The sequence below is a fragment of the Dasypus novemcinctus genome, chromosome 12 (genome assembly GCF_030445035.2).
Source record: "Dasypus novemcinctus isolate mDasNov1 chromosome 12, mDasNov1.1.hap2, whole genome shotgun sequence".
NCBI lineage: Eukaryota > Metazoa > Chordata > Mammalia > Cingulata > Dasypodidae > Dasypus > Dasypus novemcinctus.
In genome coordinates, this window is record NC_080684.1 from 97,448,581 (window position 1) to 97,516,708 (window position 68,128).

Below are 68,128 nucleotides of genomic sequence, written 5' to 3' on the forward strand. Positions count from 1 at the left end.
GCCCCCATAATAGGGTGGCTGGTCGGACTCACCGCCACCCCTGAAGGAAGCTCGGCATGGGCGCAGAGTGCCCTCGGGTCTCCCCTTCTCGGCAGCCATGCTTCCGCGGCCGCCCCTCCTCCCAGATGGCGCCACCCGATGCCTTGTGGGGCGGCACCCTTCTTCTTCCTTCTCCCTGCGCAGGCGCAGGGCAGAAAATTCCAGTCTGCCCTTTTCCCCTCCCCCGACAGCAGCAACAGCCAGGTGTGGGCGGAAAAATCCAGCCCGCCCTTTTCCCCTCCCCCGACAGCAGCAACAGCCAGGCGTGGGCGGAAAAATCCAGTCTGCCCTCCACCCCAGCAACAGCAGCCACCAATCCCTAAACCCTGCCCCTTCCCCCAGCAACAGCGACAGCCAATCTCTAACCACCACCCCTCCCCCGTCCAGTACCGCCCACTGACCTTTCGCCGGCAACCAATCAGAACAGGGCGTGGCTTCGACCAATCAGCCTTCCCCAGCCCCTATAAAACTGTTGCCTCTCCCTCAGTAAAGTGGACTTGCGTGTTTACCTTGTCTCCGCGGTAGTTCTTCTGCCGTGCGCCCTCCAGTCCTGAGAGCCCCCGACAAGGGCCTGGCCTCCCTTGTCCCCAGTTCGTCGCCTGCTTCTCCGGGCGACCCCTTCGTCGCCGGCTTCACCGGGCGACCCCTTCAGCCGAACCGCGCAACCCCTTGTGAGACCGATCCCTCGTCTGCTGCCGGACCGACCCCTCGTCCCAAGTGGGACCGACCCCTCGTCCCAAGCGGGACCGACCCCTCGTCCAGAGCTGGACCGACCCCTCGTCCGCAGCCAGACCCCACCTCTACCGACCGAGCAAGCCGCCGCACTGCAGTACCTCTTGTATAGTTAAGATAAAATAGAATAAGAAGAAGATGGGGGACAAGAGAGAGAGAGAGAAAATAAAAGACTTTGGGGGATACACTGGGAGAAAAGACTAGGGGATAATGCAATGTTGGCAATCAGAACATTAAAAAAATAAAATAAAAAATTAAAATAGAGTAAAAATGAAAACAAAACAAAAGAAAACAAAAAAGAAAAAATGCAAACGTTGAGGGCTAGGACATTCAAAGACCTCAGATGGACCTCAGGGCGTGATGGATTCAGGGATGGAAAGTCTGAGATATTGAGGACCCAAGAGGTGTGAGTCTCTGGGGTGTGGGCCACCAGGGTTTAGGGGACTCAGACCTGGCAACCTCAAGTCCGGTTAACAGGAAGCCTAGGAGGACCACAGTGCATCACAGCCTTCAGGGATCCCCGCAGGTGGGTGCCAGCCCTATGGGTGAGGTCACATCCACAAGCTCTATCCTGTCTTCTGTACCCCACAATTCACTCACTTACTGGGGTCTATTCTGTGGATATATCACCAATTGACTTCAGGACCCCTCCCACCCTGTGATCCCCCCGGAACGGCCACCTGGGGGTGCCTCTAGGCTGCAGCCAATTTAATGACTCACATCAATAGCCAGGCCTGGGCAGGGGCTCCAGCCGGAAATGCTAATAAGAGTCCAAACCCAAAATTCCCACGCTTCGCAAAATATTCCCCTAATCAGCTTCCAAATGTCTCCCACCCTACCAGACCCTGGTGGCGTCTCTTTATTGCTCTCACTTTAAGTCCACTGTAGATCGGCAGCCAGGCTTGGGGTGGGGCGGGGCTCTAGGCGGAAGCGCTATTGTTTGTGTCCGCAATCAAAAATTCCCCCCTCTTTGCCATAAAACTCCCGTTTGTCTCCCCAAATCGGTCTGCAAGCGCCTCCTTTCCTATTGACCCCCCAATAGGCCGCTCAGGGCTTATGAATTCCCCGGTAATGCAGAGCCTCCGAAAAAAAAAAAAAAAACCGCCATGGCAGCGCCCGATGCCGCATCTCCGCCCACCCAAGGAGGGAACTTTCCGCTCGCAGCCGGGACCTCTGTGTTTATTTTATAGACGTATTTTCTCTGTTACCTTCCCACCAAATTGTTGTCCAGATACCTCCTGACCCGCAAAAATCCCGAGACAGCCTGGTCCCGAAGAGGCTCCAACGCCGCCCAGCCGTTTCCCTGCAGGAGATACTATCAGGCAAGTTCACTCAGCCACCGTCTTGCCCCACCGCCCTCTGCATTGGATCTCGAGAGTTGGTTTTTTCATTTGTTTGTTTTTGTTTGTTGGGTTTTAGGAGGTACCAGGGATGACCCCAGGACTTCCTAAATGGAGGCACGAGCTCAACCCCTGAGCTACATCCTTCCCTGCAGACCATTTTTAAACCCTGGGATTTCTGTTCAGTGACCAGCTCTATTCTCTGAGCAGCATAACCTGTGAGCCCTGAAGCAGCTCCCTGGACAGGGGCTCCTCCCAGTACTTCAAGGACAGTGGCCGCAGGAGGATGTCCCCTGCCCCCCAAAGCCACCACCTTCCAGGGATGGAGGACTGGGAGCTGCTCCTTTGCACAGGGATAGGACGGCAGGATGTTTCCAAAGTCCCCCAGAGGCAACAAGTGTGAGAAGGTCAGAAAGAGGAGATGGTGGCAGGTGAGACAGGTGCCTGGGAGCAGGGCTCTGGAGCTCAGGACTTCACATTGGGGGTCAGGACTCTGCTGGGGGTAGGGTCTGCTTTCTGCCCTGTGGGGTCTTTACGGCGCCCCTGGCCTCTACACACTCGGTGCCAGCAGCCCTCCCCACACTACCCCTGCCAGGCTGTGCTAACAAAAACCTCACTCCAGCAGTGCCAGATATTTCCTGGGAGTAAAATTTGGCCAGGTCTATTTACTGCCTTAGAGCAAGTGGGATTGGGAGGCTGCAGGCGCAGCTCCCAGATCCTAGAGAAATCGCCAGGTCTCAGTGCTGGGAGGGGCAGCCTGGATGAAGCTCTCGGTCAGTCTCTTACTGCCAGACAAGGAACTGCACCGCCTGGAGATGCGGTTACCCAATGAGGGTGATGACGGGACCTTACAAAGGGGCAGACATGACCGGACGGACAGCAGTGGCCTGTGCCTGCCACAGTGCAGCACCTGCCAAACCTAAGGAAGGGCGGCCTGGGAAGACCAGTCGCCCGTCTCCTCCCAGGGCTTTGCCTGCCCCTCCCACCAAGCCCCTTCCTGCAAAACAATCTGGGAGGATGGGACAGCAACAGCTGGTGCTGGGTGCCTCCTGGGGTTTCCTGGCTGAGATAGATGAACCCGAGCCCCCAGGATGGGGGAGCTGAAGCAGGTGCTTCTGCAAGAATAGTGTGTCTGATCCTTTGGAGGGTGCAGGCCGGGCATCCTCTTTCCACTCAACAAATAGAGACTGCGGCCTGGGGTGGGGGAGGCAGAGATGGGTGGGTGGAAGTGCACGGAGCTGTGGGCTGGGCTGGGTGCCGGCAGTGGGGTCGACTCCCAGCTCTGCCATGACTGGCTGGGTGACCTGGGGTTACCCCTGCCCCTTTCTGGGTCTCACTCACCATCTGTGATAGAAGGGATTTGGGCTGGGTGGTCTCTGGAGAAGGAGGAAGAGTGGAAAGCAAAGGGGACAGGTGGGTGAAGAGGGGAAAGGAGAAGGTCCCTGGATCCCAAGGTCCTTCTTGAGGAGTGAGGGGGCATCACCTCATTCACACATGGCCCTCTCGAGTCTAAGCCTCAGGGTGGCACTGATGATCCCATGCCACACATGGGAATCTGAGGTCCAGAGGGGGCTGCAACTTACACACCAAGGCCACACAGCAAACTCTGGCAAGGCCTGGTTTAGAATCAAAGAACCAGGAGCCTCCTAGAGCATCCACTCTGCCCCCTTTGTTTAGATTGTCACCGTCGGCTATTCCACCCCTGTGCATCACTTTCTCACTTTTTAAAATGCTTAGTAAACTTTAGTTGTTATTATCATGATGTCATTATTCTCTCTGCTGAGGAAAGTGAGGCTGGAGAAAGAGACAGGCTCAGGCCCCGGGCGCAGGTGGGTGGCAGGGGAGGGGAGAACCCCGAAGCTGAAGGGCCACGGAGGTGATGGGTTCCTTGTCCTTGCTGTACAATCGGGGAATCCAGGGCCCCAAGAGGAGCAGTGATGCTCTCCCCCAAAGCTCCCCACCTCCAGACCAGGGCAAGTGTGTGGATGAGGGGAGGGAGGTGGGCAGTGTGGCCCGGGGACCTCACCGACATGTCAGCGGCTCCTGGGGCAGCCTCCTCGGTCCTGCAGGCTGGTGCTAGCGTACTGCCCTGCGGGCCATTGTCTATTACCTCGCCCAGGGCTCGGCTCATGGGCAGCCAGGCTGGAACACGCCTGGGATAAGAGGCCCAGCTGGGAGCTTCATCTGCAGTTCCAGGGAACAGCCCTGACCCAGGTGCCTGGAAGCAGCCTCTGCCCCATGATCCCACAGGACAGTTGGCACTTTCTCTGGTGAAAAGCGAGAGCCAAGATGAGGGGCAGATTCTGGAGAGGATGGGAGCATGAGCTGGCCCTGCATCCTGCCCCAGTTCCATACCTGGTCATCCTAGGACCATGTGCCTCAGTTTCCTCTGTATCATGAGGATGCCCTAGCATTAAAGTGCGTGGAAAGGAAAAACCACAGACGCTGCCACAGAAAGGCTCCGTAAAGGCGGGTTCTTTTATTTGCTCTGAAACTTGGGGAAGGAAAGTGGGACCAGAGGGGCAGGAACTGGGAGTGGGGGAGTGGGGGCGTGGGGGCTGCCACTCCTGGCGTGACTCAGGAGGACGTGGGTGGGGTTCTGGCTGGGACTTTTCTTCTGGCGGGTGCTGCCCACTCAGTCAAACTTCATGGAGGTGACGGTGAACCCCCCCGTGATGCCCAGGTAGGACACCTGGGAGAGGCCCAGCCTGTTAGGGAAGCTGATCTGGTACAAGTCTGGCAGCGTCACCTTGAATCCGTCACTATCAAAGGCTATTGTGACCTGCAAAGAGAAGGAAGGTGTCAGAGAGGTTGGGCTCCCCTTGACATCTTCCCAGGCCCCTTCCCCTTTGACCTCACCGTGATCTCTGACCCTTGGGCAAAGCACAGATGATCTACCACAACCTCCTTCCCCCATTCGCCGTCAAACGAGTTGAGGACAATGGTGGACTGGTCGAAGCGAGGGTTGAAGTGCAGGCCCAGCTTCTTGGGCCCTTCACCCAGATTAATCGCAAAGCTGCAGGAGGAGGGAAATAGGTGAGGGTCAGGGGCCACTGCTGCATAAAACCGCCTGGGGGCAGGGCGTCGTGGCTGGGAGAGTCACTAAAGAGAAGTGGTCTTAATCAAGGTCTGCCCTAAAAGAAGGTGGTGATCCTCCGCGACATTTATAATGAAAGGCTAACAGGGGTCAGTCCCCAGAAATGCTGAAATCCCTCAGCTCACAGGCGCCCCCTGGAGGCGGAGTTCTGCCTCTGCTGGCCTCTAGGGCAGGGGGGTGAACACCATTGGTCAGCGCCCCCTGGAGGTCGGCCCTGGTTTAACGTGCATGAACAGGTGGACATGGGGGCTGCTCAGTCTTTCCAGGTTGGGGCTTGCAGGGGAGGCCCCCGAGCCACTGGGCACCGGGCAGAGTTCCAGGAGCTTCTCCTCCTGCCCCTACAGTGGCTTCTGGGGACAAGGACCAGAGACGTGGCACAGCGTGAATTCTAAGGGCCCCAAACGCAGGTGCAGATGTGAAGGCACGTCCTACCGCGAGAGGACACAGCAGGGGTGTGGGGTGACAGGCTGCCAGGATGTGGAAAAGCCCGCTTGGCCCGAGGTCTGGGGTCAGAGGATGCCTCCTGCCCCCCACTTGCTCCCCTTCCCCCAACTCACCGATTAATATCTTTGGAAATTTTGCCATTGATCATCAGGGTTGTCCCCAACTTCATGGCCTTATCCGCAGCCGCATATGTCTCCTGGGCAGTTAGGGCAGAGAGAGACGTTGTACTTGAGCCCCCTCAGAAGACCAATCCCACGTGGGCCTGGGCCCTTCAGCACACGAAGCAGCTCCTGTCTCACCGTCCCCCTGCCCAGGTGGGGTCCCAAGCCCGGGAAGTGCCCCCCACACCTGCTGGGGAGGGAACGTCCAGAGCACTCCAACCAAAGCCTCCCGCACCCCTGTCCTGCCCTAACTGCTTCACTCCCAGCCACACCCACAGGCTGCATGTGGGTGCTCACTGTCCATTTACGTCCCTGTTTCCGCAGGACGGGTGGGGACTGGCTTTCTATGGAGCGGGAGCTTCACAGGGCTGCGCTGGGGCCAAGGGAGGGTCTCCACGCAGGGCTGCAGAGCCCCTTCCCCACTTGGAGAAAAGGCCCATTTTTGACATCTGCAGTTGGAGCCTGAACACTGATGATATAGACCAGGCACCAAAGATTTAGAGTAATTAGAGGCACAACTTTTCCTTGTTTTAGGAAGTCCCAGGGAGGAACCAGGACTTGGTACATGGAAGCAGGTGCTCAAATGCTGAGCTACTTTTGCTCTCCAATGACCGTTAGTTTTTTCATTTGCTTCTTTTCGATGGTTTGGTTTAAAGAGGTACCAGGGATGAACCCAGGACCTCCTAAATGGAAGCCACGTGCTCAACCCCTGAGCTACATCCTTCCCTGCAGACCATTTTTAAACCCTGGGATTTCTGTTCAGTGACCAGCCCTGTTCTCTGAGGAGCATAACCTGAGAGCCCTGAAGCAGCTCCCTGGACAGGGGCGACTTCCAGTGCTTCAAGGACAGTGGCTGCAGGAGGATGCCCCCGCCCCCCAAAGCCACCACCTTCCCAGGATGGAGGACTGGGAGCTGCTCCTTCGCACAGGGGTAGGACGGCAGGATGTTGCCCGACTCCCCCAGAGGCAACAAGTGTGAGAAGGTCAGAAAGAGGCGATGGTGGCAGGTGAGAAGGGGCTTGAGAGCAGGGCTCTGGAGCTCAGGACTTCACATTTAGGGTCAGGACTCTTTGCTGGGAGTGGGAGGCTGCTCTGTGCCCTGTGGGATCTTTACGGCGCCCCTGGCCTCTACCCACTCGGTGCCAGCAGCCAACCCCTCACCAGGCTGTGCCAACTAAAAACCTCGCTCCAGCAGTGCCAGGTGTCCCCTGGGACTAAAATCTGCCCAGGTCGATTTACTGCCTTAGAGCAAGAGGGATTGGGAGGCTGGAGGCGCAGCTCTCAGATGTTAGAGAAACCGCCAGGTCTCAGTGCTGGGAGGGGCAGCCTGGATGAAGTTCTCAGTCAGTCTCTTACTGCCAGACAAGGAACTGCACCGCCTGGAGATGCGGGTACCCAATGAGGGTGATGACGGGACCTTCCAAAGGGGCAGACATGACCGGAGGGACAAAAAAGTGGCCTGTGCCTGCCACAGAGCATTGCCTACCCCGCCTAAGGCCCAGTGGCCTGGAAAGACCAGTCTTCCGTCTAATCCCAGTGCTTTGCCTGCCCCGAGCCCATTCCCAAGAAAATCTGGGTGGGGGTGGGAGAGCGAGAACTGGGGTGCCTCCAGGGGTTGCCTGGCTGAGAATGATGTTCTGAGCCCCCAGGATGGGTGGGGCTGCTGCAGGTGCGTCTGCACAAATAGGGTGTCAGAGCCTTTGGAGGGTGCAGGCCTCAACAGAGACTGCAGCCTGGGGTGGGGCAGGCAGAGCTGGCGGGGGGGAGTGGAAGTTCACGGAGCTGTGGGCTGGGCTGGGTGCAGGCAGTGGGGTCGACTGCCAGCTCTGCCATGACTGGCTGGGTGACCCGGGGTTACCCCTGCCCCTTTCTGGGTCTCACTCACCATCTGTGATAGAAGGGATTTGGGCTGGGTGGTCTCTGGAGAAGGAGGAAGAGTGGAAAGCAAAGGGGACAGGTGGGTGAAGAGGGGAAAGGAGAAGCTCCCTGGATCCCAACGTTCTCCTTCGGGGGTGAGGGGGCATCACCTCATTCACACATGGTCCTCTTGAGTCTAAGCCTCAGGGTGGCACTGATGATCCCATGCCACAGATGGGAATCTGAGGTCCAGAGGGGGGCTGTGACTTGCCCAAGGCCACACAGCAAGCTCTGGCAGGGCCTCGTTTGAAATCAAAGAACCAGAAGCCTCCAAGAGCATCCACTCCCCCCCTGCAGTGTAGATTCTCACTTGGGCTATTCCACCCCTAGCATCAGCATCTGCCTTTTTAAAAGCTCAACAGACTTCAATTTTTAGGATCCTGACATCATGATTCTTACTGGTGAGGAAAGTGAGTTTGGAGAGAGAAAGAGACCGGCTGAGGCTCCGCCCTCAGGCGGGAGACCCCCGAAGCTGAAGGGCCCTGGAGGTGACGGGTGCCTCGTCCTTGCCGTACAGTCGGGGCATCCAGGGCCCCAAGAGGAGCAGCGATGCTCTCCTCCAAAGCCTCCCACGCCCTGACCCGGGCAAGGGCGTGGATGAGGGGAGGGAGGTGGGCAGGGGGGGCCGGGGACCTCACCGACATGGCAGCGGCTCCTGGGGCAGCGTCCTCGGTCCTGAAGGCCAGTGCTTGGGTGTCAATTCATGGTCCAGCTTGTATCTTAGAGCATTATTTATTACCTCACCAAAGGCAGGGATACACCATTATCTATCACCTCACCCAAGGCAGGGCCCAGCAGAGGACTTATCGGCATCTCCAGGAAGGAGCCTCTGCCCATTAATCACAGAAGGCAGTTGGCACTTTCTCTGGTGAAAAGCGAGAGCCGAGAGCAGGGGTGGGCGCTCTGGAGAGGCTGGGAGCATGGGCTGGGCCTGGCATCCTGCCCCAGTTCCCCACCTGCTCACCTTGGACTTTGTGCCGCAGTTCCCTGTGTATCATGAGGATGCCCTGAGCATTAAAGTGCATGAAAAGCAAAAACCACAGATCCTGCCACAGAAGGCTCCGTAAACATAGATTCTTTCATTTGAACTGAAACTTTGGGAAGGAAAATGGGATTAGGGGCAGGAACTGGGAGTGGGGGAGTGGGGGCTGCCGGTCATGGTGCACCCAGTAAGACATGGGTGTGGCTCTGGCTGGGGCTTTTATTCTGGCGGGTACTGCCCACTCAGTCAGACCTCAGGGAGGAGATGCTGAAGCCCCTCCATGCTCAGGTGGGCAGCTGGCTGTGCCCCAGCCTGTCATGGAGGCTGAACTGGTGCCCATCGGGGGTGTCACCTTGAATCCGTCTCTCTCAAAGGCCACAGTGAGCTGCAGAGGGAAGGAGGGTGTCAGGGAGGCTGGGCTCCCCTTCACATCCCCTGCCCCCTTCCCCTTCGACCTCACCTTGGTCTCTGACCCTGAGTCAAAGTACAGGTGACTTTCCCGAAGCTCCTCCCCCCAGCTGCCAGTCCTCCAGTTGCAGGCAGGTGGACTTGCTGAAGCAAGGGTTGAAGTGCAGGCCCAGCTTCTCGGGGCCACAGCCCAGATTAATCACAAACCAGAGGGGGGTGCCTAATAGGTGAGGTTCAGGGGCCAGAGCTGGGCAGAACAGCTTAGGGCAAGGGAGTCATGGCTGGAAGAGTCACTAAAGAAAGGCTGTGTTAATCAAGGTCTGTGGCCTAAAACAAGGGAGGTAACCAAGGCTCAGTCCTGGCCCTGGGGGATCACGTTCCATTAGGAGCATGGACCAAGGCCGTGGACAGGAGGAAAACTGAGAATTTTAGGATCTGAGGGTACCTGTCCCGGTGATCTGAATTGTCTTCAGGTATCTGAAACTGTTTGAGTTTCGTTAAGGTGGCGAGCTCCCCGTCACTGCAGGTATGATTAAGAGATGTGGGACCTTGGCAGGAGCACTCCAGAGTCTGAGTTAGGAATCTGGGGTCGCTGAGAAAAGAGCTTTCTGTTTCGTGGGGAGCCTTCATTCAGAGGACTCAGGCCATGAGCACCCCACATCTCTTTAGCTTTGGGGGACCCAAGTAGGAGAAAAGGATGACTTTTCTCTTGACTCTACCTGGAACATTCAGGATGAAAGGCTGAAGCGGGTCAGTCCCCAGACATGCTGAACTCCCTCAGCTCACAGGCGCCCCCTGGAGGCGGAGCTCGGCCTCTGCTGGACTCTAGGGCAGGGGGGCGAACACCATCGGTCCGCGCCCCCTGGAGGTCGGCCCTGGTTTAACGTGCATGAACAGGTGGACCTCGGGGCTGGTCAGTCCTTCCAGGCCGGGCTTGCAGGGGAGGCCCCCGATCCACTGGGCGCCGGGCAGAGCTCCAGGAGCTTCTCCTCCTGCACATACAGTGGCTGCTGGGGCCAAGGAACAGAGACGTGGCACAGCGTGAATTCTGAGGGCCCCAAACCCAGGTGCAGAGGTGAAGGCACGTCCTACCATGAGAGGAGCCAGCAGGGGTGTGGGGTGACAGGCTGCCAGGATGTGGAAAAGCCCGCTTGGCCCGAGGTCTGGCCCCCGAGGCTGCTTCCTGCACCCACCTGCGCCCCTTCCCCCAACTCACCGATGAGCATCTTTGGCAACATTGCCCTTGATCTTCAGTGTTGCCCCAACTTCATGGCCGTATTTGTAACCTCAAATGTCTCCTGGGAAATTAAGCAGGGAGAGACGTTGTACCTGAGGCCCCTCAGAAGACCAATCTCACATGGATTTGGGCCCTTCAGCAGATGAAGCAGCTCCTGTCTCATTGCCCCCTGCCCAGGTGGGGACCCGAGACCGGGAAGTGCTCCCCACACCTGCTGGGGAGGGAACGTCCAGAGCGCTCCAACCAAGGCCTCCCGCACCCCTGTCCTGCCCTAACTGCTTTGCTCCCAGCCACCCCACAGGCTAAATCTGGGGGCTCAGTGGGGAAGACTCAGTTTACCCAACCAGAAATGGGTAGACTGCAGCCTGCCGGCCTCACAGGTTCCCTGAGCAGATCCCCAAAAGCAAGGTTTGATTAGACTGGGCACCAAACTGTGCTAGCAGAAAACAGACTGGACCAGAAAAGGTACAAAATGCCACAAGACATGTGTCTGAACGTGTCCCCTAAGTCCCTCTCCAAACCTCACTTCCCTCGTCCTCCCACTGGCTCACTTCATCTAGTCATCCAAGAACAGTGGCCGAGCCCCTGCTGTGGGGCGTTTGGAGACACTGAGGCTGGGAGCAGCCTCCCTCAAGCCGGTGGGGACGACTCGAGATACTGTTGGCAAAGCCCCGAGCAGAGGGCCCAGCAGGACTGACGGCCACTGCGGGCGGCCTCACCGTGGTCCCTTGTCACTGTGCATTTGCGCCCCTGTTTCCGCAGGACGGGGCGGGGACTGGCTTTCTATGGAGCGGGAGCTTCCCAGGGCTGCGCTGGGGCCAAGGGAGGGTCTCCACGCAGGGCTGCAGAGCCCCTTCCCCACTTGGAGAGAAGGCCCATTGTTCACATCTGCAACTGGAGGCTGAGCAGTGATGGTATGGACCAGGCAGCAAATATATAGAGTAATTTCTTTTTCAAGATTTATTTATTATTTCTTTTATTTTTTCCCGTCCCCTCCGCCCCCGCTCCAGTTGTCTGTTCTCTCTATCTGCTGCGTCTTCTTTGTTCATTTCTGTTGTTGTCAGCGGCATGGGAATCTGTGTCTGTTTTTGCCCCGTCATCTTGTGTTGTCAGCTCTACGAGTATGTGGTGCCATTCCTGGGCAGGCTGCACTTTCTTTCGCACTGGGTGGCTCTCCTTACAGGGTATACTCCTTGCGCCTGAGGCTCCCCTACGCGGAGACTCTGCTGCGTGGCGAGACGCTCCTTGCGCGCATCAGCACTGTGCCTAGGCCAGCTCCACACGGGGACTTAGAGTAATGAAAGGTAGAACTTGTTCTTGTTTTAGGAGGTCCCGGGGAAGGAACCAGGACCTGGTGCATGGAAGCAGGTGCTCAAATACGAGCTACATCTCCTCCCCAATGAGAGTTGGTTTTTTCATTTGTTCGTTTCTGTTTGCTTGGTCTTAGGAGGTACCAGGGATGACCCCAGGACCTCCTAAATGGAAGCATGTGCTCAACCCCTGAGCTACATCTGGTCCACACAAACCATTTTTAAAGTCTGGGATTTCTGTGCAGGGATCAGCCCTATTCTCTGAGGAGCATAATCTGAGAGCGCTGAAGCAGCTCCCTGGACAGAGGCTCCTCCCAGTGCTTCAAGGACAGTGGCCACAGGAGGATGACCCCCACTCCCCAGAGCCGCCACCTTCCCAGGAAGGAGGACTGGGAGCGGCTCCTTCGCACAGGGGTAGGACGGCAGGATGTTGCCCGCCTCCCCCAGAGGCAACAAGTGTGAGCAGGTCAGAAAGAGGTGATGGTGGCAGGTGAGTCAGGTGCCTGAGAGCAGGGCTCTGGAGCTCAGGACTGCACATTAGGGGTCAAGACTGTTTGCTGGGGGTGGGGAGGCAGCTCTGTGCAATGTGGGGTCTTTACGGTGCCCCTGGTCTCTACCCACTCGGTACCAGCAGCCACCCCCACCCCACCCCCGCCAGGCTATGCCAAACAAAAACCTCGCTCCAGCAGTGCCATCTGTCCCCTGGGACTAAAATCTCACCAGGGCAGATTACTGGCCTAAAACAAGTGGGATTGGGAGGCTGGAGGCGCAGCTCTCAGATCTTAGAGAAATCGCCAGGTCTCAGTGCTGGGAGGGGCAGCCTGGATGAAGCTCTTGGTCAGTCTCTAACTGTCAGACAAGGAACTGCACCGCCTGGAGATGCGGTTACCCAATGAGGGTGATGACGGGACCTTCCAAAGGGGCAGAGATGACCGGAGGGACGGACAGCAGTGGCCTGTGCCTGACACACAGCAGCACCTACCCCGCCTAAGATCGGGTGGCCTGGGTAGACCTGTCTCCCGTCTCCTCCCAGTGCTTTACCTGCCCCACCCACACCCTCCCAAGATTCTGGGTGGGGAGCGACAGCTGGAGCTGGGTGCCTCCTGGGGTTGTCTGGCGGAGATAGATGAACCCGAGCACCCAGGATAGGTGTGGGGCTGCTGCAGGTGCCACCGCAAAAATGGGTGTCAGATGCTTTGCAGGGTGCAGGCGGGGCATCCTCTTTCCACGCAACAAATAAAGACTGGGGTCTAGCGTGGGCGAGGCAGAGCTGGGGGGGTGGGGTGGAAGTGCATGGAGTTGTGGGCTGGGCTGGATGCAGGCAGTGGGATCGACTCCCAGCTCTGCCATGACTGACTGGGTGACAGGGGGTGACCCCTGCCCCTTTCTGGGTCTCACTCACCATCTGTGATAGAAGGGGTTTGGGCTGGGTGGTCTCTGGAGAAGGAAGAAGAGAAGAAAGCAAAGGGGACAGGTGGGTGAAGAGGGGAAAGGAGAAGGTCCCTGGACCACAAGGTCCTCCTTGCGGGCGAGAGGTCATCACCGCATTCACACATGACCCTCTCAAGTCTAAGCCTCTCAGGGCGGTGCTCATGATCCCATTCCACAGATGGGGCTGTGACTTACCCAAGGCCACACAGCAAGCTCTGGCAAGGCCTGGTTTGGAACCAAAGAACCAGGAGCCTCCAAGAGCATCCACTCCACCCTCTTCAGATTGTCACATTGCACTATTCCATCCCTGAGCATCAGTGTCTGCCTTTTTAAAAAGCTCAGTAGACTGTAGTTTTTAGGATCCTGACATCATGATTCTTACTGGTGAGGAAAGTGAGATTGGAGAGGGAAAGAGACGGGCTCAGGCTCGGGGCACAGGTGGGCGGCAGGGGAGGGGAGAAGCTGGAAGCTGAAGGGCCATGGAGGTGATGGGTGCCTCATCCTTGCTGTACACTCGGGGAATCCAGGGCCCCAAGAGGAGCAGCGATGCTCTCCCCCAAAATCTCCCACCCCGTGACCCGGGCCAGGGCGTGGATGAGGGGAGAGAAGCGGGCAGGGGGGCCAGGGACCTCACTGACATGGCTGCGGCTCCTGGGGCAGCCTCCTCGGTCCTGAAGGCCACTGCTCGGGTGTCTCTTCAAGGTCCAGCTTGTATCTTAGGCCGTTATCTATTACCTCACCCAAGGTGGGGCTGCACCTGTCATAAGAGGCCCAGTGGGGAGCCTTGTCTGCAGTTCCTTTTATTTCTTTTTGGTTCCATCAAATGAACTTATTTTCTTGATACTCTTCAGTGAATAAAATTTGATTGTGGATTTCCGATGCATTGTAGCACACTTTTCGGTCATGGCTACACAATGTTCATAATTTATTTGTTTACTATTCTAAATACTGCAGTCTCCAAACTGCAGATGCGCTCACCGGCACTTCCCCTGTGGCGCTGGGTGGCCTCTCGTTTGGAATTCACCAAGTGGTCCGCTCAGCCCGCGCTTTGCTCATTCCCTGCTATCCTACCTGCCCCTTGAAAACACACTCAAATGGAAACTGAACTGTATCTGCCCCACGCAGATCATTTTTAAATTCTGGGATTTCTGTTCAGTGACCAGTCCTATTCGCTGAGGAGCATAACCTGAGAGCCCTGAAGCAGCTCCCTGGACAGGGGCTTCTCCCAGAGCTTCAAGGACAGTGGATGCAAGAGGATGCGCCCCCCCACACACCCCGATAGCCAGCACATTTCCAGAAAGGAGAACTGGGAGCTGCTCCTTTGCACAGGGGTAGGATGGCAGGATGTTGCCTGACTCTCCCAGAGGCAACAAGTGTGAGAAGGTCAGAAAGAGGCGATGGTGGCAGGTGAGACAGGTGCCCGAGAACACGGCTCTGGAGCTCAGTTCCCCACTCTGGGTACCAAGCTGTATCAGTCAGAGTTCTCTAAGGAAACAGAATCAACAAGAGACATTTGTCAATAGTATTTGATTCTATAAGAGTCTCTCACGCAGCCGTGGGGATGCACAAGTCCAGCTTCCGCAGGCAGGCTGCAACCAGGAGCTGCAGTGAAAGTCCAGTAAAGGTTCTTGATGAGATCTGGGAGATGTTGGCTGTCCAAAGATGAGCTGGGAAATTCTCTGCAAATGCTGGAATCCCTTCCCCTTTTAAGGCATTCAACTGATTAGGCTAAGCGTCACTCTTACTGATGGCCAGCTCCCTGATTAATGTAACTACAGCCAGCTGTCTGTGATTTACCACCGCAGAAAAGTCACTGGAGACTAAGTCCATAAATGCCCTTGTGTTACACTTAGCCCAGTGCTTGCTTGACCAATGCCTGGCCTAGACACATTTACCTGGGCGATTTGACACGACAGCCTAACCATCACAGTCCAGCCATTTTCAACTTGGCAACCATACACGTTACCTTAAACCATACTTAGTCTCTAAGTAAACACAATAACAGACATGCATATATATATATATATTTCCGCATAACAATGTTCAACTCTCCTGCGTGCGACTGGAAACGCATTAATTCCATAGAGAGGAGGGTGCAAGTTCTTGGGTAATATTCACTCTCAAACTTGACATCCTCAAATACTATGACATGAAGCAGACACAACTTGGTATATCATAAGAGGAAAGTTGAGGAAGAAGACAAAGAAATTCGTTTTGTGTACATAAATCATCATGACCATAATGAAACAAGGAAGAAAGATTCACGACCATCATAGCACATTGGGGGCCTCAGGACTCTTTGCTGGGGGTGGGGAGGCGGCTCTGTGCCCTGGGGGATCTTTACGGCGCCCCTGGCCTCTACCCACTCGGTGCCAGCAGCCCCCCACCCACACGCGCCAGGCTGTGCCAACAAAAACCTCCCTCCAGCAGTGCCAGATATTTCCTGAGAGTAAAACCTGCCCAGGGCAGATTTCCTGCCTTAGAGCAAGTGGGAGTGGGAGGCTGGAGGCGCAGCTCTCAGATGTGAGAGAAATCGCCAGGTCTCAGTGCTGGGAGCGGCAGCCTGGATGAAGCTCTCGGTCAGTCTCTTACTGCCAGACAAGGAACTGCACCGCCTGGAGATGCGGTTACCCAATGAGGGTGATGACGGGACCTTCCAAAGGGGCAGACAGGACTGGAGGGACGGACAGCAGTGGCCTGTGCCTGACACACAGCAGCACCTACCCCGCCTAAGATCGGGTGGCCTGGATAGATCTGTCTCCCGACTCCTCCCAGTACTTTACCTGCCCCACCCACACCCTCCCAAGATTCTGGGTGGGGAGCGACAGCTGGTGCTGGGTGCCTCCTGGGGTTCCTGGTGGAGATAGATGAACCCGATACCTCAGGATGGGGAAAGCTGAAACAGGTGACTCTGCAGAAAGGGGTGTCGAATCCCTTGCAGGGTGCAGGCCGGGCATCCTCTTTCCAACGCTCAACAGGCACCTGGGCCAGGGGCTGTTCCCTGAAACTGCAGATGAGGCTCCCAGGTCTTCGGTCACTCTTGGCTCAGGACAGCGCAGTGACAGTGCCCGGAGCCAGGGAGGCGGCTTGTTTGAAAGGCAGACACACAGAGAATACCTGGAAGCAGCCTCTGCCCCATGATCCACAGGACAGTTGGCACTTCCTCTGGTGAAAGGGAGAGTCATGAGGAGGGGTGGGCGCTCTGGAAGAGGTTGGGAACATGGCCTACATTTCCATCCTGGCCCAGTTCCCCACCTGCCAATCCTAGGACCTTGTGCCTCAGTTTCCTCTGTATCATGAGGATGCCCTGAGCATTAAACTGCATGAAAAGCAAAAACCGGGAAGTGGACTTGACCCAGTGGTCAGGGCGCCCGTCTAGCACATGGGAGGTCCACGGTTCAAACCCCGGGCCTCCTGACCCGTGTTGAGCTGGCCCACATGCAGTGCTGATGCACACAAGGAATGCCCTGCCACGCAGGGGGCCCCCCCACGTAGGGAAGTCCCATGCACAGGTAGTGCGCCTCATAAGGAGAGCCGCCCAGCACAAAATAAAGTGCAGCCTGCCTAAGAATGGCGCCACACACACGGAGAGAGAACACAACAAGATGACGAAGCAAAAAGAAACAAAGATTCCCGTGCCACTGACAACAACAGAAGCGGACAAATAGAAACAGACAAATAGACACAGAGAACAGACAACTGGAGTGAGGGGGTTTGGGGGAAAGGGGAAATAAGTAAATAAATAAATCTTTAAAAAAAGAAAAGAAAAGAAAGAAAGGAAAAGCAAAACCCACAGATGCTGCCACAAGTCACGTGTCTGAACCTGTCCCCTAAGTCCCTCTCCAGAACTCACTTCCCTCGTCCTCCCACTGGCTCACTTCATCTAGTCATCCAAAACCAGTGGCCGAGCCCCTGCTGTGGGGCGTTTGGAGACACTGAGGCTGGGAGCAGCCTCCCTCAAGCCGGTGGGGACGACTCGAGATACTGTTAGCAAAGCCCCGAGCAGGGGGCCCAGCAGGACTGACGGCCACTGCGGGCGGCCTCACCGTGGTCCCTTGTCACTGTGCATTTGCTCCCTGTTCCTGCAGGACGGGACGGGGCCTGGCTCTCTATGGAGCGGGAGCTTCCCAGGCTGTGCTGGGGCCAAGGGAGGGTCTCCACGCAGGGCTGCAGAGCCCCTTCCCCACTGGAGAAAAGGCCCATTGTTCACATCTGCAACTGGAGGCTGAGCAGTGATGGTTTTGAGCAGGCTCCAAAGATTCACAGTAATTTGTGGCAGAATTTTTTCTTTTTAATTTTAGGTGGAACTGGAGATAGAACCCAGGACCTGGTGCTTGGATGCAGGCATTCAAATACTGAGCTACATCTGCTCCCCAGTGAGGGTTGGTTTTTTCCATTTGTTTGTTTGGACTGAACCCAGGGAAGCAGGCTGTCAACCCCTGAGCTACATCTGGTCCAGGCAAACCATTTTTAAAGTCTGGGATTTCTGTTCAGTGACCAGCCCTATTCTCTGAGGGACATAACCTGAGAGCTCTGAAGCAGCTCCCTGGACAGGGGCTCCTCCCAGTGCTTCATGGACAGTGGCCGCAGGACTATTACCCCTGTCCCCCAAAGCTGCCCCTTTCCCAGGAAGGAGGACTGGGAGCTGCTCCTTGGCACAGGGGTAGGACTGCAGGATGTTGCCCGCCTTCCCCAGAGGCAACAAGTGTGAGAAGGTCAGAAAGAGGCGATGGTGGCAGGTGAGACAGGTGCCTGAGACCAGGGCTCTGGCACTCAGTACCCCACTCCAGGTACCAAGCCATGCTAGTCAGAGTTCTCTAGGGAAACAGAATCAACAAGAGATATCTGTCAATGGTATGCGATTCTGTAAGAGTCTCTCACGCAGCCGTGGGGATGCACAAGTCCAGCTTCCGCAGGCAGGCTGCAACCAGGGGCTGCAATGAAAGTCCAGTGAAGGTTCATCACAAGTTGTGGGAGATGCTGGCTGTCCAATGATGAGCTGGGAAATTCTCTCCAAATGCGGGAATCCCTTCCCCTTTGAAGGCATTCAACTGATTGGGTTAAGCGTCACTCATTGCTGATGGCAATCTCCCTGACTGATGTAATCATTTATCTGTGATTTACCACTGCAGTAAAGTCATTGGAGACTAAGTCCATAAATGCCCTTGTATTACACTTAGCCCAGTGCTTCCTTGACAATTCCTTGCTTAGACACATTTACCTGGGCGAGTTGACACAAAAGCCTACCCATCACAGTCCAGCCATTTTCAAGTTGGCAACCATACACGTTACCTTAAACCATACTTAGTCTCTAAGTAAAAACAATAACACACATGCATATATATATGTATATATTTCTGTCTGACGATGTTCAACTCTACAGCGTATACCAGAAACGCATTAATTTCATACAGAAGAAGGGGCAAGGTCTTGGGTAATATTCAGTCTGAATCTTGATAACATCAAATATTATGACATGAAACGGTACAACTTGTTATATGATAAGGGGAGAGTTTGAGGAAGAAGACGAAGAAATTCGTTATGTGCACATATACAGTCATCAGCATAAAGAAACAAGGAAGAAAGGTTCATGACCATCATAGCACACTGGGGACCTCAGGACTCATTGCTGGGGGTGGGGTCTGCTCTGTGCCCTGTGCGGTCTTTAAGCGCCCCTGGCCTCTACCCACTCGGTGCCAGCAGCCCTCCCCACCCAACCCCCGCCAGGATGTGTGAACCAAAAACCTCGCTCCAGCACTGCCAGATGTCCCCTGGGACTAAAATCTGCCCAGGTCGATTTACTGCCTTAGAGCAAGTGGGAGTGGGAGGCTGGAGGCGCAGCTCTCAGATCTGAGAGAAATCGCCAGGTCTCAGTGCTGGGAGGGGCAGCCTGGATGAAGCTCTCTCGCTCAGTCTCTTACTGCCAGACAAGGAACTGCACCGCCTGGAGATGTGGTTACGCAATAAGGGTGATGACGGACCTTCCAAAGGGGCAGACATGACCGGACGGACAGCAGTGGCCTGTGCCTGCCACAGAGCAGCACCTGCAAAACCTAAGGAAGGGCGGCCTGGGAAGACCAGTCGTCAGTCTCCTCCCAGGGTTTTGCCTGCCCCTCCCACCAAGCCCCTTCCTGCAAGACAATCTGGGGGGATGGGACAGCAACAGCTGGTGCTGAGTGCCTCCTGGAATTTCCTGGCTGAGATAGAGGAACCCGAGCCCCAGGATGGGGGTAGCTGAAGCAGGTGCTTCTGCAAGAATAGTATGTCTGATCCTTTGGAGGGTACAGGCCGGGCATCCTCTTTCCACTCAACAAATAGAGACTGCGGCCTGGGGTGGGGCGGGCAGAGCTGGGAGGCTTGGAAGTGCACGGAGCTGTGGGCTGGGCTGGGTCAGGCAGTGGGGTCGACTCCCAGCTCTGCCATGACTGGCTGGGTGACCGGGGGTGACCCCTGCCCCTATCTGGGTCTCACTCACCATCTGTGATAGAAGGGATTTGGGCTGGGTGGTCTCTGGAGAAGGAGGAAGAGTGGAAAGCAAAGGGGACAGGTGGGTGAAGAGGGGAAAGGAGAAGGTCCCTGGATCCCAAGGTCCTCCTTGGGGAGCAGGGGGCATCACCTCATTCACACATGGCCCTCTCGAGTCTAAGCCTCAGGGTGGCACTGATGATCCCATTCCTAAGATAGGAATCTGAGGTATAGAGAGACTGTAACTTACCCAAAGCCACACAGCAAACTCTGGCAAGGCCTGGTTTAGAATCAAAGAACCAGGAGCCTCCTAGAGCATCCACTCTGCCCCCTTTGTTTAGATTGTCACCGTCGGCTATTCTACCCCTGTACATCACTTTCTGACTTTTTAAAACGCTTAGTAATCTTTACTTGTTATTATCACGATGTCATTATTCTCACTGCTGAGGAAAGTGAGGCTGGAGAGGGAAAGAGACAGGCTCAGGCCTCGGGCTCAGGTGGGTGGCAGGGGAGGGGAGAACCCCGAAGCTGAAGGGCCACGGAGGTGATGGGTGCCTAGTCCTTGCTGTACAATCGGGGAATCCAGGGCCCCAAGAGGAGCAGCGATGCTCTCGCCCAAAGCCCCCTACCCCCAGACCCGGGTGATGGCGTGGATGAGGGGAGGGAAGTGGGCAGTGTGGCCCGGGGATCTCACCGACATGGCAGCGGCTCCTGGGGCAGCGTCCTCGGTGCTGCATGCCGGTGCTGGGGTGCTGCCCTGCGGGCCATTGTCTATCACTTTGCCCAGGGCTCGGCTCACGGGCAGCCAGGCTGGAACACACCTGGGATAAGAGGCCCAGCTGGGAGCCTCATCTGCAGATCCAGGGAACAGCCCTGACCAGGTGCCTGGAAGCAGCCTCTGCCCCATGATCCCACAGGACAGTTGGCACTTTCTCTGGGAAAAGGGATAGCCCTGAGGAGGGGCAGACTCTGAAGAGGTTGGGAGCATGAGCTGGGCCTGCATCCTGCCCCAGTTCCCATCTGGTAATCCTGGTACCTTGTGCCTCAGTTTCCTCTGTATCATGAGGATGCCCTGAGCATTAAAGTGCGTGGAAAGGAAAAACCACAGATGCTGCCACAGAAAGGCTCCGTAAAGGCGGGTTCTTTTATTTGCTCTGAAACTTGGGGAAGGAAAGTGGGACCAGAGGGGCAGGAACTGGGAGTGGGGGAGTGGGGGCTGCCACTCCTGGCGTGACTCAGGAGGACGTGGGTGGGTGCTGGCTGGGCCTTTTCCTCTGGCAGGTGCTGCCCACTCAGTCAAACTTCAGGGAGGAGATGCTGAAGCCATCCGACACGGCCAGGTAGGACACCTGGGAGAGGCCCAGCCTGTTAGGGAAGCTGATCTGGTGCAAGTCTGGCAGCGTCACCTTGAATCCGTCACTATCAAAGGTCATTATGACCTGCAGAGAGAAGGAAGGTGGCAGCGAGGCTGGGCTCTCCTTGGCATCCTCCCAGGCCCCTTCACCTTTGACCTCACCGTGATCTCTGACCCTCGGGCCTGGGCCCTTCAGCAGATGAAGCAGCTCCTGTCTCACCCTCCCCCTGCCCAGGTGGGGACCCGAGCCCGGGAAGTGCCCCCACACCTGCTGGGGAGGGAACATCCAGAGCGCTCCAACCAAGGCTTCCTGCACCCCTCTCTTCTCCTATCATCTTCGCTCCCAGCCTCCCCACAGGCTGCATCTGGGTCTCAGCGGGGAAGACTCAGTTTACCCAACCAGAAATGGGTAGACTGCAGCCTGCCAGCCTCGCAGTTCCCCTGAGAAGAACCCCAGGAGCAAGGTTTGATTAGTTTGGGCACCAAACTGTACCAGCAGAAAACAGACTGGACCTGAAAATCTACAAAATGCCACAAGTCACGTGTCTGAACATGTCCCCTAAGTCCCTCTCCACACCTCACTTCCCTCGTCCTCCCACTGGCTCACTTCATCTAGTCATCCAAGAACAGTGGCCGAGCCCCTGCTGTGGGGCGTTTGGAGACACTGAGGCTGGGAGCAGCCTCCCTCAACCCGGTGGGGACGACTCTAGATACTGTTGGCAAAGCCCCGAGCAGAGGGCCCAGCAGGACTGATGGCCACTGCGGGCGGCCTCACCGTGACCCCTTGTCACTGTGCATTTGCTCCCTGTTCCCGCAGGACGGGATGGGGACTGGCTCTCTATGGAGTGGGAGCTTCCCAGGGCTGCGCTGGGGCCAAGGGAGGGTCTCCACGCAGGGCTGCACAGCCCCTTCCCCACTTGGAGAAAAGGCCCATTGCTCACATCTGCAACTGGAGCCTGAGCAGTGATGGTTTTGAGCAGGCTCCAAAGATTCAGAGTAATTTGTGGTAGAATTTTTTTATTTTATTTTTTTATTTTAGGTAGTACTAGAAATAGAACCCAGGACCTGGTGCTTGGACGCACTATATCTGGTCAAATACTGAGCTATATCTGGTCCCTGCAGACCATTTTTAAATTTTGGGATTTCTGTTCAGTGACCAGGCCTATTCTCTGAGCAGCATAACCTGAGAGCCCTGAAGCAGCTCCCTGGACAGGGGCTCCTCCCAGTGCTTCAAGGATAGGGGCCGCAAGATGATGCCCCCCACCCCACAAAGCCACCACCTTCCCTGGAAGGAGGGCTGGGAGCTGCACTTTCGCACGGTTAGAACGGCAGGATGTTGCCCAAGTCCCCCAGAGGCAACAAGTGTGAGAAGGTCAGAAAGAGGCGACGGTGGCAGGTGAGACAGGTGCCTGAGAGCAGGGCTCTGGAGATCAGTGCCCTACTTCGGGTACCAAGCTGTATTCGTCAGAGTTCTCTAGGGAAACAGAATCAACAAGTGACATTTGTCAATAGTATTTGATTCTATAAGAGTCTCTCACGCAGCCGTGGGGATGCACAAGTCCAGCTTCCGCAGGCAGGCTGCAACCAGGAGCTGCAGTGAAAGTCCAGTAAAGGTTCTTGATGAGATCTGGGAGATGTTGGCTGTCCAAAGATGAGCTGGGAAATTCTCTGCAAATGCTGGAATCCCTTCCCCTTTTAAGGCATTCAACTGATTAGGCTAAGCGTCACTCTTACTGATGGCCAGCTCCCTGATTAATGTAACTACAGCCAGCTGTCTGTGATTTACCACCGCAGAAAAGTCACTGGAGACTAAGTCCATAAATGCCCTTGTGTTACACTTAGCCCAGTGCTTGCTTGACCAATGCCTGGCCTAGACACATTTACCTGGGCGATTTGACACGACAGCCTAACCATCACAGTCCAGCCATTTTCAACTTGGCAACCATACACGTTACCTTAAACCATACTTAGTCTCTAAGTAAACACAATAACAGACATGCATATATATATATATATTTCCGCATAACAATGTTCAACTCTCCTGCGTGCGACTGGAAACGCATTAATTCCATAGAGAGGAGGGTGCAAGTTCTTGGGTAATATTCACTCTCAAACTTGACATCCTCAAATACTATGACATGAAGCAGACACAACTTGGTATATCATAAGAGGAAAGTTGAGGAAGAAGACAAAGAAATTCGTTTTGTGTACATAAATCATCATGACCATAATGAAACAAGGAAGAAAGATTCACGACCATCATAGCACATTGGGGGCCTCAGGACTCTTTGCTGGGGGTGGGGAGGCGGCTCTGTGCCCTGGGGGATCTTTACGGCGCCCCTGGCCTCTACCCACTCGGTGCCAGCAGCCCCCCACCCACACGCGCCAGGCTGTGCCAACAAAAACCTCCCTCCAGCAGTGCCAGATATTTCCTGAGAGTAAAATCTGCCCAGGGCAGATTTCCTGCCTTAGAGCAAGTGGGAGTGGGAGGCTGGAGGCGCAGCTCTCAGATGTGAGAGAAATCGCCAGGTCTCAGTGCTGGGAGGGGAAGCCTGGATGAGGCTCTCGGTCAGTCTCTTACTGCCAGACAAGGAACCGCACCGCCTGGAGATGCGGTTACCCAATGAGGGTGATGACGGGACCTTCCAAAGGGGCAGACAGGACTGGAGGGACGGACAGCAGTGGCCTGTGCCTGACACACAGCAGCACCTACCCCACCTAAGATCTGGTGGCCTGGGTAGATCTGTCTCCCGACTCCTCCCAGTGCTTTACCTGCCCCACCCACACCCTCCCAAGATTCTGGGTGGGGAGCGACAGCTGGTGCTGGGTGCCTCCTGGGGTTCCTAGCAGAGATAGATGAACCCGATACCCCAGGATGGGGAAAGCTGAAACAGGTGACTCTGCACAAAGGGGTGTCGAACCCCTTGGAGGGTGCAGGCCGGGCATCCTCTTTCCAACACTCAACAGGCACCTGGGCCAGGGGTGTTCCCTGAAACTGCAGATGAGGCTCCCAGGTCCTGGGTCACTCTTGGCTCAGGACAGCGCAATGACAGTGCCCGGAGCCAGGGATGTGGCTTGTTTGAAAGGCAGACACACAGAGAATACCTGGAAGCAGCCTCTGCCCCATGATCCACAGGACAGTTGGCACTTCCTCTGGTGAAAAGGGAGAGTCATGAGGAGGGGTGGGCGCTCTGGAAGAGGTTGGGAGTATGGGCCGAGATTTACATCCTGCCCCAGTTCACCACCTGGTCATCCTATGGCTTTATGCCTCAGTTTCCTCTGTATCATGAGGATGCCCTGAGCATTAAACTGCATGAAAAGCAAAAACCAGGAAGTGGACTTGTGCCAGTGGTTAGGGGGCCCGTCTACCACATGGGAGGTCCACGGTTCAAACCCCGGGCCTCCTGACCCATGTGCAACTGGCTCCCGCACAGTGCTGATGCGCATAAGAAATGTCCTGCGATTCAGGGGTGACCCCACGTACGGGAGCCCCACACACAGGGAGTGCGCCCCATAAGGAGAGCCGCCCAGCACGAAAGAAAGTACAGCCTGCCTAAGAATGGCGCCACACACACGGAGAGAGAACACAACAAGATGACGGAGCAAAAGAAACAAAGATTCCCATGCCGCTGACAACAGAAGCGGACAAATAGACACAGACAAATAGACACAGAGAAAAGGCAACTGGAGTGAGGGGGGTTTGGGGGGAAGGGGAGAGAAATAAATAAATAAATAAATAAATAAATCTTTTTAAAAAAGAAAAGAAAAGAAAAAAAGGAAAAGCAAAACCACAGATGCTGCCAAAGAAAGGCTCCGTAAAGGCGGGTTCTTTTATTTGCTCTGAAACTTGGGGAAGGAAAAGTGGGACCAGAGGGGCAGGAACTGGGATGGGCGAGTGGGGGCTGCCACTCCTGGCGTGACTCAGGAGGACGTGGGTGGGGTACTGGCTGGGACTTTTCCTCTGGCAGGTGCTGCCCACTCAGTCAAACTTCAGGGAGGAGATGCTGACCCCCCTCCACACTCAGGTAGGATAACTGGGAGAGGCCCAGCCTGTTAGGAAAGCTGATCTGGTGCCCGTCTGGCAGCGTCACCTTGAATCCGTCACTATCAAAGGTCATTACGACCTGCAGAGAGAAGCAGGGTGGCAGCGAGACTGGGCTCTCCTTGGCATCTTCCCCTTTGACCTACCGTGATCTCTGACCCTCGGGCAAAGTGCAGATGATCGACCACAACCTCCTTCCCCCATCCTCCGTCAAACGAGTTGAGGACAATGGTGGACTGGTCGTAGCGAGGGATGAAGTGCAGGCCCAGCTTCCCGGGCCCTTCACCCAGATTAATCGCAAAGCTGCAGGGGGAGGGAAATAGGTGAGGGTCAGGGGCCACCGCTGTGTAGAACGGCCTGGGGGCAGGGAGTCGTGGCTGGAAGAGTCACTAAAGACAAGTGGTCTTGATCAAGGTCTCTGCCCTAAAAGAAGGTGGTGATCCTCCGAAACATTCATAATGAAAGGCTGACAGGGGTCAGTCCCCAGAAATGCTGAAATCCCTCAGCTCACAGGCGCCCCCTGGAGGCGGAGCTCTGCCTCTGCTGGGCTCTAGGGCACGGGGCCGAACACCATCGGTCAGCGCCCCCTGGAGGTCGGCCCTGGTTTAACGTGCATGAACAGGTGGACGTCAGGGCTGCTCATTCTTTCCAGGTCGGGGCTTGCAGGGGAGGCCCCAGTCCACTGGGCGCCGGGCAGAGCTTCAGGAGCTTCTACTCCTGCCCCTACAGTTGGCTGCTGGGGCCAAGGAACAGAGACATGGCACAGCGTGAATTCTGAGGGCCCCAAACCCACGCATAGAGGTGAAGGCACGTCCTACGGCGAGAGGAGCCAGCAGGGGTGTGGGGTGACAGGCTGCCAGGATGTGGAAAAGGCCACTTGAACCAAGGTCGGAGCATGGAGACTGCCTCCTGCCCCCACCTGCGCCCCTTCCCCCAACTCACCAATCAGCATCTTTGGCAATTTTGCCCTTGATCTTCAGGGATGTCCCGAAAATACGGGGCATATTTGTAACTTCAAATGTCTCCTGGGCAGTTAGGGCAGAGAGAGACGTTTCACTTCAGGCCGCTCAGAAGACCAATCCCACGTGGGCCTGGGCCCTTCAGCAGATGAAGCAGCTCCTGTCTCACCCTCCCCCTGCCCAGTCGGGTCCCAAGCCCGGGAAGTGCTCCCCACACCTGCTGGGGAGGGAACGTCCAGAGCGCTCCAACCAAGGCCTTCCTGCACCCCTGTCCTGCCCTAACTGCTTCATTCCCAGCCACACCCACAGGCTGCATCTGGGGGCTCACTGTCCATTTACGCCCCTGTTTCTGCAGGACGGGGCAGGGACTAGCTTTCTATGGAGCGGGAGCTTCCTAGGGCTGCGCTGCGGCCAAGGGAGGGTCTCCACGCAGGGCTGCAGAGCCCCTTCCCCACTTGGAGAAAAGGCCCATTGTTCACTACCACAACTGGAGGCTGAGCAGTGATGATATAGACCAGGCACCAAAGATTTAGAGTAATTAGAGGCAGAACTTTTCCTTGTTTTAGGAAGTTCCAGGGAAGAACCAGGACTTGGTACATGGAAGCAGGTGCTCAAATACAGAGCTACATCTGCTCCCCAATGAGAGTTAGTTTTTTCTTTGTTTCTTTTCGATTGTTTGGTTTTAAGAGGTACCAGGGATGAACCCAGGACCCCCTAAATGGAAGCACGTGCTCAACCCCTGAGCTACATCCTTCCCTGCAGACCATTTTTAAAGTCTGGGATTTCTGGTCAGTGACCAGCCCTGTTCTCTGATGAGCATAACCTGAGAGCCCTGAAGCAGCTCCCTGGACAGGGGCGCCTCCCAGTTCTTCAAGGACAGTGGCCACAGGAGGATGCCCCCTACCCCCGAAAACCACCACCTTCCCAGGAAGGAGGACTGGGAGCTGCTCCTTCGCACAGGGGTAGGACGGCAGGATGTTGCCCGCCTCCCCCAGAGGTAACAAGTGTGAGAAGGTTAGAAAGAGGCGATGGTGGCAGGTGAGACAGGTGCCTGAGAGCAGGGCTCTGGAGCTCAGGACTGCACATTAGGGGTCAAGACTGTTTGCTGGGCGTGGGGAGGCTGCTCTGTGCCCTGTGGGATCTTTACGGCACCCCTGGTCTCCACCCACTCGGTACCAGCAGCCACCCCCACCCCACCCCCGCCAGGCTATGCCAAACAAAAACCTCGCTCCAGCAGTGCCATCTGTCCCCTGGGACTAAAATCTCACCAGGGCAGATTTACTGCCCTAAAACAAGTGGGATTGGGAGGCTGGAGGCGCAGCTCTCAGATCTTAGAGAAATCGCCAGGTCTCAGTGCTGGTAGGGGCAGCCTGGATGAAGCTCTCAATCTGTCTCTAACTGCCAGACAAGGAACTGCACCGCCTGGAGATGCGGTTACCCAATGAGGGTGATGAGGTGACCTTCCAAAGGGGCAGAGATGACCGGAGGGACGGAGAGCAGTGGCCTGTGCCTGACACACAGCAGCACCTACCCCGCCTAAGATCGGGTGGCCTGGGTAGACCTGTCTCCTGTCTCCTCCCAGTGCTTTACCTGCCCCACCCACACCCTCCCAAGATTCTGGGTGGGGAGCGACAGCTGGAGCTGGGGTGCCTCCTGGGGTTGTTTGGCGGAGATAGATGAACCCGAGCACCCAGGATAGGTGTGGGGCTGCTGCAGGTGCCACCGCAAAAATGGATGTCAGATGCTTTGCAGGGTGCAGGCGGGGCATCCTCTTTCCACGCAACAAATAAAGACTGCGGTCAAGCGTGGGCGAGGCAGAGCTGCGGGGGCTGGGGTGGAAGTGCACGGAGTTGTGGGCTGGGTTGGGTGCAGGCAGTGGGATCGACTCCCAGCTCTGCCATGACTGGTTGGGTGACCGGGGGTGACCCCTGCCCCTTTCTGGGTCTCACTCACCATCTGTGATAGAAGGGGTTTGGGCTGGGTGGTCTCTGGAGAAGGAAGAAGAGAAGAAAGCAAAGGGGACAGGTGGGTGAAGAGGGGAAAGGAGAAAGTCCCTGGACCACAAGGTCCTCCTTGCGGGCGAGAGGTCATCACCCCATTCACACATGACCCTCTCAAGTCTAAGCCTCTCAGGGCGGTGCTCATGATCCCATTCCACAGATGGGGCTGTGACTTACCCAAGGCCATACGGCAAGCTCTGGCAAGGCCTGGTTTGGAACCAAAGAACCAGGAGCCTCCGAGAGCATCCACTCCACCCTCTTCAGATGGTCACGTTGCACTATTCCATCCCTGAGCATCAGTGTCTGCCTTTTTGAAAAGCTCAGTAGACTGTAGTTTTCAGGATCCTGGCATCATGATTCTTACTGGTGAGGAAAGTGAGGTTGGAAAGGGAAAGAGATGGGCTCAGGCTCGGGGCGCAGGTGGGTGGCAGGGGAGGGGAGAAGCTGGAAGCTGAAGGGCCATGGAGGTGACGGGTGCCTCATCCTTGCTGTACACTCGGGGAATCCAGGGCCCCAAGAGGAGCAGCGATGCTCTCCCCCAAAGCCTCCCACCCCGTGACCCGGGCCAGGGCGTGGATGAGGGGAGAGAAGCGGGCAGTGGGCACCAGGGACCTCACTGACATGGCTGCGGCTCCTGGGGCAGCCTCCTCGGTCCTGAAGGCCACAGCTCGGGTGTCTCTGCAAGGTCCACCTTGTATCTTAGGCCGTTATCTATTACCTCACCCAAGGTGGGGCTGCACCTGTCATAAGAGGCCCAGTGGGGAGCCTTGTCTGCAGTTCCTTTTATTGCTTTTTGGTTCCATCATATGAACTTATTTTCTTGATACTCTTTAGTGAATAAAATTTTATTGTGGATTTCCGATGCATTGCAGCACACTTTTCGGTCATGGCTACACAATGTTCATGATTTATTTGTTTACTATTCTAAATACTGCAGTCTCCAAACTGCAGATGCGCTCACCGGCACGTCCCCTGTGGCGCTGGGTGGCCTCTCGTTTGGAATTCACCAAGTGGTCCGCTCAGCCCGCGCTTTGCTCATTCCCTGCTATCCTACCTGCCCCTTGAAAACACACTCAAATGGAAACTGAACTGTATCTGCCCCACGCAGATCATTTTTAAATTCTGGGATTTCTGTTCAGTGACCAGTCCTATTCGCTGAGGAGCATAACCTGAGAGCCCTGAAGCAGCTCCCTGGACAGGGGCTCCTCCCAGTGCTTCAAGGACAGTGGATGCAAGAGGATGCGCCCCCCCACCAGACCCCGATAGCCAGCACATTTCCAGAAAGGAGAACTGGGAGCTGCTCCTTTGCACAGGGGTAGGATGGCAGGATGTTGCCTGACTCTCCCAGAGGCAACAAGTGTGAGAAGATCAGAAAGAGGCGATGGTGGCAGGTGAGACAGGTGCCCGAGAACACGGCTCTGGAGCTCATCTCCCCACTCTGGGTACCAAGCTGTATTAGTCAGAGTTCTCTAAGGAAACAGAATCAACAAGTGACATTTGTCAATAGTATTTGATTCTATAAGAGTCTCTCCGCAGCCGTGGGGATGCACAAGTCCAGCTTCCGCAGGCAGGCTGCAACCAGGAGCTGCAGTGAAAGTCCAGTAAAGGTTCTTGATGAGTTCTGGGAGATGTTGGCTGTCCAAAGCCGAGCTGGGAAATTCTCTCCAAATGCTGGAATCCCTTCCCCTTTTAAGGCATTCAATTGATTAGGCTAAGCGTCACTCTTACTGATGGCCAGCTCCCTGATTAATGTAACTACAGCCAGCTGTCTGTGATTTACCACCGCAGAAAAGTCACTGGAGACGAAGTCCATAAATGCCCTTGTGTTACACTTAGCCCAGTGCTTGCTTGACCAATGCCTGGCTTAGACACATTTACCTGGGCGAGTTGACACGACAGCCTAACCATCACAGTCCAGCCATTTTCAACTTCACAACCATACATGTTACCTTAAACCATACTTAGTCTCTAAGTAAACACAATTACAGACATGCATATATATATATATATATATTTCCATATAACAATGTTCAACTCTCCTGCGTACGACTGGAAACGCATTAATTCCATAGAGAGGAGGGTACAAGTTCTTGGGTAATATTCACCCTCAAACTTGACATCCTCAAATACTATGACATGAAGCAGACACAACTTGGTATATCATAAGGGGAAAGTTGAGGAAGAAGACAAAGGAATTCGTTTTGTGTACATAAACCATAATGAAAAAGGAAGAAAGATGCACGACCATCATAGCACATTGGGGGCCTCAGGACTCTTTGCTGGGGGTGGTGAGTCTCCTCTGAGCCCTGGGGGATCTTTACGGCACCCCTGGCCTCTACCCACTCGGTGCCAGCAGCCCCCCACCCACACGCGCCAGGCTGTGCCAACAAAAACCTCCCTCCAGCGGTGCCAGATATTTCCTGAGAGTAAAATCTGCCCAGGGCAGATTTCCTGCCTTAGAGCAAGTGGGATTGGGAGGCTGGAGGCGCAGCTCTCAGATGTGAGAGAAATCGCCAGATCTCAGTGCTGGGAGGGGCAGCCTGGATGAAGCTCTTGGTCAGTCTCTTACTGCCAGACAAGGAACTGCACCGCCTGGAGATGTGGTTACCCAATGAGGGTGATGACAGGACCTTCCAAAGGGGCAGACAGGTCTGGAGGGACGGACAGCAGTGGCCTGTGCCTGACACACAGCAGCACCTACCCCGCCTAAGATCGGGTGGCCTGGGTAGATCTGTCTCCCGACTCCTCCCAGTGCTTTACCTGCCCCACCCACACCCTCCCAAGAACCTGGGTGGGGAGCAACAGCTGGTGCTGGGTGCCTCCTGGGGTTCCTGGCGGAGATAGATGAACCCGATACCCCAGGATGGGGAAAGCTGAAACAGGTGACTCTGCACAAAGCGGTGCCAAATCCCTTGGAGGTTCAGGTCGGGCATCCTCTTTCCAACACTCAACAGGCACCTGGGCCAGGGGCTGTTCCCGGAAACTGCAGATGAGGCTCCCAGGTCCTCCGTCACTCTTGGCTCATGGCAACACAGTGACAGTGCCCAGGACCAGGGAGGCGGCTTTTTGAAAGGCAGACACACAGATAATACCTGGAAGGAGCTTCTGCCCCATGATCCACAGGACAGTTGGCACTTCCTCTGGTGAAAAGGGAGAGTCATAAGGAGGGGTGGGCGCTGTGGAAGAAGTTGAGAACATGGGCCGAGATTTACATCCTGCCCCAGTTCCCCACCTGCCAATCTTAGGACCTTGTGTATCAGTTTTCTCTGTATCGTGAGGATGCCCTGAGCATTAAACTGCATGAAAAGCAAAAACCAGGAAGCGGACTTGGCCCAGTGGTTAAGGCGCCCGTCTACCACATGGGAGGTCCACGGATCAAACCCAGGACCTCCTGACCCGTGTGGAGCTGGCTCACACACAGTGCTGATGTGCATAAGGAATGCCCTGCCACGCAGGGGTGCCCCCCACGTAGGGGAGACCCACGCACAGGGAGTGCGCCCCATAAGGAGAGCCGCCCAGCACGAAAGAAAGTGCAGCCTGCCTAAGAATGGCGCCACACACACGGAGAGAGAACACAACAAGATGACGGAGCAAAAAGAAACACAGATTCCCGTGCTGCTGACAACAACAGAAGCGGACAAATAGACACAGACAAATAGACACAGAGAACAGACAACTGGAGTGAGGGGTTTTGGGGGGAAGGGGAAATTAATAAATAAATAAATGTTTAAAAAAAGAAAAGAAAAGAAAAAAAGGAAAAGCAAAAACCACAGACGCTCCCACAGAAAGACTCCGTAAAGGTGGGTTTTTTTTTTGCTCTGAAACTTGGGGAAAGAAAAATGGGACCATAGGGGCAGGAACTGGGAGTGGGGGAGTGGGGGCTGCCGCTCCTGGCGTCACTCAGGAGGACGTGGGTTAGTTCTGGCTGGGCCTTTTCCTCTGGCAGGTGCTGCCCACTCAGTCAAACTTCAGGGAGGAGATGCTGATCCCCCCTCCACTCTCAGGTAGGGCACCTGGGAGAGGCCCAGCCTGTTAGGGAAGCTGATCTGGTGCCCGTCTGGCAGCGTCACCTTGAATCCGTCACTATCAAAGGTCATTACAACCTGCAGAGAGAAGGAGGGTGGCAGCGAGGCTGGGCTCTCCTTGGCATCTTCCCCTTTGACCTCACCGTGATCTCTGACCCTTGGGCAAAGCACAGATGATTGACCACAAGCTCCTTCCCCCATTCTCCGTCAAACGAGTTGAGGACAATGGAGGACCTGTCGTAGCGAGGGTTGAAGTGCAGGCCCAGCTTCTCGGGCCCTTCACCCAGATTAATCGCAAAGCTGCAGGGGGGAGGGAAATAGGTGAGGGTCAGGGGCCACCGCTGCATAGAACGGCCTGGGGGCAGGGAGTCGTGGCTGGAAGAGTTACTAAAGACAAGTGGTCTTAATCAAGGTCTCTGCCCTAAAACTAGGTGGTGATCTGAGACATTCATAATGAAAGGCTGACAGGGGTCAGTCCCCAGAAATGCTGAAATCCCTCAGCTCACAGGCGCCCCCTGGAGGCGGAGCTCTGCCTCTGCTGGGCTCTGGGGTAGGGGGCCGAACACCGTCGCTCAGCGCCCCCTGGAGGTCGGCCCTGGTTTAACGTGCATGGACAGATGGACATCGGGGCTGCTCAGTCTTTCCAGGTCGGGGCTTGCAGGGGAGGCCCCCGATCCACTGGGCGCCGGGCAGAGCTCCAGGAGCTTCTCCTCCTGCCCCTACAATGGCTGCTGGGGCAAGGAATGGAGACGTGGCACAGCATGAATTCTGAGGTCCCCAAACCCAGGTGCAGAGGTGAAGGCACGTCCTACCGCGAGAGGAGCCAGCAGGGGTGTGGGGTGACAGGCTGCCAGGATATGGAAAAGCCCGCTTGGCCCGAGGTCTGAGCACTGAGGCCGCCTCCTGCCCCCACCTGCTCCCTTCCCCCAACTCACTGATCATCATTTTTGGCAATGTTCCCCTTGACCTTGAGAGTTGTCCCCAAATTCATGGCCATATTCATAATCTCAAATGTCTCCTGGGCAGTTAGGGCAGAGAGGGACATTTTACTTGAGGCCCCTCAGAAGACCAATCCCACGTGGGCCTGGGCCCTTGAGCAGATGAAGCAGCTCCTGTCTCACCGTCCCCCTGTCCAGGTGGGGTCCCGAGCCCAGGAAGTGCTCCCCACACCTGCTGGGGAGGGAACGTCCAGAGCACTCCAACGAAGGCCTCCCACACCCCTGTCCTGCCCTAACTGCTGCATTCCCAGCCACCCCACAGGCTGCATCTGAGGATCAGTGAGGAAGACTCAGTTTACCCATCCAGAAATGGTACACTGCAGCATGCCAGCCTCACAGTTCCCCTGAACAGAACCCCAGAAGCAAGGTTTGATTAGTTTGGGCACCAAACTGTACCAGCAGAAAACAGACTGGGCCTGAAAATCTACAAAATGCCACAAGTCACGTGTCTGAACGTGTCCCCTAAGTCCCTCTCCACACCTCACTTCCCTCATCCTCCCACTGGCTCACTTCATCTAGTCATCCAAGAACAGTGGCCGAGCCCCTGCTGTGGGGCGTTTGGAGACACTGAGGCTGGGAGCAGCCTCCCTCAAGCTGGTGGGGACGACTCGAGATACTGTTGGCAAAGCCCCGAGCAGGGGGCCCAGCAGGACTGACGGCCACTGTGGGCGGCATCACCGTGGTCCCTTGTCACTGTGCATTTGCGCCCCTGTTTCCGCAGGACGGGGCAGGGACTGGCTTTCTTTTTTTTTTTTTTAATTATTTATTTATTTTTAAAAATTACATTAAAAAAATATGAGGTCCCATTGAACCCCACCTCCCCCACCCCCCACTCCCGCCACAGCAACACTCTCTCCCATCATCGTGACACATCCATTGCACCTGGTAAGTACATCTCTGAGCATCACTGCACCCCTAGTCAATGGTCCACATCATAGCCCACACTCTTCCACTTTCCATCCAGTGGGCCCTGGGGGGATCTACAGTGTCCCGTAATTGTCCGTGAAGCACCACCCAGGACATCTCCTCGTCCCGGAAACGCCTCCACATCTCATCTCTTCCTGCCATTCCCCAAACCCAGCAGCCACCATGGCTACCCTTCCCACACCCATTCCACATTTTCTCTGTGGACATTGGATTGGTTGTGTCCATTGCACATCTATGTCAAGTGGGGGCTTAGATTCCACATGGATACTGGATGCACTCCTCCTGCTTTCAGTTGTAGACACTCTAAGCTCCATGGTGTGGTGGTTGACCTTCTTCAACTCGATGTTAGCTGAGTGGGGTAAGTCCAATAAATCAGAGTGTAGGAGCTGAAGTCTGTTGAGGCTCTGGGCCTGGGTGTCATATTATCAGTCCAGAGATTCAAATCCCCTAAATATATCTAAAACCCCAGCACCAACTACAATTCCATTAAAGTAGCATGCAAGTCTTGTGAAAAGAGATCCCCTCTGAGTCCAATTCCATCACGCAGAAACACCAGCTCCAAAGAAGGGCCATCTGCCATGGCAGTGAACCCCATCTGCCATGACCATAGAAACCGTGGGTCTCTTTATCCCTCAAAAGAAGCAAAACCTGGGGTTGTATCTACTTTATCTGTCTCTCAGACTCTGCTCAGTTGTGCATAGTGGCATTCCTTCTGACAACCTCCAGACTCTTTTTGAGAGACTCATAGCCTTATATTCTCATTTCTCCTTTCCATTTCCCCCTTACATTAGGTCAAACAGCATTTTGAAGTCATGTTATTATATGTAGACAGGGATATTCTGCTGATCCGTGTTGAACCTTTATTTTTTATTTTTATTTTATTTTTTTTTAAGATTTATTTATTTATTTAATTTCCCCCCCTCCCCTGGTTGTCTGTTCTTGGTGTCTATTTGCTGCGTCTTGTTTCTTTGTCCGCTTCTGTTGTCATCAGCGGCACGGGAAGTGAGGGCGGCGCCATTCCTGGGCAGGCTGCTCTCTCTTTTCACGCTGGGCGGCTTTCCTCATGGGCGCACTCCTTGCGCGTGGGGCTTCCCCACGTGGGGGACACCCCTGCGTGGCACGGCACTCCTTGCGCGCATCAACACTGCACATGGGCCAGCTCCACACGGGTCAAGGAGGCCCGGGGCTTGAACCGGGGACCTCCCATATGGTAGACGGACGCCCTAACCACTGGGCCAAAGTCCGTTTCCCTTGAACCTTTAATTCAAGGTCCTTTTCTAGTTGCATCTTCAGCTGATATGTGGTAGTGATCCCTCAGTGCCAGGGAGGCTCATCCCCGGGTGTCATGTCCCACGCTGGGGGGAATGCACTGCATTTACATGCTGAGTTTGGCTGTGAGAGTGGCCACATTTGAGTAACATGAAGGCTGTCAGGAGGAAACTCCCAGGCACAGTGCTACTCTAGGCCTTATTCTTATTGCAGGTGTATAGGCTCAAAAACATAGCCATAAGTATCAGGAGCCCACTGTTGGGCCCTCCTTCCTTCCTGGTTCTTGCCGTTGCACCTGGGGGACTGCCGCTGCTCCCCCAGGGTCCACGACAGTGCCCCCCCAGCCAGGGGCCCAGTACCCCCCCCCCAGCTATTGTTTTTAATTGTTTCCACTATGAGTATATCTAGACATTACCATATACCCTGGGCATATGCCCTGTATAACTCCCTGTCAACCATATATATCCTGTCAATAACATCCTATATCAGTATTCCTCCGCTGCCATTGTTGAACCACTCTGTGATCCAAAACTTCCTGTAAAGTCAATCCAAACATAATGTCAGCTTCACAAGAGTCTTAGATCACCAAAATTCATATATACAATATACAGTACTTCCCCAGATTCACCATAAAACCTTTTCCCTTCCACAGCGATAATCTCTTAACTTGTTCATATCATAGTTCCTGAAACTGATGTACAGATTCCGAGACAATAGCTTTCAAACAAGATGACATCTGTGCTTACTATGTGGTCCATACTTTAGGTTGTACAGTTTTCTAAATTTTTTAGTTATCCTATGTTTTGCCTTATGGTTTACATTATTAGTCTGTCATCCCCTATATGTTTTTGGAGTAATATTACATGTTTTATATTCATCCTCGTGTACTCTCACAAAACTCCTCTTTTGCCCCCATATTTACCTTGTTTCCATCCATTCCACATCCATTATCCCCTCCCCTTGGGGTCCACAACGCCAGCCACTCTCCATTTCCCGAGAAGCCATGTCCAGAGATACTTGCAGCAGTATTCAGGGCCTGACTTTCTCAACTGCCCTAATGCCCTGGGAGCCATCCTTTCTCACTAGAGATACAATTCTCTCTATTTGACGGCATTAGTCCTCCCCAGGATGTGGGTCCACCCCAACTCTCACTTCTTGGGTCTCTTCCCAATGGTACAACCCACCTTGGCAAAGTGAGCCTTCACCTAGCTATCAGGGAAATGCAAATCAAAACTACAATGAGATACCATCTTACTCCCATAAGATTGGCAGCTATGAAAAAAAACGAAGAATACAAATGCTGGAGAGGATGTGAAGAAAGGGGAACACTCATCCACTGCTGGTGGGAATGCAGAAGGATCCAACCATTCTGGAGGACAGTTTGGCGGTTTCTCAAAAAACTAACCATAGATTTGCCATATGACCCAGCAATACCACTGCTGGGTATATACCCATCAGAACTGAAAACAAGGACACAAACAGACATATGTACACCAATGTTCATAGCAGCATTGTTTACTATCACTAAAAGTTGGAATCAATCCAAATGTCCATCAACAGACGAGTGGATCAATAAAATGTGGTATATACACACAATGGAATAGTGCTCGGCTGTTAGAACAAATACACTACAATCACACGTGATAACATGGATGAACCTTGAGAGTCTTATGTTGAGTGAAGCAACCCAGGCATCGAAGGACAAATACTACATGACCTCAATGACATGAAATAAGCAAACTGCCTCAGAGAGCTAGACACCGGAAAAGAGGCTTACAGGAAATAGGGGGGTGGAGGAAGGATGTGAGTTAACGTCTGGAGGGGTGGAATCTGTGATGAGCTGGCGGTAAGTATGAGCACAAAGAAGGGACAAAATGGGGGCAAGGGGTTACCTTCGGGTGGGGCTTTGTGGGTTTCAGGGGGGCTGGGGATGGGCAGAGGGGTAATATTGTCCAAAAATTGGGGGGAGGGAGGGGCAACATACGAAGATGGGAGAGTGTCAGGTGTTCGTTGAGAACAAAATGTTGAGAAAATCGTATCAAAGTATAAGTAGGAGGGTCACCTGTTTAGGATGCTCAGGGGGTATGGTCTGATGCGGGACGGACTCTGGGCGAATAGCTGAAGGGGCCTGGCTCTCTATGGAGCGGGACCTTCCCAGGGCTGCGCTGGGGCCAAGGGAGGGTCTCCACACAGGGCTGCAGAGCCCCTTCCCCACTTGGAGAAAAGGCCCATTGCTCACATCTGCAACTGGAGGCTGAGCAGTGATGACGTTGAGCAGACGCCAAAGATTCACAGTAATTTCTGGCAGAATTTTTTTTTTTTTTTTTTAATTTTAGACGGAACTGGAGATAGAACCCAGGACCTGGTGCTTGGCCACAGGCATTCAAATACTGAGCTACATCTGCTCCCGAGTGAGGGCTGGTTTTTTCCATTTGTTTGTTTGGACTGAACCCAGGGAAGCAGGCTGTCAACCCCTGAGCTACATCTGGTCCAGGCAAACCATTTTTAAAGTCTGGGATTTCTGTTCAGTGACCAGCCCTATTCTCTGAGGGACATAAACTGAGAGCCCTGAAGCAGCTCCCTGGACAGGGGCTCCTCCCAGTGCTTCATGGACAGTGGCCGCAGGAGTATTACCCCTGCCCCCCAAAGCCGCCACCTTCCCAGGAAGGAGGACTGGGAGCTGCTCCTTCGCACAGGGGTAAGACGGCAGGATGTTGCCCGCCTCCCCCAGAGGCAACAAGTGTGAGAAGGTCCGAAAGAGGCGATGATGGCAGGTGAGACAGGTGCCTGGAGCAGGACTCTGGAGCTCAGTATCCCACTCCAGGTACCAAGCCGTATTAGTCAGAGATCTCTAGGGAAACAGAATCAACAAGAGATATCTGTCAATAATATGTCAATCTGTAAGAATCTCACGCAGCCATGGGGATGCACAAGTCCAGGTTGCGCAGGCAGCCTGCGACCAGGGGCTGCAGTGAAAGTCCAAGGAAGGTTCATCACAAGTTCTGGGAGATGTTGACTGTCCAAAGAAGAGCTGGGAAATTCTCTCCAAATGCGGGAATCCCTTCCCCTTTGAAGGCATTCAACTGATTAGGTTAAGCGTCACTCTTGCTGATGGCCAGCTCCCTGAATAATGTAACTACAACCAGCTGTCTGTGATTTACCACTGCAGACTGGAGACTAAGTCCATAAATGCCCTTGTGTTACACTTAGCCCAGTGCTTGCTTGACCAATGCCTGGCTTAGACACATTTACCTGGGCGAGTTGACACGACAGCCTACCCATCACAGTCCAGCCATTTTCAACTTGGCAACCATACACGTTACCTTAAACCATACTTAGTCTCTAAGTAAACACAATAACAGACATGCATATATATATATATATATATATATATATATATATATATATTTCCGCATAACAATGTTCAACTCTCCTGCGTACGACTGGAAACACATTAATTCCATTGAGAAAAGGGATGCAAGTTCTTGGGTAATATTCACTCTCAAACTTGACATCCTCAAATACTATGACATGAAGCAGAAACAACTTGGTATATCATAAGGGGAAAGTTGAGGAAGAAGAGAAAGAAATTCGTTTTGTGTACATAAATCATCATGACCATAATGAAACAAGGAAGAAAGATTCACGACCATCATAGCACATTGGGAGCCTCAGGACTCTTTGCTGGGGGTGGTGAGTCTCCTCTGAGCCCTGGGGGATCTTTACGGCGCCCCTGGCCTCTACCCACTCGGTGCCAGCAGCCCCCCACCCACACGCGCCAGGCTGTGCCAACAAAAACCTCCCTCCAGCAGTGCCAGATATTTCCTGAGAGTAAAATCTGCCCAGGGCAGATTTACTGCCTTAGAGCAAGTGGGACTGGGAGGCTGGAGGCGCAGCTCTCAGATCTGAGAGAAATCGCCAGGTCTCAGTGCTGGGAGGGGCAGCCTGGATGAAGCTCTCGGTCAGTCTCTTACTGCCAGACAAAGAACTGCACCGCCTGGAGATGCGGTTACCCAATGAGGGTGATGACGGGACCTTCCAAAGGGGCAGACATGACTGGAGGGACGGACAGCAGTGGCCTGTGCCTGACACACAGCAGCACCTACCCCGCCTAAGATCGGGTGGCCTGGGTAGATCTGTCTCCCGACTCCTCCCAGTGCTTTACCTGCCCCACCCACACCCTCCCAAGATTCTGGGTGGGGAGCGACAGCTGGTGCTGCGTGCCTCCTGGGGTTCCTGGCGGAGATAGATGAACCCGATACCCCAGGATGGGGAAAGCTGAAACAGGTGACTCTGCACAAAGGGGTGTCGAATCCCTTGGAGGGTGCAGGCCGGGCATCCTCTTTCCAACACTCAACAGGCACCTGGGCCAGGGGCTGTTCCCTGAAACTGCAGATGAGGCTCCCAGGTCCGCCATCACTCTTGGCTCAGGACAGCGCAGTGACAGTGCCCGGAGCCAGGGAGGCGGCTTGTTTGAAAGGCAGACACTCAGATAATACCTGGAAGCAGCCTCTGCCCCATGATCCACAGGACAGTTGGCACTTCCTCTGGTGAAAAGGGAGAGTCATGAGGAGGGGTGGGTGTTCTGGAAGAGGTTGGGAGCATGGCCTACATTTACATCCTGCCCCAGTTCACCACCTGCCAATTCTAGGACCTTGTGCCTCAGCTTCCTCTATATCATGAGGATGCCCTGAGCATTAAACTGCATGAAAAGCAAAAACCGGGAAGTGGACTTGGCCCAGTGGTTAGGGCATCCGTCTACCACAAGGGAGGTCCACGGTTCAAACCCAGGGCCTCCTGACCCGTGTGGAGCTGGCTCACGCGCAGTGCTGATGCGCACAAGGAGTGCCCTGCCACGCAGGGGTGTCCTCCGTGTAGGGGAGCCCCAGGCACAGGGAGTGCGCCCCATAAGGAGAGCCGCCCAGCACGAAAGAAAGTGCAGCCTGCCTAAGAATGGCGCCACACACAGGGAGAGAGAACACAACAAGATGATGGAGCAAAAAAAACACAGATTCCCGTGCCGCTGACAACAGAAGCCGACAAATAGACACAGACAAATACACACAGAGAACAGACAAGTGGAGTGATGGGGGTTTGGGGGGTTGGGGGAAGGGGAAATAAATATATAAATAAATATTTAAAAAAAGAAAAGAAAAGAAAGAAAGGAAAAGCAAAAACCACAGACGCTGCCACAGAAAGGCTCCGTAAAGGCGGGTTCTTTTATTTGCTCTGAAACTTGGGGAAGGAAAGTGGGACCAGAGGGGCAGGAACTGGGAGTGGGGGAGTGGGGGAGTGGGGACTGCCGCTCCTGGCGTGACTCAGGGGGACGTGGGTGGGGTGCTGGCTGGGGCTTTTCTTCTGGCAGGTGCTGCCCACTCAGTCAAACTTCAGGGAGGTGATGCTGAAGCCATCCGACACACCCAGGTAGGACACCTGGGAGAGGCCCAGCCTGTTAGGGAAGCTGATCTGGTGCAAGTCTGGCAGCGTCACCTTGAATCCGTCACTGTCAAAGGTCATTATGACCTGCAGAGAGAAGGAGGGTGGCAGCGAGGCTGGGCTCTCCTTGGCATCCTCCCTAGCCCCTTCCCCTTTGACCTCACCGTGATCTCTGACCCTCGGGCAAAGCGCAGATGATCTACCACAACCTCCTTCCCCCATCCGCCGTCAAACGAGTTGAGGACAATGACGGACTGGTCGTAGCGAGGGTTGAAGTGCAGGCCCAGCTTCTCGGGCCCTTCACCCAGATTAATCGCAAAGCTGCAGGGGGAGGGAAATAGGTGAGGGTCAGGGGCCACCGTTGCATAGAACGGCCTGTAGGCAGGGAGTCGTGGCTGGAAGAGTCAGTAAAGACAAGTGGTCTTAATCAAGGTCTCTGCCCTAAAACAAGGTGGTGATCCCCCGAGACATTCATAATGAAAGGCTGACAGGGGTCAGTCCCCAGAAATGCTGAACTCCCTCAGCTCCTTGGCGCCCCCTGGAGGCGGAGCTCTGCCTCTGCTGGGCTCTAGGGCAGGGGCCGAACACCATCGGTCAGCGCCCCCTGGAGGTCGGCCCTGGCTTAACATGCATGAAGAGATGGACATCAGGGCTGGTCAGTCTTTCCAGGTTGGGGTTTGCGAAGGAGGCCCCCGATCCACTGGGCGCCGGGCAGAGCTACAGGAACTTATCCTGCCCCTACAGTGGCTACTGGGGCCAAGGAACGGAGACGTGGCACAGAGTGAATCGTGAGGGCCCCAAACCCAGGCACAGAAGTGAAGGCACGTCCTACTGTGAGAGGAGCCAGCAGGGGTGTGGGGTGACAGGCTGCCAGGATGTGGAAAAGCCCGCTTGGCCCGAAGTCTGGGCACCGAGGCTGCCTCCTGCCCCCACCTGCTCCCCTTCCCCCAACTCACCGATCAACATCTTTGGCAATTTTGCCCTTGATCATCAGGGTGGTCCCCAACTTCATGGCCATATTCGCAGCCTCACATGTCTCCTGGACAGTTAGGGCAGAGAGAGACGTTGTACTTGAGGCCCCCAGAAGACCAATCCCACGTGGGCCTGGGCCCTTCAGCACATGAAGCAGCTCCTGTCTCACCGTCCCCCTGCCCAGGTGGGATCCCGAGCCCGGGAAATGCCCCCCACACCTGCTGGGGAGAGAACGTCCAGAGCTCCAACCAAGGCTTCCCGCACCCCTGTCCTGCCCTAACTGCTTTGCTCCCAGCCACCCCACAGGCTGCATCTGGGGGCTCACTGTCCATTTGCTCTCCTATTTCTGCAGGACGGGGTGGGGACTGGCTTTCTATGGAGCGGGAGCTTCCCAGGGCTGCGCTGGGGCCAAGGGAGGGTCTCCACACAGGGCTGCAGAGCCCCTTCCCCACTTGGAGAAAAGGCCCATTTTTGACATCTGCAGTTGGAGCCTGAACACTGATGATATAGACTAGGCACCAAAGATTTAGAGTAATTAGAGGCAGAACTTTTCCTTGTTTTAGGAAGTCCCAGGGAGGAACCAGGACCTGGTACATGGAAGCAGGTGCTCAAATACTGAGCTTCGACTGCTCCCCAATGAGAGTTAGTTTTTTCATTTGTTCTTTTCGATTGTTTGGTTTAAGAGGTACCAGGGATGAACCCAGGACCCCCTAAATGGAAGCACATGGTCAACCCCTGAGCTACATCCTTCCCTGCAGACCATTTTTAAAGTGTGGGGTATCTGTTCAGTGACCAGCCCTGTTCTCTGAGGAGCATAACCTGAGAGCCCTGAAGCAGCTCCCTGGACAGGGGCTCCTCCCAGTGCTTCAAGGACAGTGGCCGCAGGAGGATGACCCCCGCCCCCCGAAAGCCACCACCTTCCCAGGAAGGAGGACTGGGAGCTGCTCCTTGGCACAGGGGTAGGACGGCAGGATGTTGACCGACTCCCCCAGAGGCAACAATTGTGAGAAGGACAGAAAGAGGAGATGGTGGCAGGTGAGACAGGTGCCTGAGAGGAGGGCTCTGGAGCTCAGGACTTCACATTTGGGGTCAGGACTCTTCGCTGGAAGTGGGAGACTGCTCTGTGCCCTGTGGGATCTTCACGGCACCACTGGCCTCTACCCACTCGGTGCCAGCAGCCACCCCCTCACCAGGCTGTGCCAACCAAATCCTCGCTCCAGCAGTGCCAGGTGTCCCCTGGGCTAAAATCTTCGAAGGGTGATTTATTGCCTTAGAGCAAGTGGGATTGGGAGGCTGGAGGCGCAGCTCTCAGATCCTAGAGAAATCGCCAGGTCTCAGTGCTGGGAGGGGCAGCCTGGATTAAACTCTCCGTCAGTCTCTTACTGCCAGACAAGGAACTGCACCGCCTGGAGATGCGGTTACCCAGTAAGGGTGATGACGGACCTTCCAAAGGGGCAGACATGACCGGAGGGACAAAAAGCAGTGGCCTGTGCCTGCCACAGGGCATTGCCTGCCCCGCCTAAGGCCCAGTGGCCTGGAAAGACCAATCTTCCATCTAATCCCAGTGCTTTGGCTGCCCCGAGCCCCTTCCAAAGAAAATCTGGGTGGGGGTGGGAGAGCGAGAACTGGGGTGCCTCCTGGGGTTGCCTGTCTGAGAATGATGTTCCGAGCCCCCAGGATGGATGGGGCTGCTGCAGGTGCGTCTGCACAAATAGGGTGTCAGAGCCTTTGGAGGGTGCAGGCCGGGCATCCTCTTTCTACTCAACAGAGACTGCGGCATGGGGTGGGGCAGGCAGAGCTGGGGGGGTGGAAATGCACGGAGCTGTGGGCTGGGCTGGGTGCAGACAGTGGGGTCGACTGCCAGCTCTGCCATGACTGGCTGGGTGACCCGGGGTTACCCCTGCCCCTTTCTGGGTCTCACTCACCATCTGTGATAGAAGGGATTTGGGCTGGGTGGTCTCTGGAGAAGGAGGAAGAGTGGAACGCAAAGGGGACAGGTGGGTGAAGAGGGGAAAGGAGAAGGTCCCTGGATCCCAAGGTCCTCCTTGGGGGGTGAGGGGGCATCACCTCATTCACACATGGCCCACTTGAGTCTAAGCCTCAGGGTGGCACTGATGAGCCCATGCCACAGATGGGAATCTGAGGTCCAGAGGGGGCCTGTGACTTGCCCAAGGCCACACAGCAAGTGCTGGTAGGGCCTGGTTTGAAATCAAAAAACCAGGAGCCTCCAAGACCATCCACTCAGCCCCTGCAGTGCAGATTCTCACTTGGGCTATTCCACCCCTAGCATCAGTGTCTGCCTTTTTAAAAGCTCAGTAGACTTCAGTTTTTAGGATCCTGACGTCATGATTCTTACTGGTGAGGAAAGTGAGGCTGGAGAGGGAAAGAGACGGGCTGAGCCTCCGGGCGCAGGCGAGAGACCCCCGAAGCTAAAGGGCCATGGAGGTGACAGGTCCCGCGTCCTTGCTGTACAGTCGGGGAATCCAGGGCCCCAAGAGGAGCAGCGATGCTCTCCCCCAAAGCCTCCCACCCCCTGACCCGGGCGAGGGCGTGGATGAGGGGAGGGAGGTGGGCAGGGGGGCCGGGGACCTCACCGACATGGCAGCGGCTCCTGGGGCAGCGTCCTCGGTCCTGCAGGCCAGTGCTCGGGTGTCACTTCAAGTCCAGCTTGTATCTTAGACCGTTATCTATTACCTCACCCAAGGCGGAGCTGCACCTGTCATAAAAGGCCCAGTGGGGAGCCTTATCTGCAGTTCCTTTTTTTTTTTTTTTGTGGTTCCATCATCTGAACTTACTTTATTGATACTCATTGGTGAATAAAATTTTATTGTGGATTTCCAATGCATTGCAACACACTTTCTGTGGTGGCTGCACAATGTTTATTATTTATTTGTTTACTATTCTAAATACTGCAGTCTCCAAACTGCAGATGCGCTCACCGGCACGTCCACTGTGGCGCTGGGTGGCCTCTCCTTTGGAATTCACCAAGTGGTCCGCTCAGCCCGCGCTTTGCTCATTCCCTGCTCTCCTACCTGCCCCTCGAAAACACACTCAAATGGAACATGGACGTGACCAGCGAGCGCGCACACAGCAGCGAGGAGCGCCCAGAACGGCGCTGACCTGCACCCTCGGGTCAGGGAATCAGCAGCCCGAGACCCTGGAGATGCGGGTACCCAATGAGGGTGATGACGGGACCTTCCAAAGGGGCAGACATGACCGGAGGGTCGGCAAGCAGTGGCCTGTGCCTGCCACAGAGCAGGGCCTGCCCCACCTAAGGCCGGGTGGCCTAGGAAGGCCAGTCTCCGGTCTCCCCCCAGGGCTTTGCCTGCCCCTCCCACCAAGCCCCTCCCTCCGCAATAATTTCTACCTGAGGGTGGGAGAGGGAAACTAGAACTGGCTGTCTCCAGGGGTTGCCTGGCTGTGATAGATGCTCCTGAGAGCCCAGAATGGGAGTGGGGATGTGCAGGTGCCTCTGTGCAAATGGGTGTCAGCTCCTTTGGAGGGTGCAGGCCTGGCATCCTCTTTACACTCAACAAATAGAGACTGCGGCCTGGGGTGGGGGAGTCGGGCCTGGATGGGGTGGGTGGAAGCTCACGGACCTGTGGGCTGGGCTGGGGGACTTGGGGTTTCCCCTGCCCCTTTCTGGGTCTCACTCACCATCTGTGATAGAAGGGATGTGGGTGGGTGGTCTCTGGAGAAGGAGGAAGAGTGGGAAGCAAAGGGGATGGGTGGGTGAGGACGGGAAAGGAAAAGTCCCTGGACCCCAAGGTCCTCCATGGGGGGTGAGGGGGCATCACCCCATTCACACATGACCCTCTCAAGTCTAAGCATCTCAGGGTAGCACTGATGATCCCATTCCACTGATGGGAATCTGAGGTCCAGCGGGGGCTGTAACTTACCCAAGGCCACACAGCAAGTTCTGGCAGGGCCTGGGTTAGAATCAAAGAACCAGGACCCTCCAAGAGAATTCACTCCGCCCCCTGCAGTGTAAATTGTCACCTTGGGCTATTCCACCCCTAGCATCAATGTCTGCCTTTTCAAAGCTCAGTAGACTAGTTATTGGTATCATAATGTCATTATTCTTTGTGATGAGAAAAGAGAGACTGGAGAGGGAAAGAGACAGGCTCAGGCTCGGGGCGCAGGTGGGCGGCAGGGGAGGGGAGAACCCCGAAGCTGAAGGGCCATGGAGGTGACGGGTGCCTCATCCTTGCTGTACAGTCGGGGAATCTAGGGCCCCAAGAGAAGCAGCGATGCTCTCCCCCAAAGCCTCCCACGCCGTGACCCGGGCCAGGGCATGGATGAGGGGAGGGGGGTGGGCATTGGGGGGCCAAGGACCTCACCGACATGGCAGCGGCTCCTGGTGGCCAGTGCTCGCGGTGCTGCCCTGGGGGCCATTGTCTATTACCTCGCCCAGGGCTGGGCTAATGGGCAGCCAGGCTGGAACACACCTGGGATAAGAGAGAGGCCCAGCTGGGAGCCTCATCTGCAGTACCAGGGAACAGCCCTGGCCCAGGTGCCTGGAAGCAGCCTCTGCCCCATACACCCGCAGGACAGGTGACACTCTGGTGAAAAGCGAGAGCCAAGATGAGGGGAGGGCTCTCTGAGGAGGCTTGGAGAATAAACTGTGACATGTGTCCTGTCCGAAGCCCCCACCTGGCAATCCTATGGCTTTGTGCCTCAGTTTCCTCCGTATCGTGAGGACGCCCTGAGCATGAAAGTGCATGAAAAGCAAAAACCACAGATCCTGCCACAGAAAGGCTCCGTAAAGGCGGGTTCATTTATTTGCTCTGAAACCTGGAGAAGGAAAATGGAACCAGAGGGGCAGGAACTGGGAGTGGGGGAGTGGGGGCTGCCGGTCCTGGCATGACTCAGGAGGACATGGGTGGGGTTCTGGCTGGTCCCTTTCTTCTGGCAGGTGCTGCCCACTCAGTCAAACTTCAGGGAGGAGATGCTGACCCCCCTCCACGCTCAGGAAGGGCAGCTGGCAGAGCCCCAGCCTGTTGGGGAAGCTGAACTGATACCCATCTGGAAGCGTCACCTTGAATCCGTCACTCTCAAAGGCCACAGTGAGCTGCAGAGGCAAGGAGGTTGTCAGGGAGGCTGGGGTCCCCTTCACATGCCCCCGGCCCCCTGCCCCTTTGACCTCACTGTGAATTCTGACCCTGGGCGAAGGGGCATGTGTTTCTCCACATTCTCAGGCCCCCACGTGCCATCCCATGAGGTGCAGACAATGGAGGACTCGTCCAAGTGAGGGCTCAAGGTCAGGCCCAGCTTGTCCCGCCCCCGGCCCAGATTAATCGCAAACCTGCAGGAGGAGGGTAATAGGTGAGGGTCAGGGGCCACAGCCGTGTAGAACAGCCTGGGGCAGGGTGTCTTGGCTGGAAGAGCCACTAAAGATAAGTTGTCTAACACAGGTCCCTGCGCTAAAACAAGGGGGGTGATCCCCCAAGACATTCACAGTGAAAAGTTGATACAGATCAGTCCCCAGAAATGCTGAAATCCCTCAGCTCACAGGCGCCCCCTGGAGGCGGAGCTCTGCCTCTGCTGGGCTCTAGGGCACGGGGGCGGACACCATCGGTCAGCGCCCCCTGAAGGTCGGCCCTGGTTTAACGTGCATGAACATGTGGACATCGGGTCTGGTCATTCTTTCCAGGTTGGGGCTTCCAGGGGAGGCCCCGATCCACTGGGAACTGGGCAGAGCTCCAGGAGCTTCTCCTGCCCCTACAGTGGCTGCTGGGGCCAAGGAACAGAGACGTGGCACAGTGTGAATTCTGAGGGCCCCAATCCCAGGTGCAGATGTGAAAGCACGTCCTACCGCAAGAAGAGCCAGCAGGGGTGTGGGGTGACAGGCTGCCAGGATGTGGAAAAGGCCGCTTGGCCCAAGGTCGGAGCACTGAGGCTGCCTCCTGCCCCCACCTGCTCCCTTCCCCCCAACTCACCGATCAGCATCTTTGGCAATTTTGCCCTTGATCTTCAGGGATGTCCCGAAAATGCGGGGCATATTTGTAACTTCAAATATCTCCTGAGCAATTAGGGCAGAGAGAGACGTTTCACTTGAGCCCCCTCAGAAGACCAATCCCACGTGGGCCTGGGCCCTTCAGCACATGAAGCAGCTCCTGTCTCATGTCCTCCTGCCCAGTGGGGTCCCAAGCACGGGAAGTGCCCCCCACACCTGCTGGGGAGGGAACGTCCAAAGCGCTCCAAGCAAGGCCTCCCCGCACCCCTGTCCTGCCCTAAGTGCTTCACTCCCAGCCACCCCACAGGCTGCATCTGGGGGCTCAGTGCGGAAGACTCAGTTTACCCATCCAGAAATGGGTAGACTGCAGCCTGCCGGCCTCACAGGTGCCCTGAACAGATCCCCAGAAGCAAGTTTGATTAGTTTGGAACCAAACTGTACCAGCAGAAAACAGACTGGACAAAAAAACCTACAAATGCCAGAAGTCACGTGTCTGAACATGTCCCCGATATTACTTGCCAATCCTCACTTCCCTCGTCCTCCCACTGGCTCACTTCATCTAGTCATCCAAAAACAGTGGCCAAGCCCCTGCTGTGGGACGTTTGGAGACACTGAGGCTGGGAGCAGCCTCCCTCAAGCCGGTGGGGACGACTCGAGATACTGTTGGCAAAGCCCCAAGCAGAGGGCCAGCAGGACTGACGGCCACTGCGGGCGGCCTCACCATGATCCCTTGTCACTGTGCATTTGCTCCCCTGTTTCCTCAGGACTGCGCGGGGACTGGCTTTCTATGGAGCGGGAGCTTCCCAGGGCTGCGCTGGGGCCAAGGGAGGGTCTCCACGCAGGGGCTGCAGAGCCCCTTCCCCACTTGGAGAAAAGGCCCATTTTTCACATCTGCAACTGGAGGCTGAGCCGTGATGATGTGGACCAGGCACCAAAGATGTAGAGTAATTAGAGGCAGAACTTTTTCTTGTTTTAGGAGGTCCCTGTGATAGAACCCAGGACGTGGTACATGGAAACAGGCTCTCAAATATTGAGCTACATCTACTCCCCAATGAGAGTTGTTGTTGTTTTTTTTTAAATTTTTTTATTTAATTCATTTTTTTTAAAAAACATTACATTCAAAAACATGAGGTCCCATTCAACCCCACCACCCCCACACCCCACTCCCCCCACAGCAACACTCTCTCCCGTCATCATGACACATCCATTGCACCTGGTAAGTACATCTCTGAGCATCACTGCACCCCATAGTCAATGGTCCACATCATAGCCCACACTCTCCCATGTTCCATCCAGTGGGCCCTAGGGGGATCTACAATGTCCTGTAGTTGTCCATGAAGCACCACCCAGGACAACTCCAAGTCCCGAAAACTCCTCCCCATCTCATCTCTTCCTCCCATTCCCTGCACCCAGCAGCCACCATGGCCACCCTTCCCACACCAATGCCACATTTTCTCTGTAGACATTGGATTGGTTGTGTCCATTGCACATCTATGTCAAGTAGGGGCTTAGATTCCACATGGATACTGGATACAATTCTCCTGCTTTCAATTGTAGGCACTCTAGGCTCCATGGTGTGGTGGTTGACCTTCTTCAACTTCATGTTAGCTGAGTGGGGTAAGTCCAATAAATCAGAGTGTAGGAGCTGAAGTCTGTTGAGGCTCAGGGCCTGGCTATCATATTGTCAGTCCAGAGATTGAAATCCCCTAAATATATCTTAAACCCCAACACCAACTACAATTCCAGTAAAGTATCATGAAAGTCTTGTGAAAAGAGATCCCATCTGAGTCCAGTTCCAGCACGCAGAAATACCAGCTCCAAAGAAGGGCCATCTGACATGGCAGTGAACCCCATCTGCCATGACCATAGAACCCTCGGGTCTCTTTATCCCTCAAAAGAACCAATACCTGGGGTTGTATCTACTTTATCTGTCTCTGAGACTCTGCTCAGGTGTGCATAAGGGCAATCCTTCTGACAACCTCCAGACTCTTTTTTAGAGACTCGTAGCCATATAAACTCATTTCTCCTTTCCATTTCCCCCTTACATTAGGTCAAACAGCATTTTAAAGTCATGTTATTATATGCAGACAGGGATATTCTGCTGATCTGCATTGAACCTTTAATTCAAGGTCATTTTCTAGTTGCATCTTCAGCTGGTATTTGGTAGTGATCCCTCGGTGCCAGGGAGTCTCATCCCCGGGTGTCATGTCCCACGCTCGGGGGAATGCACTGCATCTACATGCTGAGTTTGGCTTCGAGACTAGCCACATTTGAGTAACATGAAGGCTGTCAGGAGGAAACTCCCAGGCACAATGCTGCTCTAGGCCTTGTTCTTATTGCAGGCGTATAGGCTCACAAGCATAGTCATTAGTATCAGGAGCCCACTGTGGGACCCTCATTGCTTCCTGGTTCTTACCGTTGCACCTGGGCGACTGCCGCTGCTCCCCTAGGGACCACGACAGAGCACCCCCGGCCAGGAACCCAGTACCCCCCCAGCTGTTGTTTTTAATTGTTTCCACTATGAGTATATCTAAACATTACCATGCACCCTGGACATATGCCCTGTATAACTCCCTGTCAACCATATATAGCCTGTCAATAACATCCCATACCAGTATTCCTCCGCCATCATTGTTGAACCACTCTGTGATCCAAAACTTCCTGTAAAGTGAATCCCAATATAATGTCAGGTTCCCTTACTAGTAAAATGGAATATAGTGATGAGTTTAAAGGTTAGATCTAGAGTACATTTTGATTTGGAAAAATTTCTACATCCTGTCATTTTCTTTTCTTTTTTCCTGATTATTGAGCTTCTGTTCACAAGAGTCTTAGATCACAGTAATTCATATATACAATATACAGTACTCCCACACATTCACCATAAAACCTTTTCCCTTCCACAGCGATAATCTTTTAACTTATTCACATCATATTTACTGAAACTGATGTACAGACTCTGAAACAATAGCTTTCAAACAAGGTGACATCTGTGCTTACAATGTGGTCCATACTTTAGGATATACAGTTTTCTAAATTTTTAAGTTATCCTATGTTTTACATTATGGTTTACATTATTAGTCTGTCGTCCCCTGTATGTTTTTGGTGTAATATTACATGTTTTATATTCATCCTCTTGTACTCTCGCGAAACTCCTCTCTTGCCCCCACATTTACCTTGGTTCCATCCATTCAATATCCATTTTCCCCTCCCCTTGGGGCCCACAGCGACAGCCAATCTCCATTTCCCGAGGAGCCACGTCCAGAGATACTTGCAACAGTTTTCAGGGCCTGACTTGCTCAACTGCCCTAATGCCCTGGGAGCCATCCTTTCTCTCGAGAGATACAGTTCCCTCTATTTGATGGCATTAGTCCTCCCCAGGAGGTGGGACCACCCCAACTCTCACTTCTTGGGTCTCTACCCAATGGTACAACCCACCCTGGCAAAATGAGCATTCAGACATTCCCCAGGAGTCCATCGTGCATCAGGCCATCCCCTCCGAGCATCCTACACAGGTAACCCTCCTAATTATATTTTGATACAATTTTCTCAGCATTTTACTCTCAACCAACACCTGACACTCTCCTATGTTCGTATATTGCCCCTCCCTCCCCCCAATTTTGTGGGCAATATTACCCATCCGCCCATCCCCAGCCCCCCTCAAACCCGCAAAGCCCCACCCAAAGGCAACCCCTTGCCCCCATTTTATCTCTTCTTTGTGCTCATACTTACCGCCAGCTCATCATAGATTCCACCCCTGCAGACGTTGGCTCACATCCTTCCTCCACCCCCCGATTTCCTGTAAGCCTATTTTCCAGTCTCTAGTTCTCTGAGGCAGCTTGTTTATTTCATAGCATTGAGGTCATGTAGTATTTGTCCTTCAATGCCTGGGTTGCTTCACTCAACATAAGGTTCTCAAGATTCATCCATGTTATCACGTGTGTTTGTAGCATTTGTTCTTACAGCCGAGTAGTATTCCACTGTGTGTATATACCACATTTTGTTGATCCACTCGTCTGTTGATGGGCATTTGGGTTGATTCCAACTTTTGGCGATAGTGAACAATGCTGCTATGAACACTGGTGTACATATATCGGTTTGTGCCCTTGTTTTCAGTTCTGCTGGATATATACCCAGTATTGCTGGGTCATATGGCAAATCTATGGTTAGTTTTTTGAGAAACCGCCAAACTGTCCTCCAGAATGGTTGGATCCTTCTGCATTCCCACCAGCAGTGGATGAGTGTTCCCCTTTCTTCACATCCTCTCCAGCATTTGTATTCTTCTGTTTTTTTCACAGCTGCCAATCTTATGGGAGTAAGATGGTATCTCATTGTAGTTTTGATTTGCATTTCCCTGATAGCTAGAGATTTGGAGCATTTTTTTCATGTGCTATTTAGCCATTTGTATTTCTTCTTTGGAGAAGTGTCTGTTTAAATCTTTTTCCCATTTTTTAAATGGGTTGTTTATCTTTTTATTTTCAAGCTATAGAAGTTCTTTATATATGCAAGTTATAAGTCTCTTATCAGATATATGGTTGCAAAATATTTTCTCCCATTGTGTGGGTTCCCTTTTTACTTTCTTGACAAACTCCTTTGAGGTGCTGAAGGCTTTAATTTTGAGGAAGTCCCATTTGTCTATTTGTTCTTTTGCTGCTCGTGCTTTTGGTGTGATATTCATGAAGCCATTTCCTATTACAAGGTCCTGTAGATGTTTCCCTACACTGCTTTCCAAGGTCTTTATGGTATTGGCCCTTATATTTAGGTGTTTGATCCATCTTGAGTTGATCTTTGTATAAGGTGTGAGATGGTAATCCTCTTTCATTCTTCTACATATGGCTATCCAGTTCTCCAGGCACCATTTGTTGAATAGGCCATTCTCTCCCAGTTGAGAGGGTTTGGTGGCTTTATTGAATATTATATGGCTATATATATGAGGTTCTATATCAGAACTCTCAATTCTGTTCCATTGGTCTGTGTGTCTCTCCTCGTGCCAATACCGTGCTGTTTTCGCTACTGTAGCTTTGTAGTATGTTTGAAGTCAGGAAGTGTGATTCCTCCTATTTCGTTTTTCTTTTTCAATATGTCTTTGGCTATTCGGGGCCTCTTTCCTTTCCAAATAAATTTCATACTTAGTTTTTCTAGTTCCTTAAAGAAGGCTGTGTTTATTTTTATTGGGATTGCATTGAATGTGTAGATCAGTTTTGGTAGGATAGACATCTTAATAATATTCAGTCTTCCTATCCATAAACAAGGAATATTCTTCCATTTATTTAGGTCTTCTTTGATTTCCTTGAACAGTCTTGTATAGTTCTCGGTGTATAAGTTTTTTACCTCTTTAGTTAAATTTATTCCTAAGTATTTGATTTTTTTATTTACTATTGTGAATGGTATTTGTTTCTTGATTTCCTCCTGAGCTTGCTCATTATTGGTGTACAGAAATGCTACTGATTTTTGCGCATTGATCTTATAACCTGCGACTTTACTAAACTCATTTATGAGTTCTAGAAGCTTTGTTGTAGATCTCTCAGGGTTTTCTATGTATAGGATCATGTCATCTGCAAATAATGAAATTTTGTCTTCTTCCTTTCCAATTTGAATGCCTTTTATATCTGGTTCTTGCCTCAGTGCTCGAGCAAGTACTTCTAAGACAATGTTAAATAGGAGCAGAGGCAATGGGCATCCTTGTCTTGTTCCTGAATTTAGAGGGAAGGATTTTAGGATTTCTCCATTAGAAACAATGTTGGCTATAGGTTTTTCATATATACTCTTTATCATATTCAAAAAATTTCCTTGTATTCTGATCTTTTGGAGTGTTTTTATCAAGAAAGGGTGCTGTATTTTGTCAAATGCTTTTTCTGCATCTATAGATATAATCATGTGATTTTTTTCCTTCAATCTGTTTATATGGTGTATTACATTGATTGATTTTCTTATGTTGAACCATCCTTGCATACCTGGAATGAATCCCACTTGGTCGTGGTGTATAATTCGTTTAATGTGTTGTTGAATACGATTAGCAAGTATTTTGTTAAGTATTTTTGCGTCTAGGTTCATTAGAGAAATTGGTCTGTAATTTTCCTTTCTTGTGGTGCCTTTGTTTGGCTTTGGTACTAGGGTAATGTTGGCATCATAGAAGGAGTTAGGCAAGGTTCCTTCTGTTTCAATTTTTTGGAATAGTTTCAGCAGGATTGGTGTTAGTTCTTTCCGGAATGTTTTGTAGAATTCACCTGTGAAGCCATCTGGCCCTGGGCTCTTCTTAGTTGGGAGGTTTTTAATGACTGATTCTATCTCTTTACTTGTGATTGGTTTGTTGAGATCATCAATTTCTTCTTTCGTCAATATGGGCTGCTTATGTGTTTCTAGGAATTTGTCCATTTCCTCTGAATTGTCATTTCTGTTGGAATATAGTTTTTCAAAGTATCCTTTTATGATAGTCTTTATTTCTGTGGGGTCAGTGGTGATATCTCCTTTCTCATTTCTTATTTTGTGTATTTGCATCTTCTCTCTTTTTTTCTTTGTTAGTCTCACTAAAGGTTTGTCAATTTTGTTGATCTTCTCAAAAAACCAGCTCTTGGTCTTGTTTATCTTTTCAAGTGCTTTCTTATTTTCTATTTCATTTAGTTCTGCTCTTATCTTTGTTATTTCCTTCCTTTCGCTTCCTGTTGAATTACTTTGTTGTTTTTTTTCTAATTCCTCCAAATGTGCAGTTAGTTCTTCACTTTTTGTTCTTTCTTCTTTTTTGATATATGAATTTATGGCTATAAATTTCCCTCTCAGTACTGCTTTTGCTGCATCCCATAAATTTTGGTATGTTGTGTTATCATTGTCATTTGTTTCAAGGTAGTCATTGATTTCTTTTGAGATTTCCTCTTTGACCTACTGTTTTTCTAAGAGTGTGCTCTTTAATTTCCAAATCATGGTGTGAAATCTGGGCCTCTCACCCTTGCAAATTTCCAGCTTCACTCCACTGTGATCAGAGATATTGTTTTGTATGATTTCGATCTTTCTGAATTTATTGAGCCTTTCTTTGTGGCCTAGCATATGGTCTATCTTGGAGAATGATCCGTGTGCGCTTGAGAAAAATGTATATCCTGCTGTGTTTGGGTGTAATGATCTATATATGTCTATCAGATCCAGCTCTTCTAATATACTGTTCAAATGTTTTGTTTCTTTAGTGATTCTCTTTTGAGATGTTCTGTCCAGAGTTGATAGTGGTGTATTAAAATCCCCCACTATAATTGTGGATGCATCTATTTTTTCACTTAGTTTTTCCAGCACTTGCCTCCCATATTTAGAGGCACCCTTGTTAGGAGCATAAATATTTATGATTGTTCGATCTTCTTGACAGATTGTCGCTTTCACTAAAATGTAGTATCCTTCTTTGTCTCTCACAATTGTTTCGCATTTAAAGTCTATTTTGTCTGATATTAATATAGCTACTCCTGCCTTTTTTTGGATATTGTTTGCTTGTATGATTGTTTTCCAGCCATTCACTTTCAACCTCCATGAGTCTCTGGGTCTAAGATGTGTCTCTGGTAGACAGCACATAGATGGGTGATATTTCCTTATCCAATGTCCCAGTCTGAATCTTTTGATAGGTGAGTTTAATCCGTTGACATTCAGTGTTATTACTTTCAAGGAATTAGTTGTGTTAGCCATATTTTAATTGGATTTGTGTTTGTCATATTTTGTTTGTATTTTTTTTCCTTCTATTTTTGTCTTTATTGTTGCTCTTACTCTCCTCCAACTCTGCCTCTCCTGTTTTTTCCTTTCTTCCTGCATAACTCCCTTTAGAATTTCTTGAAGGGGAGGTTTCTAGTTGGTATACTCTTTCAGTTTCTGTTTATCTGCGAATATTTTGAACTCTCCATCATTTTTGAATGCTAGTTTAGCTGGATAGAGTATTCTTGGTTGGAAATTTTTTTCCTTTAGTACCTTGACTATATCATACCACTGCCTTCTTGCCTCCATGATTTCAGATGAGAAATCAGCACTTAATCTTATGGAGCTTCCCTTGTATGTGATGGTTTTCTTTTCTCTTACTGCTTTTAGAATTTTTTCTTTGTCTTGAGCATTGGATAATTTGACAAGTATATGTCTTGGGGTGGGCCTGTTGGGGTTTATGACCAGTGGAGTGCGCTGTGCTTCTTGGATATGTACATCTGTCTCTTTCAGTAGATTTGGGAAGTTTTCAGCCATTATTTCCTGCAACACTCCTTCTGACACCTTTCCCTTCTCTTCTCCTTCTGGAAAGCCTATAATACGTATGTTTAAGCGTTTTGCATTATCATTCAGGTCCCTAAGTCCTACCTGGATTTTTTCTATCTTTTTATCGACCACTTCTACTATCTGTTTGATTTCCGATGTACTGTCTTCCACATCACTAATTCTCTGCTCTGCCTCTTCTAGTCTGCTGATATTTGCTGCAAGTGTATTTTTGATTTCTTGAACTGTGGTGTTCATTTCCATCATATCTGTTATCTTTTTGCGTATGTCTGCAATTTCCCCTCCAAGTGTTGTCTTCATGTTTTTAACCTCTTCCTTTACTTCATCAAATTTGTCGGTGATAAATGTTCTGAGATCTTTCATTGCTTGTGCGAAGTTCTGCTCCCCTTCCTGATTTTTAGTTTGTTGATTGGATTCAGCCATGTTTTCCTGATTACTGGTTTGGTTTGTAGATTTTTGTTGCTGTCTGGTCATCATTTTTTCCCTTGACAGGTTTAATCAGTTCCTTAGCTTCTTTGTCTAGTCTTGGAGATTAATTAGCTGTTGTTTTTGCATAAGTGTTATATCTTCTCTTTGTCACTTTGTTCTTCTTATTCTAATTTCTTATTGCAGGTTAAGTTCACTTTAAAGGAAAGTATTAGTGCCGGGGAAAGGCAATTGTGTAAGCAAGGAAAAAGTGTAAAGTAGTATTGGTGATATATGTTAACAAAGCAACAATATGCGATCTGGGAGGATGGAGGTTAGATTCATGTAAATTGTGTAGAGTTATAGCAGTAGGTAGAGTACCTATAATGAAGTAGATGACTGAATATGGGAAGAATACGGTATGAACTAAAAAGCTATTGTTTTCATGAGAGAGGGAAAGAGAAAAGAAAGGTAATAGTTTCAAGAGTGGATAACAGACAGAAAACAAAACAAAGGTATTAGAAATTAAGAGTTAGACATGGGCGGTGAGGGGCAAGATGGCGGTTGAGTGAACTTCCCTGTTAGTATCGCCTGCAGGGAGTCGGCTGGGCGGTGTTGGAGACTCTTTGGGACCGGGCTGTTTCGGGATTTTTGCTGGTCCGGAGGTATCTGGACATCAATTTGGAGGAAGGAAGTTTTGGATCACAGAGTGGTTCAACAATGGCAGCAGAGGAATACTGATATAGGATGTTATTGACAGGATATATATGGTTGACAGGGAGTTAAACAAGGCATATGCCCAGGGTATACAGTAATGTCTAGATATACTCATAGTAGAAACAATTAAAAACAACAGCTGTGGGGGTACTGGGCTCCTGGCCGGGGGGTCACTGTCATGGACCCTGGGGGAGCAGCGGCAGTCCCCCAGGTGCAACAGCAAGAACCAGGAAGGAAGGAGGGGCCAACAGTAGGCTCCTGATACTAATGGCTATGCTTTTGAGCCAATACACCTGCAATAAGAACAAGGCCTAGAATAGCACTGTGCCTGGGAGTTTCCTCCTGACAGCCTTCATGTTACTCAAATGTGGCCACTCTCACAGCCAAACTCAGCATGTAGATGCAGTGCATTCCCCCGAGCATGGGACATGACACCCGGGGATGAGCCTCCCTGGCACCGAGGGATCACTACCAAATACCAGCTGAAGATGCAACTAGAAAATGACCTTGAATTAAAGGTTCAATACGGATCAGCAGAATATCCCTGTCTACATATAATAACATGACTTCAAAATGCTGTTTGACCTAATGTAAGGGGGAAATGGAAAGGAGAAATGAGATTATAAGGCTATGAGTCTCTAAAAAAGAGTCTGGAGGCTGTCAGAACGAATGCCCTTATGCACAACTGAGCAGAGTCTAAGAGACAGATAAAGTAGATACAACCCCAGGTATTGGTTCTTTTGAGGGATAAAGAGACCCACGGGATCTTTGGTCATGGCAGATGGAGTTCACTGCCATGGCAGATGGCCCTTCTTTGGAGCTGGTGCTTCTGCGTGTTGGAATTGGACTCAGATGGGATCTCTTTTCACAAGATTTGCATGATACTTTATTGGAATTGTAGTTGGTGCTGGGGTTTAAGATATATTTAGGGGATTTGAATCTCTGGACTGATAATATGACACCCAGGCCCAGAGCCTCAACAGACTTCAGCTCCTACACTTTGATTTATTGGACTTACCCCACTCAGCTAACATGGAGTTGAAGAAGGTCAACCACCACACCATGGAGCCTAGAGTGTCTACAACTGAAATCAGGAGGAGTGTATCAAGTATCCATGTGGAATCTAAGCCCCCACTTTACATAGATGTGCAATGGACACAACCAATCCAATGTCCACAGAGAAAATGTGGAATGGGTGTGGGAAGGGTAGCCATGGTGGCTGCTGGGTTTGGGGAATGGGAGGAAGAGATGAGATGGGGAGGCGTTTTCAGGACTTGGAGTTGTCCTGGGTGGTGCTTAACGGACAATTACGAGACATTGTAGATCCCCCCAGGGCCCACTGGATGGAACGTGGGAGAGTGTGGGCTATGATGTGGACCATTGACTATGGGGTGCAGTGATGCTCAGAGATGTACTTACCAGGTGCAATGGATGTGTCACAATGATGGGAGAGAGTGTTTGCTGTGGGGGGAGTGGGGGGTGGGGGCAGTGGGATTGAATGGGACCTCATTTTTTTTAATGTAATTTTTAAAAATAAATAAATAATTTTTAAAAAAAGAGACACTTTGTGGATCAAAGAAAGGGAGGTGGAATATAGGAGAGATAGTAGATGATGGTGGATATCAAGATGTAGGGGGAAAGGAGATAGTGTAGATAGCCAAAATCTATTCACACAGAAATGAGGCAGTGGAGGATGAGGAAACCATCAAATGTGAGGTGTTTCCTGCAGCACCTCTTGTATAGTTAAGATAAAATAGAATAAGAAGAAGATGGGGGACAAGAGAGAGAGAGAGAAAAAAAAAAGACTTTGGGGGATACACTGGGAGAAAAGACTAGGGGATAATGCAATGTTAGCAATCAGAACATTAAAAAAATAAAATTAAAAATTAAAATAGAGTAAAAATAAAAACAAAACAAAAGAAAACAAAAAAGAAAAAATGCAAACGTTGAGGGCTAGGACATTCAAAGACCTCAGATGGACCTCAGGGCGTGATGGATTCAGGGATGGAAAGTCTGAGATATTGAGGACCCAAGAGGTGTGAGTCTCTGGGGTGTGGGCCACCAGGGTTTAGGGGACTCAGACCTGGCAACCTCAAGTCCGGTTAACAGGAAGCCTAGGAGCACCACAGTGCATCACAGCCTTCAGGGATCCCTGCAGGTGGGTGCCAGCCCTATGGATGAGGTCACATCCACAAGCTCTACCCTGTCTTCTGTACCCCACAATTCACTCACTTACTGGGGTCTATTCTGTGGATATATCACCAATTGACTTCAGGACCCCTCCCACCCAGTGATCCCCCCGGAACGGCCACCTGCGGGCGCCTCTAGGCTGCAGCCAATTTAATGACTCACATCAATAGCCAGGCCTGGGCAGGGGCTCCAGCCGGAAATGCTAATAAGAGTCCAAACCCGAAATTCCCACGCTTCACAAAATATTCCCCTAATCAGCTTCCAAATGTCTCCCACCCTACCAGACCCTGGTGGCGTCTCTTTATTGCTCTCACTTTAAGTCCACTGTAGATCGGCAGCCAGGCTTGGGGTGGGGCGGGGCTCTAGGCGGAAGCGCTATTGTTTGTGTCCGCAATCAAAAATTCCCCCCTCTTTGCCATAAAACTCCCGTTTGTCTCCCCAAATCGGTCTGCAAGCGCCTCCTTTCCTATTGACCCCCCAATAGGCCGCTCAGGGATTATGAATTCCCCGGTACTGCAGAGCCTCCGAAAAAAAAAAAAACCGCCGTGGAGGCGCCCGATGCCGCATCTCCGCCCACCCAAGGAAGGAACTTTCCGCTCCCAGCCGGGACCTCTGTGTTTATTTTATAGACGTATTTTCTCTGTTACCTTCCCACCAAATCATTGTCCAGATACCTCCTGACCCGCAAAAATCCCGAGACAGCCTGGTCCCAAAGAGGCTCCAATGCCGCCCAGCCGTTTCCCTGCAGGAGATACTATCAGGCAAGTTCACTCAGCCACCATCTTCCCACAACGCCCTCTGCATTGGATCTCGAGAGTTGGTTTTTTCATTTGTTTGTTTTTGTTTGTTGGGTTTTAGGAGGTACCAGGGATGACCCCAGGACTTCCTAAATGGAGGCACGAGCTCAACCCCTGAGCTACATCCTTCCCTGCAGACCATTTTTAAACCCTGGGATTTCTGTTCAGTGACCAGCTCTATTCTCTGAGCAGCATAAACTGTGAGCCCTGAAGCAGCTCCCTGGACAGGGGCTCCTCCCAGTACTTCAAGGACAGTGGCCGCAGGAGGATGTCCCCTGCCCCCCAAAGCCACCACCTTCCAGGGATGGAGGACTGGGAGCTGCTCCTTTGCACAGGGATAGGACGGCAGGATGTTTCCAAAGTCCCCCAGAGGCAACAAGTGTGAGAAGGTCAGAAAGAGGAGATGGTGGCAGGTGAGACAGGTGCCTGGGAGCAGGGCTCTGGAGCTCAGGACTTCACATTGGGGGTCAGGACTCTGCTGGGGGTAGGGTCTGCTTTCTGCCCGTGGGGTCTTTACGGCGCCCCTGGCCTCTACACACTCGGTGCCAGCAGCCCTCCCCACACTACCCCTGCCAGGCTGTGCTAACAAAAACCTCACTCCAGCAGTGCCAGATATTTCCTGGGAGTAAAATTTGGCCAGGTCTATTTACTGCCTTAGAGCAAGTGGGATTGGGAGGCTGGAGGCGCAGCTCTCAGATCTTAGAGAAATCGCCAGGTCTCAGTGCTGGGAGGGGCAGCCAGGATGAAGCTCTCGGTCAGTCTCTTACTGCCCGACAAGGAACTGCACCGCCTGGAGATGCGGTTACCCAATGAGGGTGATGACGGGACCTTCCAAAGGGGCAGACATGACCAGAGGGACACACAGCAGTGGCCAGTGCCTGCCACAGAGCAGCGCCTGCTAAACCTAAGGAAGGGCGGCCTGGGAAGACCAGTCTCCCGTCTCCTCCCAGTGCTTTGCCTGCCCCTCCCACCAAGCCCCTTCCTGCAAGACAATCTGGGTGAAGGTGGAAGAGTGAGAGCTGGAGCTGGGCTGCCTCCTGGATTTCCCTGGCTGAGATAGATGACCCCAAGCCTCCATGATGGGCGGGGCTGCTGCAGGTGTCTCTGCACAAATAGGGTGTCAGATCCTTGGAGGGTGCAGGCCTGGCATCCTCTTTCCACTCACCAAATAGAGACTGCGGCCTGGGGTGGGGCAGGCAGAGCTGGTGGGGTGGAAGTTCACGGAGCTGTGGGCTGGGCTGGGTGCAGGCAGTGGGGTCGACTCCCAGCTCTCCCATGACTGGCTGGGTGACCTGGGGTTACCCCTGCCCTTTTCTGGGTCTCACTCACCATCTGTGATAGAAGGGATATGGGCTGGGTGGTCTGTAGAGGAGAAGAGCAGAAAGCAAAGGGGCCGGGTGGGTGAGGAGGGGAAAGGAGAAGGTCCCTGGACCCCAAGGTCCTCCTTGGGGGCTGAGGGGGCATCACCCCATTCATGCATGGCCCTCTCGAGTCTAAGCCTCAGGGTGGCACTGATGATCCCATGCCACAGATGGGAATCTGAGGTCCATAGGGGGGCTGTGACTTGCCCAAGGCCACACAGCAAGCGCTGGAGAGGCCTGGTTTGGAATCAAAGAACCAGGAGCCTCCAAGAGCATCCACTCCAACCACTGCAGATTGTCACGTTCCTCTATTCCATCCCTGAGCAGCAGTGTCTGCCTTTTTAAAAAGCTCAGTAGACTGTAGTTATTAATACTATGATGTCATGATTCTTACTGGAGAGAAAAGAGAGACTGGAGAGGGAAAGAGACAGGCTCAGGCCCCCACCGCAGCAGGGCAGCAGGGGAGGGGAGAAGTTCGCAGCTGATGGGCCATGGAGGTGACGGGTGCCTCGTCCTTGCTGTACAGTCGGGGAATCCAGGGCCCCAAGAGGAGCAGCGATGCTCTCCCCCAAAGCCTCCCACCCCCTGACCTGGGCGAGGGCGTGGATGAGGGGAGGGAAGTGGGCAGTGGGGGCCGGCGACCTCACCGACATGGCAGCGGCTCCTGGGGCAGCGTCCTCAGTCCTGCAGGCCAGTGCTCGGGTGTCTCCTCAAGGTCCAGCTTGTATCTTTTTACTTTTCATGTTTATAAATTTATTTATATTTGTGTTTTACATAAATGGAATCATACAATATGTAATACTTTGTGCCTGCTGTCTTTCACTTTCATAATGTTTTTGGTTGTTTTCTTTTGACCTGATAGTAACATCTTGTAATATCAACATAGATTTGTTCAGTTCCAAGGAAAAATAGCTTTATATATGCAATATTACCCATACTCATATTTCACATGAGAGTTTCCTATGACATACAGTCCCATGTTACAATTTCAGTTGTCCTCCTAGTAATACACATGACCTTAGACTTTTTCCTTCAACCACTGTCAAACACATAGAATATTATTGCCCTGCTACTTACAAGCATTATGATGTGCTTCCACCTTTTCTGTTCATTTGCAAAGATTAACAACCAACCTGTACACCAATTTTACACAAGTTAATCCTCAGCTTTCAATTCTCTATCCTTGTTCTATTTTCTGGTGACCCATATTCTAGTTATTAACCCCATGAGTTTATACCACATGTTTAGTTCATAAGAGCACAATTGTTCAATATTTGTTCTTTTGTATCTCTTTTTCTTTTTTTTTTTTTTTATTTCTCTCTCCTTCCCCACCCCACCCCCACCCCCACACCCGGCCCCTCAGTTGTCTGCTCTCTGTGTCCATTCGCTGTGTGTTCTTCTGTGTCCGCTTCTACTCTTGCCAACAGCCCGGGAATCTGTGTCTTTTTTGTTGAGCCATCTTGCTGCATCAGCTCTCTGTGTGTGCGGCACCACTCCTGGGCAGGCTGGGTTTTCTTTCACTCTAGGTTGCTCACCTTACGGGGCACACTCCTTACACGTGGGGTTTTCCTACGTGGGGGACTTCCTGCACGGCACGGTGCTCCTTGCACTGCGCATGGGCCAGCTCCACACGGGTCAACGAGGTCCTGGGTTTCAACCGCAGACCTCCCATGTGGTAGGTGGACGATCCATCTGTTGAGCCAAGTCCGCTTGCCTATATCTGGCTTGCTTCACTCAACATAATGTCCTCCAAGTGCATCCATGTTGCTTCCATATGCTTCAAAACATTTTTATTTACAGCTGCATAATATTCTATTGTGTGAGTACATCATAATTTTTTGATCCATTCATCTGTGGATGGACAACTTGTTGTTTCCATCTTTTGGCAATTATGAATAACGCCCCTATGAACATCGATGTGCAGACATCTGTTCATGTCACTGTTCTCAGTTCTTCTGGGTGTATACCTAGTAGCGATATTTTTTTTTTTTAAGATTTATTTTTATTTATTTAATTCCCCTCCCCTCCCCCGGTTGTCTGTTTTCTGTGTCTTTTTCCTGCGTCTTGTTTCTTTGTCTGCTTCTGTTGTCGTCAGCGGCACGGGAAGCGTGGGCGGCGCCATTCCTCGGCAGGCTGCTCCCTCCTTCGCGCTGGGCAGCTCTCCTTATGGGTGCACTCCTTGCGCTTGGGGCTCCCCTACGCAGGGGGACACCCCTGCATGGCACGGCACTCCTTGCGCACATCAGCACTGCGCATGGGCCAGCTCCACACGGGTCAAGGAGGCCCGGGGCTTGAACTGCGACCTCCCATGTGGTAGACGGACGCCCTAACCCCTGGGCCAAACTCCGTTTCCCCCTAGTAGCGATATTGACAGGTCACATGGCAAATCGACATTCAACTTCTTTAGGAACTGCCAAACAGCCCTCCATAGTGGCCATCCCATTCTACATTCTCACCAACAGTGCATAAGTGCTCCCATCTCTCCACATCCTCTGCAACACTTCTGGTTTTCTCTTTTTCATGGTGGCTATTCTAATAGGTGTGAAATGATATCTCATTGTAGCTTCGATTTGTATCTCCCTGACTGCTAGTGATGTTGACCATTTTTCATGTATTTTTTTCACCATTTGTATTTCTTCTTTGAACAATGTCTGGTCAAGTTTTTTGTCCATTTTTCAATCGGGGTGTTTGTCTTTGTATGTTGCTTTGTAGCATCTCTTATGTATCATGGATATTAAACCCTTATTGGATAGATAGTTTCCATATATTTTCTCCCGTTGAGTTGGCTGCATTTTCACCCTATAGACAAAGTCCTTTGAGGTTTAATTTTGAGGAAGTCCCATTTATCTACTTTTCCTTTTGTTGCTCCTGCTTTCAGTGTAAGGTCCAAGAAACTACCACCTACCACAAAGTCTTGAAGATGGTTCCCCACATTTTCTTCTAGTACTTTTATGGTAATGCCTTTTATATTTAGATCTTTGATCCATTTTGAGTTAGTCTTTATACAGGAAGGGAGATTCCGGTCATCTTTCATTCTCCCAGCACTATTTGTTAAAGACTGCTTTGTCCCATTAACATGGACTTGGTAGGTTTGTCAAAAACCAGTTGGCTGACACAGAAGGACAAATATTTCATGGACTCATTAATATGAACTAAATACAAATAATAAACACACAGAATTAAAACCTAGAGTATAGGTTATAAGGACATGAGAGGAGGGTTGAGAAGATCTATGGATGCTTAATATACATAGAAGTATTAATTAACTTGATCATGAAAGTGGGGAGATGGATAGAGTTGATAGTAACACATTATAGTGAGTAGCAACTGGTTTATAAATGGGATAGTGACTGAAAAAGGTAGTCTGGGGAAATAAATGTCAACAGAAAGAATGCTAAAGAATAATCTAGGGACTGAGTAGCACAGTGAACCCAGAGGCAGTTGAGAATTGTGTTTAAGGGTACAAATGCAAGAGAGTCCTTCTGTGAGCTACAGCAGATGTACATCACTACTGCAGGGTGATGGGAATACGGAGAAACGTGTGAAAACTGCAATTGGTGTGACCTGTAGACTGTCATTAACAGCAATACTATAATATTCTTGCATCAATGCCAAGCGTATTGTGTTGATAATGGAGGTGTATGGGAAAGTGTGCCAAATGTATGCTATGGACCATGATTGGTAGTAATAGCCTGATGATATTATCGCATAATCTGTAACAAATGTTCCACCGGGCCGTGGAGTTGTATGGGAAATCTACACATCCGTACGATTGTTTTGCAAGTTCACAAATCTGTAAGAAAAATTAACTTTTAAAAAATTACTATGGGTTGGGGGATAACTACACCAAACGTTACTTAAGGAATATAGTTGGTAGTAATATTTTGACAATGCTCTTGCAAAGTTTGTAACAAATGTTTCACGCCAATGCAAACAGTTGGCGGAGGGCTGATGTATGCGACCCCTGTGTGATGTATGTATGTTTATTTTGTAAGTTCACAATCTTTACTATACACTTATTGTTTATGTATGTTCATGTATGAATGATACATTTCAATTTAAAAAAATCAGTTGGCTGAAGAAGTGACGGTTTATTTCTCAACTCTCAACTCTATTCCACTGATTGACATATCTGACTTTATGCCAATACATGCTGTTTTAACCACTATAGCTTTGTAGTATATTTCAAGGTCAGGCAGTGAAAGTCCTCCCACATCACTGTTCTTTTTTAGAATGCTTTTGGCTATTCCAGTGCACGCTCCCTTTCAAATGAATTTGGTAATTGCCTTTTCTAATTCTGTAAACATGGCTGGTGCAATTTTGATTGGTATTACGTTGAATCTATAAATCAGGTTGGGTAGGATTGACATCTTAAAGATATTTAGTCTTCCACTCCATGAACTTGGAATGTCTTTCCATTTGTTTAGGTCTTCATTGATTCTTCTTTTTTATTTTTTTAAAATTTTTTTATTAATTCATTTTTTTAAATATTGCATTAAAAAATATGAGGTTCCCATGTACCCCCCACCCCCCTCACTCCACTACTCCCCCCACAGCAACATTCCCCTCCTTCATAATGACACATTCATTGCATTTGGTGAATACATGTCTGAGCATCGCTGCTCCTCATGGTCAATGGTCCACATCATAGCCCACACTCTCCCACATTCCATCCAGTGGGCCATGGGAGGACCTACAATGTCCAGTAATTGTCCCTGCAGCACCACCAGGACAACTCCAAGTCCCGAAAATACCTCCACATCTCATCTCTTCCTCCCATTACCCACACGCAGCAGCCACAATGGCCACTTTTTCCACACCAATGCCACATTTCCTTCGATTACTACCCACAATAGTTCATGAATAGAATATCAGTAAGTCCACTCTAATCCATATTCTATTCCTCTATCCTGTGGACCTTGGATTGGTTGTGTCCATTCCACATCTATGTCAAGAGGGGGCTTAGATTCCACATGGATGCTGGATGCAATCTTCCTGCTTTCAGTTGTAGGCACTCTTGGCTCCATGGTGTGGTGGTTGACCTTCTTCAACTCCATGTTAGCTGAGTGGGGTAAGTCCAATAAACCAGAGTGTAGGAGCTGAAGTCTGTTGAGGCTCAGGGCCTGGCTATCATATGGTCAGTCCAGAGATTCAGATCCCCTGGTTATATCTTAAACCCCAGCACCAACTACAATTCTGGTAAAGTAACAGGAAAGGCTTGTGAGAAGAGATCACATCTGAGTCCAGCTCCATCACACAGAAACAAATCTCCAAAGAAAGGTCAACTGACATGACAGTGAACTCCATCTGCCATGACCATAAAACCTGTGGGTCTCTGTAGCCCTCAGAAGAACCAATACCTGGGGTTGTATCTACTTTATCTGTCTCTGCGATTCTACTCAGGTGTGCATAAGGGCAACCCCTCTGGTAACCTCCCGGCTCTTTTTTAGAGACTCATAGCCATGTAAACTCATTTGTCCTTTCCATTCCCCCCCACCTTTTTTTTTTATTCATTTTTTTAAAATATTACATTAAAAAAATATGAGGTCCCATTCAACCCCACTGCCCCCACCCCACCACTCCCCCCACAGCAACACTCTCTCCCATCATCATGACACATCCGTTGCATTTAGTAAGTATATCTCTGGACATCGCTGCACCTCATGGTCAATGGTCCACATCATAGCCCATACTCTCACACGTTCCATCCAGTGGGCCCTGGGAGGATCTACAATGTCCAGTAATTGTCCCTGAAGCACCACCCAGGACAACTCCAAGTCCCAAAAACGCCTCAGCATCTCATCTCTTCCTCCCATTCCCCGTACCCAGCAGCCACCATGGACACTTTTCCCACACATATGCCACATTTTCTCTGTGGACCTTGGATTGGTTGTGTCCATTGCACATCTATGTCAAGAGGGGGCTTAGATTCCACATGGATGCTAGATGCAATCCTCCTGCTTTCAGTTGTAGGCACTCTAGGCTCCATGGTGTGGTGGTTGACATTCTTCAACTCCATGTTAGCTGAGTGGGGTAAGTCCAATAAATCAGAGTGTAGGAATTGAAGTCTGTTGAGGCTCAGGGCCTGGCTATCATATGGCCAGTCCAGAGATTCAAATCCCCAAGATATATCTTAAACCCCAGCACCAACTACAATTCCAGTAAAGTAGCACGAAAGTCTTGTGAAAAGAGATCCCATCTGTGTCCAGCTCCATCATGCAGAAACACCAGCTCCAAAGAAGGGCCAGCTGACATGGCAGTGAATCCCATCTGCCATGACCATAGAACCCTCGGGTCTCTTTAGCCCTCAAAAGAACCAATACCTGGGGTTGTATCTACTTTATCTGTCTCTGAGACTCTGCTCAGGTGTGCATAAGGGCAGTACTTCTGACAACCTCCAGACTCTTTTTTAGAGACTCATAGCCATATAAACTCATTTGTCCTTTCCATTTCCCCCTTGATTTAGGTCAAAAAGCATTTTTAACTCCTGTTATTATATGTAGACAGAGATATTCTGCTGATTCGAGTTGAACCTTTTATTCAAGGTCATTTTCTAGTTACGTCATCAGCTGGAACTTGGTAGTGATCCCTCGGCACCAGGGAGGCTCATCCCCGGGAGTCATGTCCCACACTGGGGGGAAGGCAACCAATTTACATGCTGAGTTTGGCTTCGAGACTGGCCACATTTGAGCAACATGGAGGCTCTCAGGAGGTAACTCTTAGGCTCTAGGCCTTGTTCTTATTTCAGGTGCACACGCTCACAAGCATAGCCATTAGTTTCAGGGGCTCATTGTTGGACCTTCATTCTTTTTTGGTCTTTGCCATTGCACTTGGGGGATTGTTGCTGTTCCTTTACCAACTGTGATAGAGCTCCCCTGGCTACAATCTCAGCACTCCCTCAGTTGTTGTTTTTAATTGTTTCCACTATGAAAAT

General features: G+C 52.1%; 5 protein-coding genes across 5 annotated transcripts; all 5 read right to left on the reverse strand.

Annotated features, from left to right (window-relative positions):
- Window positions 1-4,570: 4,570 nt before the first annotated feature.
- LOC101434097 (galectin-2-like) lies at window positions 4,571-8,470 on the reverse strand. The gene is made up of 4 exons (XM_004451611.4): window positions 8,369-8,470; window positions 5,766-5,848; window positions 4,971-5,127; window positions 4,571-4,893 (listed from the first exon to the last, which is right to left on the reverse strand). Exons 1-4 carry the CDS (start codon window positions 8,372-8,374, stop codon window positions 4,747-4,749), a joined length of 393 nt encoding a protein of 130 aa, XP_004451668.1. The 5' UTR covers window positions 8,375-8,470; the 3' UTR covers window positions 4,571-4,746.
- A 16,430-nt stretch (window positions 8,471-24,900) lies between these two features.
- LOC105745497 (galectin-2-like) lies at window positions 24,901-25,963 on the reverse strand. The gene is made up of 3 exons (XM_012522593.1): window positions 25,902-25,963; window positions 25,106-25,262; window positions 24,901-25,041 (listed from the first exon to the last, which is right to left on the reverse strand). The coding sequence occupies exons 1-3, from the start codon at window positions 25,961-25,963 to the stop codon at window positions 24,901-24,903; spliced, it is 360 nt and encodes a 119-aa protein (XP_012378047.1).
- A 5,923-nt stretch (window positions 25,964-31,886) lies between these two features.
- LOC101441383 (galectin-2-like) lies at window positions 31,887-32,988 on the reverse strand. Its single transcript, XM_012522591.3, has 3 exons — window positions 32,879-32,988; window positions 32,087-32,243; window positions 31,887-32,021 (listed from the first exon to the last, which is right to left on the reverse strand). The coding sequence occupies exons 1-3, from the start codon at window positions 32,986-32,988 to the stop codon at window positions 31,887-31,889; spliced, it is 402 nt and encodes a 133-aa protein (XP_012378045.2).
- Window positions 32,989-40,337: 7,349 nt separating this feature from the next.
- LOC101433673 (galectin-2-like) lies at window positions 40,338-44,221 on the reverse strand. Its single transcript, XM_004451610.3, has 4 exons — window positions 44,140-44,221; window positions 41,530-41,612; window positions 40,738-40,894; window positions 40,338-40,660 (listed from the first exon to the last, which is right to left on the reverse strand). The coding sequence occupies exons 1-4, from the start codon at window positions 44,143-44,145 to the stop codon at window positions 40,514-40,516; spliced, it is 393 nt and encodes a 130-aa protein (XP_004451667.1). The 5' UTR covers window positions 44,146-44,221; the 3' UTR covers window positions 40,338-40,513.
- A 457-nt stretch (window positions 44,222-44,678) lies between these two features.
- Window positions 44,679-47,546, reverse strand: LOC101440951 (galectin-2-like). Its single transcript, XM_004451622.1, has 4 exons — window positions 47,485-47,546; window positions 46,694-46,850; window positions 46,502-46,616; window positions 44,679-44,740 (listed from the first exon to the last, which is right to left on the reverse strand). The coding sequence occupies exons 1-4, from the start codon at window positions 47,544-47,546 to the stop codon at window positions 44,679-44,681; spliced, it is 396 nt and encodes a 131-aa protein (XP_004451679.1).
- Between the last annotated feature and the right edge of the window lie 20,582 nt (window positions 47,547-68,128).

Excerpts from the sequence above, each read along its gene's own strand:
- LOC101434097 (XM_004451611.4), bottom strand. Across the intron at positions 5,128-5,765 it reads ATTTCCAAAGATATTAATCG|CTTTGCGATTAATCTGGGTG; the intron begins GTGAGTTGGGGG and ends CTCCTCCTGCAG. Across the intron at positions 4,894-4,970 it reads CCCAAGGGTCAGAGATCACG|GTCACAATAGCCTTTGATAG; the intron begins GTGAGGTCAAAG and ends TTCTCTTTGCAG.
- LOC105745497 (XM_012522593.1), bottom strand. The coding sequence starts at position 25,963 with ATGCCCCGTATTTTCGGGACATCCCTGAAGATCAAGGGCAAAATTGCC. Across the intron at positions 25,263-25,901 it reads ATTGCCAAAGATGCTGATTG|CTTTGCGATTAATCTGGGTG; the intron begins GTGAGTTGGGGG and ends CTCCCCCTGCAG. Across the intron at positions 25,042-25,105 it reads CCCGAGGGTCAGAGATCACG|GTCGTAATGACCTTTGATAG; the intron begins GTAGGTCAAAGG and ends TTCTCTCTGCAG.
- LOC101441383 (XM_012522591.3), bottom strand. The coding sequence starts at position 32,988 with ATGTCCCTCTCTGCCCTAACTGCCCAGGAGACATTTGAGATTATGAAT. Across the intron at positions 32,244-32,878 it reads ATTGCCAAAAATGATGATCA|CTTTGCGATTAATCTGGGTG; the intron begins GTGAGTTGGGGG and ends TCCCCCCTGCAG. Across the intron at positions 32,022-32,086 it reads CCCAAGGGTCAGAGATCACG|GTTGTAATGACCTTTGATAG; the intron begins GTGAGGTCAAAG and ends TTCTCTCTGCAG.
- LOC101433673 (XM_004451610.3), bottom strand. Across the intron at positions 40,895-41,529 it reads ATTGCCAAAGATGTTGATCG|CTTTGCGATTAATCTGGGTG; the intron begins GTGAGTTGGGGG and ends CTCCCCCTGCAG. Across the intron at positions 40,661-40,737 it reads CCCGAGGGTCAGAGATCACG|GTCATAATGACCTTTGACAG; the intron begins GTGAGGTCAAAG and ends TTCTCTCTGCAG.
- LOC101440951 (XM_004451622.1), bottom strand. The coding sequence starts at position 47,546 with ATGCCCCGCATTTTCGGGACATCCCTGAAGATCAAGGGCAAAATTGCC. Across the intron at positions 46,617-46,693 it reads GCCCAGGGTCAGAATTCACA|CTCACTGTGGCCTTTGAGAG; the intron begins GTGAGGTCAAAG and ends TTGCCTCTGCAG. Across the intron at positions 44,741-46,501 it reads CTTCCTGAGCGTGGAGGGGG|GTCCCGTCATCACCCTCATT; the intron begins GTCAGCATCTCC and ends CCCCTTTGGAAG.